Raw genomic sequence first — 70,266 nt, 5'->3', positions numbered from 1 at the left:
ATTTTTTACAGGGCTTTAAATACTTGGCTAAAGGTTGGTAAGGGCTCTCATAATTTTTCTGGAATTTTTCCATATTTTTATATAATTTTCTGACCAATATTTACCCAAGAAATGATTTTATATCATTTATTTAGCATTTATATATATATTTATGTTTATAGATATATATATATATATATATATATATATATATATATATATATATATATATCAAGGGGCATCCACGTCATTTGCTCAAAATTCGGACAAACACGTGGATGCATTTTTATATATATGAAAATAATAATAATAATAATAAATAAACAGGAAAGTCGGCAAAAGGTATATTTTACTTTTTTAATAAAAATGGCGGTTAGCCGCGTGCATTAAATGCACGCGGCAACCGACATGCATAAAGTTTTGCACGTGGGTCGATTAGTCGTGTGCATTTAATGCACGCGCTAACTGACGCACGTGTAACACTTGTACATATGTATATATTTAAGGTCGTTAGCGCGTGCATTTAATGCACGCGCTAACCGACATTTTTTTGAAAAATAAAAATAAATAAAGTCAACGCTTTACGGCGTCCATTTGCCGCGTGCATTAAATGCACGCGGAAATCAACGTCGTAAAACTTGACTAAAAGGGGGTAAGCTTACCTTTCTCTGTATTTGTTTTTTTTTAGGCGCTGACGAGACGACGTGGATCAATTTTTAATCATTTAAAGGCTGTGATCATCATCCAATGATTGCGCGCCTTGGATGCGGACAACGAAGCCTCAGAATGCAATCCGAGGAAGCGAAAAACGAGAAAGAATATGGCAACCAATCAGAAAATGACATTTTCCTAACTTATTGGAGGAGAGATAAATTAAATCCAACGGCCTAGATTAATCTATAGTAAAATGATGATATCTTGAGATCTAGACGTCCGATAGGGCTGAAATTTTGAGGGTAGGGTCTTCTTTTCTCCCTCTACAATCCAGATGGTTGGATCTTTAAATGGAGGTCTGAAAATGGGCAAAAATGACTTTTTGAAGCTCTCACCAAGGATTTGGCCAGGACGGACACAAGGGATGCTTTGGAAGTCGACAGTTCTTGATTCTGCACTCAAAGTTGTAAGTTTATGATTTGTATTTCAATCTTCTTCTTGAACGATTCTAAAACGCCAAGGCATGGGCGAAATGTACATGCCCTAGAAGTTGGTTTTGAATGAAATTAGCACTGCATTTTGATTCTGATTCAAGATCTGGTTTTTGATCCTTAATTCTAAATCAATTTAGAACATTTCTGCGTCATTAGATTTTTAATTTAGGGTCGGATTTCATGTTTTCCCCAAATTCTTCACTTTCTCTCTCTAGGTAAATTTGTCTAGTTCCTCTCTCTAGATTTTGATTTTTATTGTTTAGGAATTTAATTCAATATATTAAAAATCTAAAAATAAAATTTGATTTGAAAATTCATCTATCTTGAAGTCCAATTTAAAAATCCCTTTCTTGATTATTTAATTCCCAATTTTAATTCATAAAAATTGTTTTAAAATTTTATAATAATGGGAAATTAATAATCTGAATTAATCTAAGCTTAAAATTAAAATATTCATATTTTGAATTTTCTGACCGAAATATTAAAAATCAAAATTAAGTCTTACTTAATTATGATTAATTAAAGAATATTATTAAGGATAATTAAGATTTATTAATTACAAAATCAATTCATCTTTGAATTAATTCATTGAAATTGGATAAAAATTCTCATTTGTTGCCTCCTTGTGGTTCAACCCCTTACTTGCTCTATATTCCATGTTTAGTGATTAAGGGAAATTATAAATTTTATTGTATAAGTCTAAATCCAAAATCAACGACATCTTTACATGCATTTTTAGGCTTATCAACTATCAATCGAAGTTTTAATTGGGCAATCAAAGTTTTGAAGGGCATCCCCAAATCTCTCATTAATGAGTTCAAAAGTTTATGGAAAGACTGGGAAGATAAATGCGATGTAGAGGAGACTTTGTCGGATTCTAGGATGAAGAACTTTTCCGTCTCACCTCTTGATCTTTGGTAAGAATCTTAACATAGGAAAGAAATTATACAAACCTCTTCGGGAAGTGCACAGCATGATGTAATTTCAGAATCAAATCAGAGACCGCGATCAGCAAAGAGTCTCAATAAACTTAAAAACATCATCAACATTGCACGTTGCAGATAAAAGAGAGAGAAATGCAGCCGCATCAGCTTTGGATACTTCGAATACCACAAGAAATTCAAACACGTGCGCAAATTAAGATGAACAATTGGAGAAGAGGACTTGCACATAATAGGGTTTTTTTACGCCTCCAGTGACGGTGACACCGTCACGGTGACAGGGATGTGACCGGATGCCCCCTGAAGGGATGTGTGATGACAGCGTGATGGTTTTTTTTGGAAATGCAGGGACACATGACGTGATGGTGATGTGATGAAATTTTTGTCACGTCACCGTCTGTCACCTAATGTCATCCAGTCCATCATGTCCAGGGTGTCACGTCTCGGACGTGTCGTTCCCTAATTGCCATAGTAATTTCAAAATATTTCCTAGATGGGATAAAGAAAATGGCCTTCAAACATTAGATAGAAATTTAACGAGGATAAATTGTCCTATTGAATATTATTAAGAATTAATGCACGGAGGGAAATTTTATAGTAAAATAAAGATAACATTACTAAAATAATGCATATACTAACTCTCAAATGTGTATGTTTTCACAACAAAAACGTCCCTTTCTAAATGTGTTTTGTGGATCTAACCCTCATTCACTTTCTGCTTTTAAAGAAGTTTATAATATTGTTACATGAATATGAGATATTAAGTAATATTTTAACCATTTTTCCTTATTTTGAAATTAATAATACATCTTACAGCGCTAGTAAGGGATGGTAAAAGTAATGATAAAATTTCTAAGAAGATGAATTTCCCAATGGATAACTGATTCTTGATTCAATATAAGAAAAACATTGTTAGTTCTATTTTATTTTTAAGGGTGGATGAAAAAATTGGAATATTTCTTTTAAAAATCCATTAAGTGTTGATCAATAAAATTATTTTCATAAAATGGAAGATGTAGACGGATATGAAGGAATAAATTTAGGAGACCACTTAGGGAGAGAACACAAAAAATTAGGAGTACAGAATATCATCATTAAGTAAGGATAGTGGGGGAGAGATGAATTCCCATAAAAAAATAATAAACATGTTATGAAATTATTAAGATAGCTTAGGGAAAAGAGGTGAAGAGGAAACAATTCAAATATATGATTAGCTTGGCTGAAAAATAGTGTCTCTATGTTTTAAAATTTGAAGAGATGCATACCCTTACCTCAGAATATGTTAATTTATTTGATAGTCAATACCCACATGTAGAGTCAGCTCATGAAAGGATATATTGATGTGGGGGTCCACAACTCACTTACCATCACATCTTATGATTATAATGCTTCATTCTTTGATTTTTATGTTTATTCTTTCTCCCAACCTTATGCTCTTTCCATTTACAAATAAACCACATATTCCCCAAAATCTAATGACGGATATCATGTTTGTCAAGCCAATAACACTTCCATGTCTTGTTTATTGTCATTAAAATAAATATTTACTAATTAATATTATTATGTGATGTTTACAATGAATTCCTTACAACCATTCAACGACATAGTGAATTATGATCGTAAAGATGTATTCTAAACTTTCTATTTGATGCATACTCGAGACAAACATCAAACTATATCAAAAGAATAATATTATTTGATCCCACTTATATCATAATTATAGCTTATATGTGGCCATTGGTGTTTAGATAGTAAGGGCACATGGTGGGTGCTCTTTTCAGAAAGAGTTCACTGAATTGATAGGTATTATCCCTGAATGGAATGCAGATAAAGAGTTTACTAAACGTATCCATGTCACAGTCATAAAAGTGGTTGCTATACTTGAGACACCAAAGACATTATAAATGGATCACCATATTTTGGCTATAACTTATGAGATGTACTCATGAGATTCAAATAAGTCTTAGATGAAATATAGCAAGAAGTACACTAAGGTGAATTAGTGGTAAAGGTGGGATCATCTAACCCTCAACATATAAGGAGATTGACTCCAGGAAGAAGATGCATTACATTCGTGGGAAAGGTAATAGGGATATTTGTTAAAATGTTAACCAATGATCCATCTTACGCATCACTACCATTTTGAATGATGGAATAGAGTTTGATGGTTAACCGTATACTGGGAAAGTGGTGATCTTGAAGTAGAAGGAGATGTAAAATATAAATTTTAATTAATACATGTGATGGGGAAACATTAAATGCAAGAGGCTAATGCTTAACACAAAACAAGGGAGGGTGAGATGAAATGGAAGTACAGGCTGACTGATGGAGAGGCTAAAATGGTTTTGATAACCTAGGAGTTGATCCGCCTTAAAAGATCACAACCTAATAAGGGAAAAGATAAGGGATGATAGCGAGAGATCCTCATGATACTGCTCTCACTTGGAAGGTAAGTTCCAGAAGATCATATGGGCCGGAATGGAAAACAATGAATCACAACCAATAATCAAATTTCAGACATTTATCCTACCCTTGAGATACACTATAGATTCTTTTTAGACTTTATATACACTCGTCAATGTGATGATGCCCACCCTAAATGATCTCCCCTAGAGCATGAATATTTCACTCACCCTTGGCAATTTGGCCAAAAAGAAGAATAGAATCAATCAGAGAAGAACAAGTTCCACAAGTGAATCCAATAACAACAAAAAAATTTGACTTCATAGACTTGTATCCTTCTTGGCAAACTAGGGTTAGGGACAGTTCTCTAATACTTCCGAACATGCCCTATTACAGCACTCCATATGAATGGGCAGAGAGTAAAGTGAGGAAGCTCCCCGAAAACTTTGAGGCCCATCCAATCAAATATTGATGAATCATGATTTAAAATGGGCTAATCCTAGAAGTTGGATGCATTTTCTATCTCTCTGCATTTTGGCCACTTCATTGGGGTTTCTTCATCATCAATTAGCTGGAAAGGAAAAAAAAATTCTTGCACAAAAAGCAGTATCCTTAATCATCGTATTATGAATTTGTGCTCACATGTGTCCCTTCACGCTTGAGAACAAAATCTATGATCTTTAAGTAACAGAAAAGGAATATAGTTTTAAGTCTAGTTGGAGAATGCCACACATCTTGGATCACATCAAATGTTGGAGGACATTGAATGCATAAAACATATAATCATTTCTTTAGTAGGCCACCCCATCATCTCTCAGCGTAAATCTACATCACAAAAAAGAACCTTATCTTTGTCATTGGTCCACATAACCCCTGCCCTTTTTCTCTGCCATGTGTCCCTAGAGCTAAAAAGCTAACTGATGACTAGCTCGTAATTGGTCATTTTGACCTCAAAAATTGCAAGGTCAAAACAATGTGTCTCACTAAGATAGTTGAACCAATCATTAGACAAAATGAATGCATAATAAAACATTAACATGTGGTAGAAGGACATGTAAATCTGCATTTAACTCAATAAAAAAAGACATCAAATGCTTAGATAAATCAGGAAAAGTATTTTGGATTTAAAAATTATTTTCTTAGTTAACTTTTTGTTAAATTGGGACAATATAAAAAATTCATAAAAATCATAAATGATGCATATTGATTATTATACTATCAATTAAGGAAGAATGTACGGAAATTTGGTTTTGAAGTAAAGATATTGTGTCAAGAAAAAGATGGATATATGATACGGTGAAGAAAGTACATAAGGAAATTTCATCTGAAGTAAAGATATTGTGTCAAGGTCATTCTCACTGCAATCTATAGATTGTTTTGATTCTAATTCCTGTCCACTATGACACTATCTCTAAAGTGATCCAATGCCTATACCTGAAATCATTACCATCATACTCTCCAAAGGGCCCACCAATGATATTTTAGGTCATCTTCCACCATATGTATGTATTAGAGATTATGACTTGCCCATTCTCTCCTACATGTCTAACCTTATTGAAGTTATGCTTTATTTTCCTTTTATTGCAGTGCATCCACCTCAATCAAAACTTATATCTCTCAAGTCCTCATATCACTCTCTGAGGTATTAGTCCATCAAAAATGTGTGATTGAGATTCTATTTTTTGTCATTTTTAGGTTATGGTATACAGTATATTTCATAAAAACAGCTCATTAACTTGAAACCTCCTATCCTTTTTTATTACTTCTCAGGCTAAGATACCCTCAACCTTATGAACCTCAGGATGAGTTTAATACTTAATAGTTTAGCCAATGTGTGTATTTTTCATTTCTTATAATTTTTAATACATTATCCTTTTGTTATTTACTTGTTCATGAAAACATTAGTTTTCAAATAAAATAAAAATTCAGTAGTGTTGTAACATTTATCCAACTCCAAATAAGATTTTTTTCAACAAATTTTTCTTCCTATTATTTTAGTGGGAGGAAAATTTTATTTATCCTAACGATTTGTTTCTGGCTTCTGAGACAATGATTTACATGATGCTTAAATGATTCATGCACCAAAAGACAAAATGGAATTGTAACAAACCTTGAAAATAATTAAAAACTGATCATGAACCCATGTATGTATAGATCAGATCTATGATTTCTCATTTCCTATTGTGATTCAGTTTGAGGTATTCAAGTGTTCAACCTCTTGACATATCTAGATAATCTTTAGCACATCAATCTCCATCTTGATGGGTGTTCTTCTTTTGTTCGACCCGTTGCCATGTGACCTGTGACCCAGCGTGAACACTGATTTGATCCAGGTATTCAATCCCAATGCTGAGAATGCCCTGTTATCGATCTACAATTGTGCTTTCACCGCTGTGATTGCATCGGGAGGGGAGTCATCCAAGGAGAGAGCAGAGACGAAGGATAGGATAATGAAAAATTCTTACTTTGGTGAAGTTCATTCATCACCTTCTCCTATTTATACTTAATGACAATTTTTCATAAAAATCCCTCAATTTGACCTTCCAGGCTCATGTATGACTCTAGTTAGTAACTCTAATGACCTAAAAAGTTTTATATACATTAATCAGCTATCTACATATAGGCTAGCTAACCAAGAGTTTTATATGCATTAATTAACTGCCAACTCATGGGGTGCCAAGCTGCACTTCGAGCTCTAGAAGTTATAAAGAACTATATTAACTTTCACCACCATTAGTTACTATGTACATGTAAGCCCTCATCTATTTGATGCTCTTAAGGTGATTTAAGTAATGATCAACTATCATATCCTATTCAGTCATCCTAGTAAGCATTAATACATTGAAAAATCATTAGCCAGATCTCCTCCAGAAATCATGATATGACAGATAAGCCAAAAATAGGGGTGAATTTACTAAATTTTATCCCTTGTCGTTGTCAATTTCAGCATCTACAATAAAATTTATAAAACCTTAACTTAAGATGTATAGAGATAAGTAAAGGTATCGTCCAAGGGAAGCTAGTAAGGAATTCAATTTGATGATTTTTTTGATAATTCAATCCTAATTAAAGTTAATTTGATCTTCAATGAAGATCAAATCAACCTAATTAGACAAGGAGGTTAGAGAGGGAGGTAGAAGAGATGAGAGGAATAGAAGAATATGGGCTCTAAATTGGCTTCTTTGATCCAAAGAAAAGGGTCAAAGGGGTCAATTAGAGAGGTTGATAGGAGAAAATTATGATTTTTTTTTGGTTGGTTCTGTAGGCTTGATAATTCACAAATAACTACTCTATTGGATAATAAAAAGGGAAATTTAATCTCCTAGAAATTGAAGCTTTTTATAGTTTTTTTAATGTGCACTTGGAATAGCAAGGTAAATCTCTCAACTTCTCCTCTCAATCCTATTAAGGGCTTGTACATGCCGCTCAAGCCAAGCGATTTAGAAGTTCAGACCAGAATCAAGAAGAAAAATCAAGAAATTAAACTAACATCATCCAAAATACACCAAAAATTCAAATACAAAGAAGGAAAAAGTACCAAATAGGTTGATTCAAGATGGAGCTCCTCTCTGTCTTGCAGCTGTGATAGAGCACCATCAAGAATGACCCCCTCATCTCGAAATTTGGCTTTTATACTTAGGTTAAATGTTAAAAATTACCATTTTACCCCTAATTAGTAATTAATTTTTATCCATCAATGTAGGTCTTATCTGAATGACCAACGATACCAATAGAAAGAGGGTATCAAGACAAGCAAATCCATAAAAAATCATCTCAATCGGACTTCAGGATCAAAAGTTATTAATAAATGAATTTAAAACAATTTTAGCCATTGGATTTAAATCTATTTATTTATTAATTTAATTCTTCCACACGCCATGATGTGTCAAATGCAATTTTTGAATCCAATTTGTGTCGAATGCATGGATTGGCTGGCGTAATTTGAATCCAATTTTTGGGTTGAATATCTGAGCGCCACGTACCCCTGGTCATGGATTCAAAAATAAAGAAAAAACAATTGAAACCACATGATACGAGGCGTTTTGCACGTATACATACGCATTTCATAATTTAAACCATTTGACGATGCCATGTCACCTCCTGTGCATGCGCTTTGCATGCACAGCACAGGAGGTGAGCTTACCTCCTGGAGAGAGACTGGCCTAGATTTTTGCTATAAAGTCCCTGATAAAACGGTGGCATGCAAATGGAAGCCGCTCAAAAATATTTGTGTATATATCCTTTTTCCCTTCTCTCTCCTCCTTTTTCTCACAAAAACCATTAGAAATTTGCTGATTAATTGCAATAAAACCATGTAACTATTCTAATTGCTTACAGCCGCGACCGAGAGTTTTTTTAAGGGCATAATTGCAACAAAACTTTAAGAAAAACCCCTTTTACTTTTGATATTGCTTAAAAATCATGTTTTCCATATAAATATATCCTTTTCCTAGTTAAAATTCATTCCTTCCTCGAATAAATTCCCAAAAATTCAAATAAAATTCCAGAAAATTCTAGGAAAATCAGAAATTTATTCCTATATTAATTAACATAAATATTAAATTTTGAACCTGCCATTTTCATTTAAAAATAATTATTTCAAGCTCAAATAAATCCCTTAAAATTCATAAAATTGACAAAGAATTAGGGAAAAATCAGAAATTGCTTGAAAACATTATTTTCATGTAAATATATTATAACAGCCCTTTTTAACCTCATTAAATGCATAAAATTGTGCTAAATTTCTTGAAATAAAAACTGAAATTAGGGTGTTATCAATGACCATAGTGTTATGCACATGACAGTTCTCATCAGTGACTAACCTACAGGGTGTTGCCTGTTGTGGAGCATTGGAGACAAAAATTTATGAGATATTGCATAAGCATTATCTACACTATAGAGCTCCTACACTTGCCTTTTCTGACGAATGCAAACTATGGTCACCCGAGAGTATGAGGGATGCAAACTAACTGGTAGAATCTGAGGCCTATTTACCTAACTATCGAGGTACCACTCATTTATGTCTTTTTTGTTTCTCTCTTGGGCCTACAAAAGTGGATTATGTGTGTATGTACACTATTTACGCTCAATCGACGCCTTCAAATTCATGGAAACATTAAAACTTAACATATATAAAACCCCATAGGTGGTGCATAAGGCATGGCTGGATTTGTCTATGATTACAACCCTTGGATCTTGCGTACTCCACACCTTGCTTTTGGAAACACTAAAACCTCAAAAAATAAAATATTTGTCAAATCATCTAAGAAATATTCTACCATATCCAATTATATCGACCAAGGACTTCATTATATCATCTTTCTTTAGCTATCTTCTCCTTTTTTTAAGGAAAATAGTTCCTTCCTAATTGCTTAATTACCTTTGTGAACTTCATGATATATTTCAACCAATAATGTTTAGTAAATGGACATCTACAATTCATATTTTAAGACAATCAATCACTATATTATGACCTCATGATATTGTACTTATTCATTGAGTGTATTCACAAAGTATCATGTGATATCTCTTTGTTAGTTAGGTAATGAATGGTCACCACTCATTTTTTTTTGCACTATATAGAGAGAGAGGATTCGATTCGATTTGACAATGTGAGGATGGTAAAAAAGTACTGGTTTTTAACAAGGTATGGATTGTATTGTGAAATTTTATTTTGTAAGACAATGTGTTATTGGTAAGATAATAATTTTTAATTGAGTTCATATAGAATATTTGCACGTACATTATAATGACTATATTGTTTCAATATACCTATTGAATTTTTTTGCAATATGTAATTGACTTGTACACCACTTATATTCCAATAATTAGGATTGCCCAAAGTAATGAGCTCCTTTAAATATGGAGTGTCACTTGACACCATATTTGGCGGCTCAATCTATGGATATGAGTAAATCAGACTCTAATTATATAAGCTATGTGTTAGTTATATTTGAGTAACTAGGTTAGGTAATAAAGATTATTGGGGATAATGGATTTATTAGCTAGATTGGTACATGAGCTTGGGCTTGTTGACATCATAGGATATTCTTGAAGTGTATGTGTTTTTAAATGAAAAACTGTGTCAAGTACAAAATTAATTAATCTTTTGGGCACCAAACACTCATTGAAGTTTCTTTGTGGAGTGCAAAGCTAAACCCTGTGTGCAATATGATACAAAATAATATATTTACTCTATCATGGAACTGTTACCATTCTCAATTGATGTGTATATGATCTCTCATTTTCTTCACACTCCAAAGACAACTTCGGGTATCATCAACTATCAAAATTTGATCTGTAATCCCGATTATTATTCATACATTGGGAAATCATGGTAGAACTTCAAAATCATAAATAGCAAGCTATTATAAATAATGGTTTCATGAATTTTAAGAGCTTATTTTCATTAAAATGATCATAAATGCATTTTATTAATGATTACAATCAATTATGGCACTTTAAGAATGTGATGCAGGACGAAGACATCGTCGACGTCCTGCGGCGGAGAGTCGTGGTGTCCGTTCGTCCGGATCGGGGACGATCATCTGGGACGGCACGTCCCGCTTTTGGTGGGGTGTTCCAGAAAGGTCCTGCGCGGGTCCTCAATTCTTTGGGGCTGAAGGATGTAGCTATCTTCACGTGATCCACGCTCCACGGATAGTCGTCGAGGCGCTGGTGGCCCCGACTACCGGTGGGCGGGCGGTTCAGCCGGCCGGATGACAAAAACGGCGGCAAACAGTGCAGCGGCGACGGACGTCGCAGTGTCAGTGCTCTCAACGACGGCGGCGGACGGCGACCTTGAAAGGCAGCGGCGGGCGGCAGTCAGAGGCGACAACGGGTGGCGGCCGGTGGCGGCGGGGCGAGCGGCGGCAGCGGCAGCGGCTGTCGGCGCGGCGATGGCAGCGGCGGCAGCGGCAGCGGCGGCGGCAGCGGCAGCGGCAGCGGCGGCAGCGGCATCAGCGGCAGCGTCAGCGGCGGCGGCATCAAGCGGCGTCGGCGGCAGCGACAGCGGCGTCGAGCAGTGGTAGCGGCGTTGAGCGGCGGCTGCGGCGTCGGCGGTGGCGGCAGCGTCGAGCAGCGGCGAGCAGCGATGGCGTCGGCGGCAGCGGTGGCGGTGCGTCGAGCAGCGGCAGCGATGGCGGCGTCGGCGGTGGCAGCGTCGGCGGCGATGTCGAGCAGCAGCGGCAGCGGCGGCAGCGGCGGCGGCGGCGCGGCGGCGAGCAGCAGCGGCGCGGCGGCGGCGGCGGCGATGGCGGCCGGAGGTGGTGGCGGCGGAGGTAGCAGCGGCAGCCGAAGGTAGCGGCGGCGGCGGCAACGGCAGCGGCGGCGGCGGCAGCGACCACCGGAGGCGGCGCGGTGGCGGCGAGCGCGGCAGCCGCCAGTGGCAGCGGCGGCGGCGTAGTAGGCCACGGCTGGGCCATGGCTGGGCTGCGGTCCGGGTCGCGTGCTGGGCGGCGATCGCAGGCTGGGCGCGGCTAGGGCGCGGCTGGGCCGTGGCAGGCCGCGGGTGATCGGTCTGGGCGCGGTCCTTCAGAGCAGGCCCAAAGGGCCAAGTGGGCTTTGTAAGGCCCAATAACCCAGCCCACTTAAGGGCTTAGGGCTGGCGTGGGCGCCTCGGGATGCGTGCATGGGCGGCTAGCCTCGGGCGCGGCGGTTGGGCCCGATGGGCCAGGCCGGCTGGTGCCCATAAGGCCGTTGGCCCATTGGGCGGTCGGCTGAGCTGCACGCGCGGTGGCGCGCCTGGGCTCAGCGGCAGCGGCGCGCGCTGGCGCGCGCTGGCGCCAGCGCGCGCGGCTGTTGGCGCGCCCGATGGCGCGCGGCGCGCAGCGCGGCGGCGCGCGCGGCGCTGGCGGCGCGGCGGCAGCGGCTGGCGTGGCGCGGCGGCGCGCGCGCGGCGCGGCGCGGCGGGCGCCCGCGCAGCTAGGCGCGCAGCGGCGCGGCGCGGCAGCGGCTGGCGCGCGGCGCGCGCGCGGCCTAGGCGCGATGGCGCGGCGCGGCGGTCCGGGCGGCGGCGGCGCGCGCGCGCGCGCAGCACGCGGCGCGCAGCGCGCGCGGCGCGATGGCGCGCGCGGCGCGCGGGCGTCAGCGCGCGTCGCGCGCGCGGCGGCGGCCAGCGCGAAGCGCTTCTCAAGGTCTCTCTGACCTCTCTTCTTCTTCCAAAAAGTTGTTTCTCTCAAAGGGAAAAAATCTACCTATTCTATTACATAAGGGTTCCTTATATAGGACCCATGAGGAAAATAAGGCGAAAACACTAAGCTTAAAAGATGAAAATTTAGCTAAACCTAGGGAAAAAACTGGATATTTAAGGGCTTTGCCATCAGAATGAATTTCCAATTTTTCTTGATTTTTGGTACTTTAGCATATTTTTTACACTAACTTCATGAATAAAATAATTTCACAACAAAAAGTATATTTTTAGATTTATTTAAACTTTTTAAGGGATTTATTAAATTTTAAAATGAAATTCTGACTTTTCTGAATTTTCTAGTATTTTGTGAAGTTAAAATCATAAATAAAATAAGTTCTGTCTGAAAATATAAATTTTAATTTATTTAAATAATTTTAATTAAGCAATTGTTTTTTTCTGCTCCTAGAGGTTTGTCCACACTGGTAGTCCACCAGATAATGAGGAGCGATAAAATCATAGGAGAGTGAAAATCAGATGGCTCAAATTGGTCGAAATGGAAATGATGATATATGAAAATCTAGGAGTTTGGGCTGAAATTTTGAGGGTAGTTCCACATTTCCCTCCTCTATCTATTTTTTTATCTTGGATATATAAGTAGAAACCCCCCCTCCCCCATCATTTTAAATAAGGCACCCATGGATGTTGTTCCTAATTATGACTAACAAAGTGATTTGCTCATTCAAAATCTTGTTAGGGTCTATTCTTGTACTCCAAGAGTGAAGGGTTGAAGGAGTGACGTTCAGATCTAGGTAAAGGACCACTCAGCAAGTTAGGCACATGACAACACAGTTAGTAAGATCTTTGTCTTTTTCTAACTCCCATATTCATCCTTTAACCTAGGTTATCATCACTGATAGCATAGGTTTCCACTATAATGCACACCGCCTTCAACTCCACTGCTCATTGGCGCGATGGTAAATTCTTCATCACTCGTCTCCACTACGCCGTTTGTAAGCACTCATGTGCCATCATCTTTGTTGCAAAAAACATGGTATATCTTGCATCAGCTACACTCCACTGATGTCCATCTTCGTCTACCGTCATCCGGCACTCCCAAATCACGTGCTAATGTATTTCAAATTAGAATTAATTAGTATTTTTCTACTATGAAGTCATATTACAATTCTCAACATTAGTTTATAAAATATGAATAAATTAGGATACATACGATTAATATTTTAAGACATTCCTATAATTATTTTGAATAATTTTTCACTAGTTTGATTTATTTAAATTAAACTAAATTCAAAAAATAAAAATAAATCCAAAACAAATTACAGATAAAATTTTCTGATTCAATACTTGCTCCCTATGGATTCGACCCTTTCTTGGTCTATGCTCATATAAAATTATAAATATTTTTGTATGAACCAGAAATCTTAAATGGCATAACAAGCCCTAATTTTTGCTTCATCAGAACTCCTCTCCTGTATCACATCACCTTCTACAAGGATTTCATAGCATCCTTTTCTTAAAGTTTTCTTCTCTTATACCAAGTGCAAACAATCTTATCTTGACCACTCAAATACATTTTTGAACTTTTTATGCATCCTCTATAGGGCTATATCCATTTTCATGATTAAGAACTTTTAGGTCATAGTCAAAACATAATCATAAATTCTTAATATGTTTGATGTCTGAAGGCTAAGGACTAACTACTTAATCGTAGATACAATCCAACTAATTGTTAGTTCTAATACAATCCAAGGCTTAATATAAATCTATTCTAAAAGAGCAACCACAGCTTGTCATTTATTTATCTACACTAATGGAAATGCAACCCGTAATACTTCCCACTAAGTGGGACTAAATAGTATCATTCTGAATGAATATCTCGATATCCATCTCAAATATCCTTCAAATTGTAATATATGGTTAAAGACAAATGATCTCCCTCACTCCATTTTTCTCTCCCTCAGTCACCCACTCTCTCCCTTCCCCCCTTGGTCATTCCCTCCCTCCCCCACTGCCTTTCCTGTCTCTATCCCTTGTTCCCTCGGCTGTTCCCGCACTCTTATACTCTCTCTCTCTCTCTCTCTCTCTCTCTCTCTCTCTCTCTCTCTCTCTCTCTCTCTCTCTCTCTCTCTCTCTCTCTCTCTCTCTCTCTCTCTCTCTCTCTCTCTCTCTCTCTCTCTCTCTCTCTCTCTCTCTCTCTCTCTCTCTCTCTCTCTCTCTCTCTCTCTCTCTCTCTCTCTCTCTCTCTCTCTCTCTCTCTCTCTCTCTCTCTCTCTCTCTCTCTCTCTCTCTCTCTCTCTCTCTCTCTCTCTCTCTCTCTCTCTCTCTCTCTCTCTCTCTCTCTCTCTCTCTCTCTCTCTCTCTCTCTCTCTCTCTCTCTCTCTCTCTCTCTCTCTCTCTCTCTCTCTCTCTCTCTGTCTCTCTGTCTCTGTCTGTCTGTATGTCTGTCTGTCTCTCTCTCTCTCTCTATATATATATATATCTAGCTAGCTATCTCTATCTCCCTATCTATCTCGCCCTCTTTCTCTATCTCTCTACCTTTCTCTATCTCTATCTCTCTATCTATCTCTCCCTCTTTCTCTATCTCTATCTCTCTATCAATCTCTCCCTCTTTCTCTATCTCTATCTCTCTATCAATCTCTCCCTCTTTCTCTATCTCTATCTCTCCATCGATCTCTCCCTCTTTCTCTATCTCTATCTCTCTATCTATCTCTCCCTCTTTCTCTATCTCTATCTCTCTATCTATCTCTCCCTCTTTCTCTATCTCTATCTCTCTATCTGTCTCTCCCTCTTTGTCTATCTCTATCAAACTCTCTCTCTATCTCTATCTCTTTCTCTTTTTCTATCTGTCTGTCTATGTTTTTCTCCGTGTATATCTATCTCTCTGTCTGTGTCTCTCTCTTTATATATATATATATATGTCTCTGTCTCTCTCTTTTGATATCTATCTATCTGTCTCTCTCTATACTTCTATATCTATCTCTCTATTTATCTATGTCTCTATCTATTGATCTCTCTATCTGTCCATCTCTCTCTTTAAATATCTATCTCTCTGTCTCTCTCTATACATATATATGTCTATCTATCTATCGATCTCTCTATCCACCTCTCTCTCTATAGATATAGATATAAGCATGTGAATGGTTCATTAAAGAGGGATAATTTTGAAAACTCTTAATGTAGGGAGTAAATATTCATTTTTGAAAATTTTAAGTCTATAAGTCATATTTTTATGTAGGTCATGTTGAAATTTGCTCCAAATTGTGATGACTCTTTAAGGAAGGTTCATTTATAACGAAATATTTTTATGGCTTTGCATTCTTTTGGAAGGCTGATGGGGGATTGTTTGAAGGTAATTGTTTGTTCCTTGCCTTGCTTTTTGGAACATCTAAATTCCTCTATATTTCGGCTTCGTGGGTCCATTTGTGGGTCTTCTAGATTTCTTTCAGATATAGATTGAGCTCTCCATTGATGAACATGTATTCTTTATACACAAACTTTTTGTTAAGTTTTGTGTGAGATGTTTGAGGTTCAAAAAATCAAGAAAACAAACTTCAAAAAGAAATTTTGCATTTGAAAGGATTGCTCGATGGGGGTAAATTTTTTAAATATATATATTCTTCAATAGACACAGACAAAATCCCGAACCGAGACAAGCTTATTCATCTGAACAGTGATAATACATAAATAGACAAAAAAGGTGTACATGGGGAACTGAACTAATAAGTGGATTATGTGCCTTTGGAGTGATCAATTGGGGAATGTTCCATGGCTGATGAGTTCTGCCTGGAGAAGAGATTAGGATAAGAAAAGTAAGGATCATCATCCATGGAGAGAGAGCGGAGAGTACGGCTGTCATCTGGGAACCGAGTTGCCATCCCTGAAGAATCATCTTCTGCTGTCTGGAGAGGTATCACTGGCCTGTCACCAGCATCATCATCATAATGGCTAACTTTTTCTGTTTCCTCTGAGAAAGGGCCAGTCCTTCCCACCAGCTCTGCCATCTTCACCTGTGCCAGGCTCGCCGCTAGCCTCGCAGCCGCTGCTGCTCTCTCAGCAGTTTCCGCTGCCGCATTGGCTGCTGCAACAGCATCCTGCAACTCCTTGTCAAGCTCACCTCTTTTTCTCAATATGGCAGGAGTTGACTCAGAAGCCAGAGAGAGCTTCTCAGCTTCTTCCACTTCTGGCAGTGAGGGCTCTGGAGGCGACAGAGCCACCTTGTTTGGCGGTGGCGTCACCAGGTTTGGCGGGTGCACTTCTTGCTTGGGAGGCGGCGGTGTAAAGAAGGGAAGGAACTGATCTGAAGAGTTTAGCACTGGGCCCTCATTTATTTTGTTCAAAATGGCAGGGGTTGACTCAGAAGAAGTGGAGAGTTTTACGCCTTCCTCCCCAGCTGACAGTGAGGACTCAGATGGCAAATGGGTCACCAGGTTCAGTGGTGGCGCCCCAGGTTGTGGTGGTGGCACTATCAGGTTTGGTGGCGACAGCCCTGACAGGTTTGATGGTGGCTTGATGAAAGGATGGAAATCATCTGATGCCTTTGATGCAGGCGTTTCATTATGTTCTGTTGTTGGAGTTGGGAATGCTCTAGGAACCTCTGGAAGATCCAAAAAGTCCAATGCGTCGTGAGAATCAGACTCGAATTCATGTGAGGCCTTGTTTTGCAGCGGTGGTGGATTGATCAAATGGCCAGGTCCATTCTGAGGTAGCAAAAGATCTTCGGGGTTAACATTTGATAAATCAACAGGTTATAATGGAGATGGATCTTCATTCTACTCACCAGTAGATCTTCATATGTGGTTTCCGAGTCAGTTGGATCCCAGTCAACTTCGTGTTCTTCGGCGATCTCTTTCAAAAGCTTTAGCTTGGCGTCTGTTGCGGGGGCCCGGACAGAGAGCAGCTCAACGATCTGTTAAGTATAAATCAGACTACAATTTTTTAATCTTCTTTTATTATAAATTGGAGGAAAAGGAGGGCAAAGTGACCTGACGGTTGACCCCTGAGTCAGGGAGTAGCTCAGCAGCCGCGTTGACAAAGTCTTTTCCATACTTGCTAGAAAACATCATCTGGGCCTGCTGGAGCTCAGGTAAATCTGCGCACCTTGGTGCCGCAAAACATATGCTGGATATTGCCTCCTTCAGGTCCAGAGGGCATTCTCTAGTTTATACCAAAACAAGATCGTCATTAACAGCTTCTTTCCAAAAGCATCCCAACAATTTAAAAAAAAATTAACAAGTGCGACTGTTTCAAAAATTATTCCACTCCGAATACCATAGTTTCCCTTTTAGAAGTCGACAGGAAACATTATATCAGAGCACTTCAATATGGGACGGAGAAGATGAAACAAGGAACGAAAGATTGATTCCATGTTGTGAGTGGATCACAGCTTAAACAACAAGTCTCCTCTTCTTTCTTTCGAAAGAAGAATGGACTTCAAAGATCTCTTCTCTCACACGAATAAAATGGGGAAATATCGATAACTAGTTATCTCTCATCTAGTTTAGGGAAAATAATTATTACTCCTGAGGAATCTTTGTTAACTCTCCTTTTTCTGGACAAGAAAATTATTTCTTGTTTACCTGTCATTGGTAAATCTACAGCTTTTACAACTTGAGGAGCTTATCTCAAGAAGCTTATTTCTTTCTCTTCCACATTAGGTTAAGAAAAGATATCGCGCCACTATAAACTAGTTTAGCTCTCTTCAAGCTCGTTTACAGCTTGAAGGGCTTCTCCCCAGTAAATTATTTCTCCCTGTATCTGATTAATCAGAACATATGTGTCTAGGATGTAGATTTGATGTAAAAATTTCTGATTCCCAACGATAATCAGATAGCTTTGTACCTCTGGCTCTCGATGATGGGAAGGCGCACAACGATCAGCTCGCAAAAGAGCTCGAGAATCTCTTGGGCCGCCATCATGTTCTCTTCTCTAATTATATGCTCCACCTGCAATTCTCATGCATCAATTCAAAGTCAAATCCAATCTCAAAATAAAAATCTGTAGTTACGGGAACAAGAATATAAGCAATTTACACGAATGCGCGCCGTAGCTTCCTGGCCCGAAGAAAGAAGATTAGCGATGTCCCGACGCATCTGCTTCAGTTGCAACACCCGGCGATTGCGAAGCAGCTTTATTCGAGGAATCGTCAGCTTCAAGAGTGTCTTACTGCAACATCAAGCAAACGCTAAAGATTTGGCACGGGAAAGATCTCGAATGATTACTCCGCAATCAGCTTTGAAAATCGAAAAGAATTGACCAAATTCGAAACGGAAAAATTCAACAGATCGCAATGAAAATAGTCGAATTGATCACCATCTGGCGCCCCTGAAGACACCGGCCCTGCCGAAGAACGCATCCAATACCGACATGGCTCCGATCCACGCCTAAATTGCGAAGCAACGATTGAAGTGGACTCTGCCGTAGCGAGTATGATGAAGAGAGAGAAAGTAGAGAGAGAAAGTGGAAGAGAAAGTGAAGAGAGAATATAAAGCGGAGAGAAGGCCCTGCGATTTTCTTCGACAAGAAGCAACGATGTTTAATGGGCTTGTGGACCGGCCCTTTTTGGTAATTTAACAAGCTTTGGGTTGGCCTGTCTATTATTGAATACCGGATAGGATAGTGTGAATACTTGAACTAGGGAACGGCAGCCTTCATCCGTCACGTCACACACCACGGGGACGGCAACGCGAAGGATGACGTGATCGTGACGGTGATGAAATTAGGGCCCGTGACAGTGACGGTGACGGTGATGGATGACGAACTGGGCGTGACGGTGACGCGACGGTGGCAGGGGGCCTCAGACGAATTATGTGACAGGACGGCAGGATGACGGTCGAGACGGATTTTTAAAAATGACCAAAAAAGTTAAAAAATGTTAGATTTAAGCTTTTCGACAGCCAAGATTTTGCCACGTGGCGTCAAAAGATGGCACGTAACTTGAACTCAATTTCTTGGCATTTTGCAGAAAAGTCCCTGCATTAATTCGCGTGCTCAGAAGGATGCTATCCAAAGATAATTGGAGATATGCCCCTCCAATTTTTTCTCCTCTGCGTGGTTGTTTTTCCCGTCACACGTCACGGTGATGCCGTCCGGTGACGGAGACGTGACAGGGACACCGCAAACTGTGATGGTGACGCAAACGTGACGGACTTTTCCGAAATCCTCGGACGTGTGACGGGATGGTGACGTCATGAAACTTTCATCACGTCACCGTCCGTCATGGATCGTCATCCATCCCGTCACGTCTGGGGCGTCACATCCCAGACGTGCCGTTCCCTAACTTGAACTACCCCAATTTATGAAAACCTGTTGCCGGCATTTCTTAAATATGAAATCAAATACTACATAGAATGTAGTGATAATCAATGATAATTCAAATTGTATCCAACAACTTCATAAACACGGTTTCAGCATTCAATACTTGCCCAAAATGTTACTGAGTACTCTATTCTATGCTTTTTTCTTGGGATATATACATCAATAATTGGCTGGGATATAATTTTCTTCACTAAAAACTGGCCTCCTGAGTAGGGTTTGATGGTTTCGGTCCAGTTATAGTCTTTACAAAAGATTTTCGTACCTAAAGATTGGCCAGGTTCTGGTACATTCTTGTTCGGTTCCAGTGTAGGCCTGGTCCGATCAGGTTGACTTGTGAATGTTAAAGTCAAAGTATAATTTTTTTGTTGATGGTTATGAATGCCCCTTCATAAATGTTGGTAATGAATGCCCCTTCATCTTCCTTCCCTTCTTTAACCCCTCTCACTCTATCTCCCTCTCTAGGTCTTTCTTCCTCAACACCTTTTCTTCATGGGGAACTTTTAGGGTGAAGAACAAAGGACAAAATGTTCAGTAGAGAACGAGGTTTTCATGGGTTCTTGCAGTCCATTTTCAAAAAAGAAGTCCGCTTCGTCAAGTGGGTGCCTTTAGACAGTCAATTGTGTTGTGGCTACACTGAGCACAATAGAAACCTCTATGGTGTGTTGGATTTAATATTTTTTAGAATTTCTTAAAAACAATTTAAATAAATATTTAAGAATTTACTTTCTGTTCCAGTCTGGTTTCACCCTTGGACCTAACCGTGCCAGACCAACTGGTCCACCCTCAAATGGGGGATCTATAGTCCTGGTTTGGTTCAGTCTGACGGCTTCTCAGTCCTAAATGTCCAACCCTACTCCTGAATCTACCTTTCTTTAACATATTTTTTAATTGAATAATAAAATATGTCATTCATATTAATTGAAAATTTTAAAATCTGCGTTGTCCAGTGGAAAATATCTTGAAACCCCTTGATATCAAATAAATATCCACAAAGGAACTGATATACTTTACTTTGAATTCGAAATCAAACCATAATTTTGGTAATTCAAATATTGGTGAAACCGTTAATTATTTTTGTGAATTTTGGCTGATATCATTTTTAGCTAATAATACATATTTTTTCAGTAAGAATTACTGGACCTCTTTTGAAGTTGTTATCATTAATGTTGGAGGGCTTATTGGACGGTTTATTTATGTTCATGCCCTTGGAACTCCATTTATATATTACCACATTTTTTGGGGGTAATGTACTTAATCTTCCTCAATGAGGTCATGGTGAGGACAGAAAGAATAGATCCCTACTCAAGCATTGTTGAGTGTGAGTTTCCTCTCATACTTCTTATAATTCTATCAATTATATTCTCCAATTTCTCTAGCTACATTCAGAGTATACTTCATCTATAACTAGGTTCCCTTATGTTTAAGATTTCTCCTATTTTGGATCAAAGTTCAAAAGTCTGGATTATCTTTTTCTGACATACAATTTACTCGAAAGCATTGCTTTCAAATGTATGCATAAACTTTCATTATGCTAATAACTTTTTATCAATTTTATATCATCATTTTAAAAACCCTCATTAAATATGTGAGTCGGCAATCTGAAGACACTATTGAGCATATATTTCAACATTTTCCATCTATCATTAAAAGTCTCTTGGTAACACTGAAAAATAGAAAATGAACTTCAGAAATAACTTTTAGTAGATACATTGGTTCATCCCTTCCATGAGTTAACTTCCTGAAGAATATATCTCAACCAATCCTTAACTGAAGATATATTATGATATTGAGTTATAACACATACTCTGGGGGATTCTTCAAAGTTCCAAAAAGGCTTTGACAAAGCTATATTATGAAAGTGAATTAATTGAATGAATAAGGGAAATGGTCCTGATATGTGAATCCATTATTGTGACATAATTATACTCAAGAGTAGTATAATGATCGCAAAGGTCCATATCCGATTAGTGTGAGTTGGTTAAAGGGTCATCCTTTCACTTTATACTTCCAACCAGTTGACAACATTTTGACCAAAAGCATATTCTACTTTGAGATTAGGTGCAATTTTCCTCAATTCCGTTTAATTACAAATAAATCCATTCAAACAACTGCCAAAAGATTCAAGTTTGATGGGGAAATTTTTTTTTTTTAATTTTTTTAATAAAGGGAACATCAACATATTACTTCATTCAATTCTACCAATAAAAACAAAAAAATTAATTCATCCAATTATCTTTAAATAGAAGTCTAGTGTTTTCTTGGTGAAAGGCATAAAGAAGTATCGCTGCAAAGTAATTTTAAAAAATTAAATCCAGAGATTTAATACATATTATAAACAATTCTGATATCAAATAAAATTTTCAATTGAGAAAATACAATAACTTTGTTATAATTCGAGCAGGACTCCTAGATTAAGGTTCTTGAAAAAAGTAGTTTGCCATTTGATCTCGACAATATGCTAAAAGTGTAACTGTAATAAATTAAATGGCCAGCATCTTCAAGGGACAAATGTAAAGAATAGTTTTTATTTTGAAAACAAAATAGGCATGACAATTTTAGCCTCTTAATAATATGTTGAAAACCCCTTGATATTCAATGGCGGTTCACAAAGGAAATTATTTATTTTAATTTCATTTATGAATCAAACCATAAATTTTGGTAATTCAAATCTTGGTGCAGTCATTAAATATATTTATAAATGGTCTTGCATTTGATTCTTAGTTAATAACTCATATTTGTGTATAGGTACTCTTGCCCTCGTTTGAAGTTTTTACTGCATTATCATACAAATATGAGGTTTCACTTATTTTCACACCCTTATGTCCATTTTTATCAGATTTTTGGTTTTTTATTGCTACCTATGGTATTCATTATTCCTCCATTAGGACGCATTGAGAAGTTAGAGTTAGAGTTAGAATAAATTACTAACCATGAATTGATGAGTTAGAGTTTCCTCCCATATTTTGTATAATTCTCTCAACTACTATGTTATCCATTTTACCTAGTTACATTTAGATTATATTACCTTTGTAACTATATTCCCCCATGTATTATGTTTACTGTTTTCATTTCTCGAATAAAGGGTGAAACTCTGCATTATCTTTTTCTAACATTCAACTTACTCTGAAGCCTCGCATTCATATGTCTTCATAACATTTCCTCTCGCTATATTTCGCATTCAACTAACAACTTTTATCATATTTATATTATTATTGATGGAAATGTATTTGGCCAACAAGCCAATCACACATTCTATATTTTGCTCCATGTTCATCAATAGAACATATTCATTCTAGTGCACGTGAGATGCTTATAATGAAGTCAATGAATACATGATCGGACTTAATGAATTATGATGAGATCATAATACAGAGATCACTAGTCTTTAGGCATGTGTTCTAAATATTCATATTCTAAGGGGATACTTGAGAAAGACATCAAAGTATCCAGATCGAATATCATTATCTAGCGTCACTCATATAATGAGTATGGCCTGTCCCGTAGCTATTATTGTGCATATACTAAGGATAGATAATGGGTACTTAATGGAGCGCGCCCATACAACACCGAGGATATGTCATCGGAGCCGCCCTCATCATCATCAGCATCAACACCGGTCCGTGTCCAGCCCAATCGGCACGCCAAAGCATCTATGAAGACACCAGGGTTTAAATACCCCGGGTAATGCACGCCCGCGTACGTGCTCGTGTTTTAATTTCCTCCTATTTCATTTGTCCAGTTTCATGTTTTGTTTTCATCACGGCGAGTTCACCGTACTCATCGTGATGCGTCCGTATCGTCGTGTTTTATCCGTCGTTTTATTCCAATATCGTTTTAAAATTTCCTCTTTTGTTTTTTTTTCATTTTAAGTGTTGTAAAAGGGTTCCCTTATTGGGCCCCTTTAATAAACTATGTAGCAGGCCCATGAGGGCCATGATGGGCGCGTTCTAGAACAGATCTGGAAGTTGTTTTCAGATCTCACCCAAGAGAAGAGAAGAAGAAGGGGAAGGAAGAGAAGAGAGAAGAAGAGAGGGAGAAGGAAGAGGAAGGAGGGGGAAGGCATAGGAGCATGCCAACCCGTCGCAGCATACCATCCCCCCTTGCACGCTGCTTTCAGACCTCCATCAAATGTTCCTTCTACCATGCGCTGACGCTCGTTGTAACTGACTTCACCATCGGACATATCGCAGATTGCCTTTCTGACCTCATCGATGTCGTCTGTTGCATCGTCGACAACCGCCTGCTCGGTGTAGCGTGTCGCCAATCAAGTGATATTATCATTTTCTAGCGAGGCCGCCCTTGGTCGACCCACTTCCAGTTGATGACTCGATTGCCCGGTTCTTCATGTTCGCACCATCGTCAAACGCGGGAGCCAACCATTGGACTGTTCAACCGATCCACATGCGATTGTCGTGTGGACTGAAACACCGACACCTTCGTTGTGAATTCTCACGATGACTTATGCCCTCTTGGAGATGCAGCCCAAAAGCCCATTTTTTGAGGCCCATTAGCAAGTTGTAGCCCAAGAAGGAGATTATTCTAGAACTGACATGATCTACAGAAATATACCTAAAGCCCCTCAAAATCCTCTGACATGATTTTCTCTGACAAGATCTTTTGACAGGATTTTCCCTGACAATATCTTCTGACAAGATTTTCTCTAACAATATCTTCTGGCAGAATCCTCTACCAGATTCTTCTTCTGCCAAGATCTCTGCTCTAACTTGTCAGAGATGCATATATTTTGTTTTGCCCCATCAGGATCTTCTTGAGCCACACAAATACCTCCTGATAGCTTCGACAGGCCCCAAAATCTGCGGGATATCTCTGCTCAGGCCTGGCAGGCTGCTTATCCTCTGTTTTAGCTTGTCATAATTATTTTTTTCAATGTTTTGACTTGTCTTGTCATGGGTACAATCATTATGGACGACCCTGCACTTGTCGTTGCCTATATAAGGCCCCCATGTACCCCTCAATGGGCATTATTGAAATCTATTGTGTTGTTGAAACTGTTGTTTCTCTCTCCTTGAGTGTTCTCTTTGTTAGAGAGTGCTTATGTGCTTGTGGATTCAAGGGTTGGGGAGGCTAGTTATGTGGATTCAGGAATTAGCTCTTTCAAGTAGACAAAGGTTTCTGGATTCAAGTCTTGTTCCTACATTGTTCGTGTACTATGGCTGCGTCACTTGGCAGATCCATGCACGAGTCGTCGCGTGGACTCGACCCTCCGTATTTACGTTGTAGACGCTGATGTCAACGGTCACATGCTGCTTCCATCTAGGATCCGCCTAGTGGTGACAACCGATGGTTGATATAGTTGCATTGCCTCCCAATCACTCCTTCGTCATTCCCCAATGCTGCTAGATCACTCATCGATTACAAAAGAACCAGACAACCTGGTCGAACGGGAGTCTGACAACCAGTGGCATTCGCGATCAAGACAATCATTGGTGTTATTATCAAGCCCATACATTGGTCACCGGCCATTTGTGTGGTCCCTAACACGAGGAGCTCGTCGACGGCTGTCTGAAACTATTGTTGTTGTCGATTGGGTTGTCGTTGCCGCTGCCAAAAGCCAACGCCACCGCCACAAGCGTCCATCGTATTTGCAGCACGGGGACCTCCAAGGCTGTTGTCTGTGTCCACACACACCCGCACTCCACTTGCGACGATCTCCATCTAGGTCACGCAGCGGAACTTCGACATTTTGATTTTGGTGCCACCACCGCGCCTCTGTCCAGTACTCTATCTCCTCGCCTTCGCTCCCCAACCCCTCACTCTAGTGTTGTGCTACCGTCGTTTGTCGAGTTGCTATGCGCCCTTCTCTGGCACGCGTCCACCATTATCTGCCTGCATTGGCCCGTGTGCCGACGTATTCTCCGATGACGAACGCCAACACCAACGAGGTATGTCGTCTCCTTGCTCGTCAGTTACATTGCTTTCTACAATATATTTTTGGCTGCACTTCTCCGCGCTCGGGTTAATAGGTGAGAGGATTTATCGAGAAAATTACGAATTGAGTGAATTCTTTGGTACAGGTCGAGACCGTCCGTTATGTGCGAGGGCCAATGGAAAGTCTTCTGTTTGACACCGTAGTCGTCGTCGTCGCTCCGACAAGGGTTAAGAGGTCACCGTCGTCATCATTGGTCGTCCATTCGAACATTAGAGATCGATGAATTTCCCCACGAGTTAGGGCCTTAACGTAGTTCCACCTAAGGTTTGCGTCATCACGTAGTTACATCTCATAGTGAATTACCCGTTGCACGACGACACCTCAACATCTAGCATCATCTTGGTATCAGAGCATCGTCTCAATAGTCCGGACAAGGACACCGTCAACATCCAGCATCAGTGTTTTTTGGTGGAAAGAGTTCATTATATTGATCCGTACGGATCCCTGAATCATATAATACTAAACTGTCAATTAGATTACTTCACGTCACGGTTGTGTAACAGGCCCTTAGACGTGAGACACCAAAGACATATTGTGGACAAATAATTGTACTTTGACTATGACCTACAAGTCTCTAATCATGGGATTGTAAACAGTCTTAGTCGAGGATCATCAAGAAGCTCATGAAGACGATTGAGTGGTCAAGATGAGATTGTCCACCCTTGGTATAAGAGGTGATAGTTAAAGGAAGACAATGTGATGAATTCCTAGGCCAACGCAATGAAATATCAGAGAAAAGTTCTCTGACAACTGTCTTAGACTATTGATTTCTGAACGCATCAATAATAAATTGGATGACCGATAAGGATTTGACAGCTGACCATACCCGTAGTCATCCTAGGAGCGTCAAGTAGATGAGGAGATAATACGTACATTGTAACTGATGAATTTCAGGTTCCATGAGAGTCGATACACACTCCTTTTTATCTTATAGAGAACGAGGTGTAGCTTGGCACCCCATGGGTTGAAGACTCAACCTATCGATTGGATTAAATAGATCTGACATGCATTAATTTATATGACGATATTGTTAATTAATTTGAAAGTCCAATAAAGGTTATTAAGCCATTGGAGTCATTAACTAGACTGATATATGGGCCTAGAGGGTCACACACAAATGATCTTTTAGACATTGGAAGATATACTTAAGTATGGGGGGTTTTATGAAAAATACCCCTTTAGTATAAATAGAGGAAGGCCTTAAACAAAATTCACTCAAACTATAATTGTTTAGGGGCCTTTCCCTTCTCCCTTCTCCCCACAAATCTACTTCATTATTTACGTAATCTGGATGGTGTAACAAAGGTAACAAATGTTGAATAGAGCTCGTCAAGGTGAAGGAGGCGATTCGACTTATCGAGGATTGTATGGATATGTCTAGAGGATGCACACATGAGTAACTAGACTCATCTCACTATAGAATCCAATAAATCAGGGATGTGATCCATGCCAAAGTGATTCGTTTCATGTTTTGTTGATGTTGATATGGTTTTGTTATAATTCTTCCGATGTATGGAATCATCATGTTAATCCAAATCAAGGCGTCTAGAACCGAACAATAGATAAGCTTAAGTTGAAGCTCTAAAGATGAAGCTAGTGGAGGTTGGACAGACACTACCTAGGAGTGGTAGTTCACGGCAAGCGAGCAGCTATACCGAGCCGTACGACAATAGAAAACACTATCTTCAGAAATCTTGCATCTAGTGGCTCGAGAGGGTCATCTTAACATGAGCATTTGTCGTGCATCAATTACCACTAACCAATCACTTCACAAGTGTACATCTATGCTAGAGACTTATAACCAAGATCTAGAATGACCCCATCACCTGAGTTATGACATCAGGTGATTGTGAAATAAGATGGAGGAGAGAGAGATTGAGAGAGAGTGTGTGTTACATTTAGAATAGAAAGAGAGAGAGAGAGTGTGTGTGTGTGTGTGTTATCTTTAGAATAGAAAGAGAGAGAAGAGAGATAGAGAGAGAGAGTGTGTGTGTGTGTGTTATCTTTAGAATAGAAAGAGAGAGAAGAGAGATAGAGAGAGTGTGTGTGTGTGTGTTTGTGTTACCTTTAGAATAGAAAGAGAGAGAGAGAGTGTGTGTGTGTGTGTGTTACCTTTAGAATAGAAAGAGAGAGAGAAGAGAGATAGAGAGAGAGTGTGTGTGTGTTACCTTTAGAATGGAAAGAGAGAGAGGGGGAGAGAGAGAAGAGAGATAGAGAGAGAATGTTACCTTTAGAATAAAAAGAGAGAGTATGTGTGTGTGTTACCTTTGGAATAAAGAGAGGGAGAGTGTGTGTGTGTTACCTTTAGAGTAAAGAGAGAGAGAGAGAGAGAGAGTGTGTGTGTGTGTGTGTGTGTTACCTTTAGAGTAAAGAGAGAGAGAGAGAGTGTGTGTGTTACCTTTAGAATAGAGAAAGAGAGATATAGAGAGAGAGAATCTAAACTTTAGAAGAGAGATAGAGAGAGTGTGTTAGCTTTAGAATAAAGAGAGAGAGAGATAGAGAGCTATAAAATAAATACAGGAACATTGGTCCAAAGCTATTAAATCTAGATGTAACGGCACTGATGCTAGACATGGTCCAAACCGTGTGAGCGAATCCCGCTCGTGTGGTTGGCCGAAGGTGCGGTGCGGTGCGGTAAATCGCACACGATTTTCGCACACCGCACCGCACGCCGCGCAGGGGTCGGTGCGGAGCGGTTTTGTGCGGATGTGCGAAAATTTGAAGGTGCCGCACCCCCCCCCTCCCCTCCCTCCCGCGCCCGCCCCTCCCCCCGTCGCCGCTCTCTCTCCACCTTCCACCCCCTAGCTGCCGCCCCCACCCCCTGCCTCCTCCTGCCGCCGCTAACACCCCCGCCGCCGCATGCCCCCTCCGCCGGCCTCCACCCCACTCCTCCCTTGGCCGCTGCTCTCTCCCGGCCCTCCGCCCCCGCCGCGCTCTCTCCGCTCTCCTCCCCTGCCGCCGCCCGCCCCTCCCTGCCGCCTCCTCCCCAGCCGCCGCCCTCTCTCCGCCCTCCCCCCCCCCATCGCTCTCTCTCCAGCCCCCCGCCGCCTTCTCTCCACCCCTCCTCCGCCCGCAGCCCCCCTTCCACCTCCGGTGCCCGCGCCTCCCCACCGCCCCCACCCGCTCCCCTCTGCCGCCCTCTGCCCGCGCCCCCTCCCGGCCTCCCCCCTCCCCTCCCCGCCGCTTGCCCCACCCCCCTTCCCTTCCGCTCTCCACCTCCCCGCCCTCCTCCCCCGGCACCAACTTCTCCGGCGCTGCCGTCTGGGCGATTTATATTTAATTATTAATATAATATTTAATTATATTAATAATTAAATATAGTAATTTTACTGCATATTAAGAACTAAACACAGTTATTTATTTTCTAAATCGCATTTAAAAAAGTCTTAAAAATACTTCAAAACGTGCGAATTTAGTGTGCTGTGCAGTGCGCTTTTCCGCACAAAAGCGCCCACGCGGCGGCGACACTTATCCTCCTCCATCGGCGGCAACCGTGGACTCGGCGACGATCCGAGGCCGTAATCTCGGCTACAGATTCCCGATGTATCCGCAATTCGCGTAGATCACTGCATTTCCTATCGATTTTCTTGAGATTTTTGTTCGCGGCGTCCGTCGGATTGGGGTTTTTGTTCTTATATAGCTAGCGCAAAGGGCGGTTAGGTCGGTCCGAGTATCGAGGATAGTGGATATATGTCGTTGCGGATCACTCCTGGCGAGGCGAAGAAGGCGTTTATTTTCTCTCCACATCCGGTTAATTGCTTCGCTGAGTCGGCGGCAGGATCGCCCCTTGGAGGACGATCTTGAGAAGGGTACGCTGCGATCTTGTTCTCCCCGCTGTCTTCCGATCGGTGAGTGTTCTTTATTCTCGGGCCTCTTTGAGACGAAATTCTGGTTGCCCCTGGGTCGGTCGATGAACTGCATGGCTAGTTCAGGGATTTGATTGATACGTTCTCAACAGTGGATTGCCTAGTGCGTATATCTTACCGAAACGAGAGTTTCTATTTGTAAATTGAAAATTTTGCTGGCGTGCCGCTCACTTTGACGAGAATATCATTATTCGCTTGCGCAAGAAAAGTATGTCTTACGTGAACTTGATTATGATTACTTTCATGCTGTTTGCATGTTGATAGATCTTCTGGTATATATAACTTCACGGCTGCTGTTGGACCTTCTGTCGTTTATTGGCAGTCGGTGATTCCATTGCTTAGAAATGATCTGGCTCGTTTTGCGCTGATGCAATAAGTTTTTTCTTTATATTTAAATCGTGGGCAAAGTTGATGACCGCAACCTCCTCGTATCTATCACTTGATTTATATAAGTTTTCTGTGATTTACCACTTTAACTCATATCTGTCGATGATTTTATTCACAACTGATTCATCGATTTTTATTTTCTGGATGGTCTTGTTCCCAATATAACTTGAGATCGAGTATATTTTATCTGTGTTTACTCTTTTCGTTTAACGCGCTAATCTATGAGCGAACATTTGTTCTCTAAAACTTGATACACGGTCAGGATTTTTTTTCAGATATGCCAGGAAGGTCAAGTTCTTCACTTTGGTGCATAATTAAGTTGAGAAGCCCACTGGTTATACGAATTGATTTCACTGTAGCTGGCGGAAAGCTATGATGCTCTGTGAAGAGGCATAAAAGAGAAGAGTATACTGAATCTTTCGTCTCAAGCAATAGCGGAAGCGTCTCTTTATGAAAAATGTCGTCTCTGAGTTTCTCTGCAGAGTCAAGTTTACTTCTTGGTTGGCCCATTTTAACGGCCGCAGTTTTTGTTTCTATGACACTTATACTCTCGTTTTATCTCATTTTTGAGCACCTTGGAGCCTATCATCAGCCAGAGGTATGTCCTATCCTATTCTCCTGGTGAGGATTAAGTTAAGATTTTGTGGTATTTTTTAGCATACCAGTCATTTGCTTATCTGGAAATGTCACGTATCTTCAATTCACTTGTTTTTTTGAAGATATGAGTCATCTTTAAATGTCTATACCTTATTTTCTGTGTCCACAAGCATGATAAAAATTTGTCATTTTTCCATCTCAGGAACAGAAGTTTCTCATTGGACTGATTTTGATGGTTCCTGTTTATGCTGTAGAATCGGTACGTTGACTTGAAACTTCCTTATCTATGCCCTCAATTTTTTAGCCGAATTTTATCTACTGTACTAGAAACTGACTGGCATACGTTCAGTCTCTGTCTAATGCGTATCAACCAAAAGGTTCCCCCCCCCCCCAAAAATTCTCCTCTGTGGTGGGTTCTTGCTTTCAAGATGTGCTCTCTTCAGATGGAGTAAAAATATTTTTCACTATCTTTTTCCCATGAGTTTTTCTTATTAAATAATTCATTTCCTTATCTAAAAGAAGAAACCTCTGAACCACCGATGAATGTATTATTTTATATTTATATGTTTTCTTCTGGTGCAGTTCTTGTCACTATGGGATTCTGACATTGCGTTCATATGTGAACTGATGCGTGACTGCTATGAGGCTTTTGCCATGTACTGTTTCGAGAGATACTTAATCGCTTGTCTTGGTAATCTTTTATTATTATTTTGGCGTAATGAAATTTATTTCTCATTTCAATATTTTTCGAATTGAACTCTGTTGTCCGTTCCCGTAGGAGGAGAGGAAAACACAATTAAGCATATGGAGTCTCAGATCGAAATTAGCTCAAACACTCCTCTGCTAGAAGCTGCATATGTAAATGGTGTTGTGGAACATCCGTTTCCGTTGAACTGGTTCCTAAAAGACTGGTACCTTGGCCCTCACTTGTATCAGTCTGTAAAAATAGGCATTGTACAGTATGTACGTAGCTTTCTGTCCCTATTTACCCCTCTTTATTTCCTCAACAAGGTTCGTTTCTTGATGATTTCTTACTCATCAGATGATATTAAAGACAGTGTGCGCACTCATCGCCATTATCCTTGAGCTCATTGGGGTTTACGGAGAGGGGAAATTTGAGTGGAGATACGGGTATCCTCCAAACCCATCTCTTTACACAAATGAAATGATTAAAATGATCTTATAAACGTATGTTTTTAAAAGTTGATCTTAGGTATGTGATTTTTATGTGTGGGTGGGCTTGTGCAGATACCCCTATCTGGCGGTAGTGCTCAACTTTAGTCAGACGTGGGCCCTATACTGCCTTGTTCAGTTCTACACCATTATTAAGGACAAGCTGGAGCCCATCAAGCCACTGGCTAAGTTCCTGGTTTTCAAGTCTATTGTCTTCCTCACTTGGTGGCAGGGCGTCATTGTTGCCTTCCTCTTCTCTCTGGGGATCTTTCAAGGCGGCTTCTTGGCCCAGCAGCTCAAGACCAAAATCCAAGATTACATCATCTGCATTGAGGTCTGTTTTTTCATCACCATCATCATCCTCATCATCCTCATCATCCTCATCATCCTCATCATCCTCATCATCCTCGTCGTCGTCATGCCCGTCATCATTTTGCTCATCAGCATTGTCATCATCATCCTCATCATCATCATATTATCATTTGTATCATTAGGATTTTTCTGGTTTGGACTGGAGGCACTGAGTCTGGATTGAGGTCTGCTTTCATCATCGTCATCATCTGCATAATCTTCATACTAATTTATTTGTATTACTATTAAGTTTTTTATGGTTTGACTGTGGAACTGAATCTGCATGAGGCCAGATTTCATCATCACCTTGCTATTACTTTTGTTATTAAGATTCTTCTGGTTTGACTGGGGAGCTGTTGGGACTATGGCCTTTCTTTTAGATGGCAGTGGCGGCTGTTGTGCACTTGTATGTGTTCCCGGCAACTCCGTACAAACAAGGGGAAAGGTGTGTGCGAAACTCTGCTGTGATGGCAGACTATGCCTGTCTTGATGTGCCACCAGATCTGGACGAGGTGCGGGACAGCGAGCGTCTGACACGTGTCCGCCTGGCCAACCCAGAGGACAGATCGAAGCGGCTCAACCTCCCCCAGAGCGTCCGGGATGTGGTTGTGGGCAGCAGCGAGATCGTAAGTGATCTCACAGTCTTCTCCAATATTGAATCCTCTGCCCATTAATTTAACTTCTTCAATATTTTATTCCATGAACCAAAATTAGATGGTGGATGATGTAAAATTCACGGTCTCGCACGTGGTAGAGCCTGTCGAAAGGGGGATCGCCAGGATCAATGAGACATTCCAGCAGATATCAGAGAATGTGAGGCAGCAAGAGCGGTCTCGGCGGCAGCGCCGACGAGAGAAGACGATGGACGACTGCTACTTGCTCCCTCTCCGGGAGCAGCTCCCTGAGGGCAGTGTAAGTGACAGTGGCCTCTTCATAAAAAGGTCCTCGTCTCCTAAGTAAACTCCTGTCTATTTTTTGTGTACATCACTCTCTTGAATTGTGCATAAATTCAATTTGTGCAGGCTGACCTTTATTTTGATATCTCCCATGTGTTTTATAGGTCTTAAGAATTGCTTAATTGTATTTTTTGTATCATCTTGATCTCTGTTTAGGAAAGCACCAGTGACAATGGGTCAGCAATCAAGTGGATTTTTTGACTGGATAGGTAAGACCCGATCGATCCCAATCTCGTTCTGGTGTATACGATTATCATAATGGATTGATCTGATCACGATGTGGGCCGATAGAATGGCTGAATCTTTTGATTCGATCCACTAGCCTGCTGCATGATCAGGACCAATTGATTGATCATTCTTTGTACCCTATCGATCTGATCTGCCACAGTGGCCTCTATCAGCCACAGTGGCCTCTACAGAAAGGCACTTGGTTATTTCTTTACTGTAGAAAAGATAAAGACCTTCCTTTGGTAGCTCGTAAGCAATGATGTCAAAGATCAGATCGAAAAAGTTAATACAGTCCCAAATCCATGTTTTTATGGGCCAGCTTATTTTAAATGTATACAAGCCATATTTTAGAAAAAAATAGATACAGAAGAGGTATTCTCTACATTTTGAAAACCAAATGTGAGTTTTGCAATAGCTTTAGACATTCCCAAAGCCAAATCAGAAACACTATTTCAATATACTTATATAGCAACAACTATGAAACAGACCAGCAATTACTTGACTAGAGTTTTATTTTAACGAAAACATTATTTCTTATGAATATCACCAATTTACTAAATTATGGTATCATAATGGGCTTATAATTATGTATTACCTTGTTATTATACAGTTAAGGTTATGACACCTGATTAGGTCTAATGCATGTATCAACTTTGTGTGTGAGTTACCTTGGCAGCTAAATGTAAAATAATGATTGTATCATATGATGGATATTAAATAACAGTACTGTCATATGACCATAATTCCCAGATACAATTAGATATAAATAATCGACAGGTGATCATAAAGTGTGAAAGTTTAAGAAGATAATAAAAAAACATTGTTTTAATACATATGCAAAGCCCGAAGCATCTTAAGAGATGTTGATGAGTCATAATAAAGGGATTTATGTCAGTGTTTTAGGTAGGATTTGAGCAAAAATATTTAAAATGAATTTTCTATTTAACTACTTAATTATTACTACAGGATAAGGGGTCGATCACAGGGAGTTAGAAATTCCCTTTTGGATTTTTCTATGCTTAGAAAGGTAGAAATAGTTTAAGAAGTGAGAAATCAGTTTCAAGGGATTTTCCTCTATTACACAGACGTGCACACATATATATACAATTAAATTCAAAGCAAAGACAACTAGAAATAATAGATAATGTTTTTGCCTATGTTCCCAAATTTTTATTTAATTTGGAAGACAAAGATTTAATTTTAATTTGCTAATGTTTATCAGCTGTAGTCTGTGGCAGAAGATGACAGGTGTGCAATTGGTATGCTCAGTTGAGGATGTCATTGTCGAGCGGGTTTGTTTTAATACATTGGCATTGCTTTGTATGGGCCTGATTACTAAAATAGCCTTCTATATTTTCCCTACTTCTCTCTAATGTCATTTCTTCCACTTTTCTAATTGGTTGAGGTTTCCCTAAATTTAATTTAATGTTCCTTTTTCGGAGGGAATTTAGAGGAATTAGAAGATGGCTCCAAGACATGGTCACAACCCTTCTAACTGCTACTTTGAAATACACAACAAAAAATTCTCCACTATGAGTCAAGAGTAAAAAAGAAATAGTTTTCAAAATCCCATGGAATGCTCTAGTCCAATCATAATCATCACATTTAATTCCTCTAAATTTCTATACACATGTAACTTGAAAATATTCAGCATTCATAAAAATTGACTTCAAATAGGTTGTGAAGTGATAGTTATAAATGCCCATGATGTGCATAAAATGATGAAACTCTACAGTTGGATTCCAAAGTTTCTCATTAAAACTGTTGTAAATAGCAATGATTTTAAAATTTGTCCGTGCCAGACATATGGTTCCTTTCAAAACTGTGTTGTAATGATTCATACATGAATGATATAATCATTGTTGTTGTAGCACTAGGAGGAAACCGATTCCATGCCAACTTTTTTATTTTGACTTTTCTTCTTATATTTAGACATTGGCTTTGAATTTGATTCCCTTCCAACCTCTCTCTCATCTCATCTCTTTCTCTTTCTATCTTCCTCATTCTCTAAGTCTATCTCTATCTTAGTCTGTCTCTCTCTCACTTAGTCTATCTCTCTCTCAGTTGGTCTATCTCTCTCTATCTTTCACCCTCTCACTTAGTCTATCTCTCTCTCAGTTGGTCTATCTCTATCTTTCACTCTCTCTCTTAGTCTGTCTCTCTCGCTTAGTCTATCTCTCTCTCACTTGGTCTGTGTCTCTCTCGCTTAGTCTATTCCTCTCTCACTCTCACTGAGTATATCTCTCTATCTCTTAGTCTATCTCTCTCTCACTGAGTTTATCTCTCTATCTCTTAGTCTATCTTTCTCTCACTGAGTATATCTCTCTATCTCTTAGTCTATCTCTCTCACACTTAGTATATCTCTTTATCTCTTAGTCTGTCGCTCTCTCACTTAGTATATATCTCTATCTCTTAGTCAATCTCTCTCTTACTTAGTATATCTCTCTATCTCTCTATTATTCAATCTCTCTCTCTCTCTCAGTTTATCTCTCTCACTTAGTCTCTCTTTCTCTCTCTCTCAGTTTATCTCTCTCACTTAGTCTCTCTTTCTCTTTCTCTCTCTTACAAGTGAAAGTATAGTGCAGGGACACGGACGGAACGATTTTTTCATCCTGGGACGAAAAAATCGTCCCGTCCAAGGATATGGACAAATTTCGGGACAAAAATTCGTCCCGTGGACCATCGGACGGGACGGTTTTTGTCCCGTGGGATGAAAAAACTGTCCGTCCGGAGGTCTCGGACGATGGACAGACAGATATGGACGAAAAACCGCCGTATTCACATCAGACAGTTGAGATCTCGCCACGTGGCCTCGCTATGCCAATTTGCATCAAGGTCCTTGTGTTTTTTCACGCGTGCAAACTGGCGCCGCTCAGAATTAATTGTACATATGTGCATTTGCATTCTCTCCTCCATATTTCCTTAAAATAGTTAAAATATGTATATTAATATATTTAAAATATAAAATGAGTTTTTTCGTCCGGGACGAATTTCGAGACGTAGGACGAAAACCCATCCCGTCCTCGTCCTCCGAGGTAACATCAGACTAGACATGGTCGTTCTGTTCTGTTCGTTTGAAACAAACACAAAATTCGAACAAAAGAACCGCACAGGCCCTTGTCCTTTGTTCTGTTCTTTTTCTTTTTCAAAAACGAACAAAATTCTCACATTCGCACAAATTTAGACTAAAATTTGCACAAAGTGAACAAAAGAACAGAACACGGGTCTGTTCGATGTTCTGTTTGAATTCGTTTTTGTTCTGTTCGGAAAACCGAACAGAACGAACAATTCGCACCAAAAGAACAAAACGACCATGTCTACATCGGACATAGGGCGGGACGAAATCCGTCCCGTCCCGTCCAGTCCTTCGTCCACGTCCGTGACGATCCGGAAGGACCGGAACTAGTAAGTGAAAAGAACCATGATCTGTCCCTTCTTAAACCTCGCTCTTCTACCCCCGTCCAAGTCTTCTTTCAAGGCTTCCGCACCCGTCGCCGGTTCTTCATTTCATCTCCGTTTCGCCTTCTCTCCGATCTTCTGCCGTCCAATCCATCCACGCTGACTTCCATGGCGCTCTTGATCCTCACTCCTTTCGTTTCTACATCCGCGGCATTCTCTCAGCCCCACCGCTGATGCCGCCATGAGCGCCGCCGCGGCCCAGCGGCTCCTCCGCCAAGGCAGCGCCTCCGCCATCATCGCCGCCTGGAACCGCCGCATCAAAGAGGCCGTCGATGGGGGCCGCCCCGGCGACGCCCTCCTGCTCTTCGCTCAGATGCGCCGCGCCGGCCACCGCCCAGACCGCCTCACCTTCCCCTCCGCTCTCAAGGCATGCGCCGCCGCCGCCGACGAGGCCGCCGCCTTCGCCGTCCACTGCGCCACCGCCAAGTCCCCCTCTTCCTCCGACCCTTTCGTCCAGACCGCCCTCCTCAACCTCTATCTCAAGCTCCGCCGCCTCCGCCATGCCGCCCTCCTGTTCGACGAAATGCCCCAGAGAGACCTCGTCACCCACAACGCCATGCTCATGGGCTTCTCCCATCTCGGCTCCCTCTCCGCCGCCCTGGGCTTCTTCCTGGAGATGAATTTGGCCGCGCTGTCGCCGGACCCGGTCTCGTTTGCGATCCTCGCCGAGGCCTGCGCGGCGGCGGGCAGCCTGTCAGCGGTGAAATCCGCCCACGGGCACGCCATCCGGGCAGGCGCCGCCGGTGACACCGCCGTGGCCAACACCTTCGTCTCCGGCTACTCCAAGTGCGGGAACCTGATGGCAGCAGAGGCGGCTTTCGCCGAGCTCCCCGATGGCCGTCGAACCGCCGTCTCGTGGAGCTCGATGGCCGCCGCCTACGCCCGCCATGGCCGCTGCGCCGAGGCGGCCGCCTGCTTCTCCGAGATGCGACGCCACAGGGGCAGCGCGCTGGAGGCTGCCTGCATTGTGAGCTTGCTCGCCGTCTCCGGCCTCAGCCATGGAGAGGTGCTCCACTCGCTCGCCATCAGGGCCGGGCTAGCTGAGAATTCTGCCATTGGCAATGCGGTGATCACAATGTATTGCAATTCCGGCGACGATGCCGCCGCCCGCCGCCAATTCGAGGGGATGCCGAGCAAGACAGGCGCATCCTGGGCCGCCATGATCGGCGGCCACGCCTTGTCGGGCGCAATTGGGGCAGCAGTGGAGCTGTTTGCGACCATGGACGAGCCGGATAAGCTTGCCGCCGCCGTGGCCATCATCTCAGCCGCCGGCCGGGCCGGAGATCTAGAGCTCGGCCGAGCCCTGCACCGCCGTGCCATCGCCACCGGGCTCGACAGCCAGGCCGCCACCTGCAACTCCCTGATGGACATGTACATGAAGACCGGCTGCCCCGGCGAGGCCCGGGTCCTGTTCAACAGCATGGGCAGCGCCAGAACCGTGGTCTCCTACACGATCATGGTCGCTGGGCTGGGCCTGAATGGCCGCTGCGGCGAGGCGCTGGGCCTGCTCTCAGGCATGCTCGGCGGGGCGGCGCCGTCGCCGAACGCGGTTACCTTCCTGGCCGCGCTGCAGGCGTGCCGCCATGGGGGGTTGCTGGAGGAGGCCTGCGGCGTGCTGGCGGCAATGGTGGGGGAATTCGGGCTGCGGCCTTCGGTCGAACACCTGGCGTGCATGGCGGAGCTGATGGGGAGAAGAGGGAGGGTGGGGGCGGCGAGGAGGTTAATGGAGGCGGGTGGGGGGGAGCTGGAGGGGGGTGGGGCGGGGTATGTGGGGTTGGCGAAGGAGAGGGCGGAGGAGGGGAGGTGGGGCGGCGTGGCGGAGGCGCTGGTGGCGATGCGGCGGCGGGGGATGAAGAAGGTCGCCGGAGGGAGCTGGGTCAGTGTTGAGGGGCGGCGGCGTAGTTTCCTGGCGCAGGATGGGAGCCACCCGGAGACTAAGCTGCTCGAGGCAGTGATCTTTGGCCTGGACGACGCCATGAGAGCAGACCCTCGGGACTTTGATCTGCCCCCTTCATTTCTTTCTTAAATCTCTGATCTTTTATGTACATATATATACTACAGTTTCAGCTTCAGTAGGGTATATACATTTCTTTATTCATTCCTCCTCTAACCCTTGTTATGGTCTTCTCACAGAGACATCACATGAGGATTTTAATTAGGTGCATTTCAACCCATGTGATCTAGTTTGTGGATGTTCATGGATATAGTTCCAGATCGTCCCGGACGTGGACCATGGACGGGATGGGAAGTCCAGAGTAAGTTCAGGGACGAAGGACGTGACAGTTTTTTGTCCAACGATAAAAAAACAGCTCCGTCTAGTCACACCGGGACGGTTCTTCGTCCCGGACGAAAAAACCCATTTTATATTTTTAATATATTAATATAGATTTTTTCAAGTTTTTTAGGGAATTACTGAGGAGATAGAACGCAAAGGGACATATGTACAATTATTTCTGAGTGATGTCCATTTGCACGCATGTAAAAATCCAGGGACTTTGATGCAAATTGTCATTGCGAGGCCACGTGGCAACATCTAAACCGTCGGATGTGAATCCGGCGGTTTTCCGTCCAGATTCGTCCATCCATCGTCCGAGACCTCCGGCGGGACGGTTTTTCCGTCCCACGGGACGAAAACTGTCCCGTCCATGGGTCCCCCGAATGAACTTTCATCCCAAAATTTGTCCTCACACTCGATGATTTTTTCGTCCCCGGACAAAAAAATCATCCTGTCTGCGTCCCTGCACTATATTCATGGAGGTCATGTTGAAGGTGTTATATTGATTAAGCACGACTGCATCAGTGCAAAGTGTTATATTGATTTTTTAATAAAAATGAATGGTTTTAACCTATGTCATCATTCTCTTGAGAGTCCCCATGAGTATGAAAGGATTAATAGGATAAAAAATATGTATTATTCAAATTAAAATGGATAAGATACAGTATGTTCTTTATGTGGACATTCCAGCTATTCTAGGAAATAAAATTTACCAACTTTCGAGTATGTTTCGTCTATTTATTTCCAAGTGATTTATTGGTTGTGATTTCACAGGTAAAACAAAAATGGAATGTGTACGCCTGGAGATTATGTATTCCATTGGGACCTGAGACTCACACCAAGAAGCATCGTGATGGAGGCAAATTGTGATGTTGTTTTATTGGCATTGTAAATTGATTTGCCAACATCAAATAAAATTTATAATTATAGAAGACTCATCAAATATGTATATTACAAGTGAGGTCATCTCCAAAGGGACAGGCCTTTAATGAGAAATCTAATGATTGAGTAAAGGCTACGTAAAATAAGATGATAACAATGATAATGAAAGAAATTAGTTATAATAATGAAGATAGTAAAAGGGTAGAAGATAATTAATTAACAAGTGGGAATAACTTGTAAGATTTAGAGAGAAATAAAGAAGGTAGAAGTTAGGTGTTTATAAAATAAGATACTACTTATATATTTTTTAGAATTAATAATAATATGAATATTATAGATAGTGAGTAAGTGGATAATGAAATTTATCTGTACTAATATTATGACAAAAGTAAGGTAGTGGGAGAATTGTATTTAGAGTTTTCATTAAGATGTGAGTTATATTTAAGATAGAAGGCTGATATGGTAATGAGGAATATTAAGATCTAGGTAGGTAGTGAATAATGAATTTTATTTTAGTAAGATGTAAGAAGAAGAAGAAGAATGAAGAACAAAAGGGGATGAGAACTTTAGTGATAATAAGGAGAATATTTAAATATTTTTATATAAATTGGGTGAGATGATTATTGACACAGAGAGAAGTTTGAATTAAGGAGATAAGAAGAGAATAGTTTTATCTTATTTTAGAAGATTTTAATTAACTAGATGGAGAGTGAGAGAGTAATAGAAGATAATAGGAAAACTAGGAGTAACTAATATGTTAATACTTATATAATTATATGGTTGATGATACCTTATAATAATATAAAACAGCTTATATGAGTTTATATAATGAGTACTTTTATAGGGTAAATCAAGGAAAATCAGATAAATATGTAGGTTGATGGAGCGTGTCAGCCCATTCCTTCGGACACGTCTTCGGAGAAAACCATCATCGTCATCGACAGCCTCGTCGGTTGGTGTCCAGCCCGACCGGCACGCCAAGGCCAAGGTGAAAACACTCGGGGTTCAAATACCCCGGGTAAAGCATGCCCGCGCATTCAAACGTTTTAATTTTTGTCAGCACGTGCTTGTTATATTCATCATTTACCGTGTTTGTCGTGTTCTTGTTTGTCATTGCGGTGTTTGCGTTCGTCATGTCTCGTGTCATTTCGTGTCGTCAAATGTGTGTCAAGTGTGTTGTCAAATGTGTGTCATGTGAGCCAAATGTGTGTCAAATATATATAAATTGGTAAGGGCCATCGTTCCCCTGTATAAGGGCACGATGGGCGCCCTAACAGACTTAGACCAGTTTTTTTCAAGTTGAACGTTCTCGTGTATGCTGGTCCCTTGGAGAAGAAAAAGGAGGAGAAAAGGACAAGGGAGAAGGGAAGGAAGAGGAGAGCCACCGCCGCTTGCTTGCCATGTGCATGCCCTCCACCGATCGCACCTTGCGAGAGGCCTGTCCTCGTGGGCGTGCAGTCCTCCCTCGGACGCATTCGCCTGCACAGCGTTGTCATGCAACGCCGCCATCGACTTGTGAGTCTCCGCACGACCGAGTTGCATCATGCTTTGGATTCATCGTGGCCATTCACCTTTCCCACGAGGTCGCATGCCTGCACCGCAGTCGAGCTGTTGATCTCCAAGCCCAACTCCGACTCGCGCGCGCGCCTGTGATCGTCGTGCTTGCTTCGCCACAAAGGTGCATTGCCGACCGCCGCTTGCGACGCCGTTGAATGCATGAACTGCTTGGTTGTCAGCACCCCTACCAGCTTGGTCTCATTGTATGGATGGCCACTATCTTTCGGACGCCCGCACTGATACATCTGTCGGATGTCTGTGACGTGCCCCTGGTTGCTCGAGTCACTTACATGTCGACCTTGCTGCCCCTTTGCCGGATCTCATCGCTGTTTAGACCGTCGGTTCCATGGCAATTGGATTCCCGTGCTGATTGCCTGCACCGTTCACTTAGTCATCGTTCGGCTCACCAGGCTGTTCGCCCTTGCTGCCCATCTGCACCACTGCGCCTCGCCTGCGAGCATCGTCCATACACCCATGTTGCTCCAGTCATGCCGTCAAATCGCTGCCATGTTGTCAGACCGAACATGCTGCTTGCAATAAGCTACTCTGCCGTCCCTCGTCTTGCCCAACCACGATGACCCCGCCCGCTCATTTTCTCATCTAGCGCCATACTTTGGCGCCACACCTACGTCGCTTGTTGAGGGGCACCGTGCTCGTCTCCGGCACCCCTCCGCCACACCTGCCCACATCAGTCATTGCACCGATGATTATACCAAAGACAGGCAACTCAACGACGACGTACGCCGTTCCCCTTGCTGTAGAAGATAATTATATTGTCTTCTACAGTATAATTTCTTCTGCACTCCACCACGCTCGGGTTAGATTAGGTGAGAGCTTATGTTCTGAGAACTACGACTTAGATTAGGTATGGGTCGAGCCCGTCCATTACGTGTGAGCACCAGCGGAATTATTCCGCTTGGCGCCATAGTTGACGTTGTCGCTCTGACGAGGGTCAGAAGTTCACCATCATCGTCAATGGTCGCCCGTCCTAGAGCTTGGAACTCGGGGAAACCCCACGAATCGGGGCATGCATGTACATCCACCCAGGGCACTGCATCACGTAGTCCCATTTCCATAAAAAAATTTTCCATCGGACGACGTCACCGACGACAGCCGGCATCATAGGACTAGATCTCGTCCTAACCATCATAGGCTTAGTAATTGTTTGTCAAAATGCCTCAATAAAGCAGATCAACCAAAATATGAAATCCAACTTTGGTCGTGATTAGGACTAGATCTAGAAAGGTTAAACTATCAACTATTTACCACGCAGAATGCAACAGATCACATGAATAACCCTGATTAAGGCAAGTAGAGTGCTGGGGCACCAATAAACGCATCCTAGATTTGGTATGCTTCTATGCGCGTTGTCCTCCATGCTGGTACAATTCCATGAAAAGAGGAAGCTCCATTAGCCTTGTCCTTAGCTCCCCAAACCTCCGGGAAGCCGACCCCATGCCGAGGCGACTAAGAAAGCTAAAGGATGGGTCAGAAGATATCCAAATTGGGGGTCATATACCCCTTTTAAGACCCTTGGAGTGCATCCGGTTGCTTTTAGATGTAGTGGTCTGGCCATGGGGGTCCTCAAAGGTCCAATGGATTGTCCAATATGGTCCCCCACTACTAGAAACCGATGTGTGACCGATGGAGGAGACAGTCCGGAGTAGAGATGGATGAATGTACCCCTAGATGTATGACCTCCCCGATAAATTGTTCAACGGATGTGACTGAATTTCATATGTGGACCTGACTAAGTCAGGTGTACCCCTCTTGCCATGTCCCTTGCCTCATCAGTAGACACCTCCCTCGCCCCATCAATGATCTCTTTCTTGGTTCATCGTTCGTGTGGCCCCACCATCCTTGTAATTTGGTGTGACCAATCTGGGGCCTAGAAAAGAAAGATAGAATATTAACATTGTGTATCAAATATTCTCATTTGATCTTCTTCAAGAAGATTTGACAATTGAGGTTATACTTAAGTCAGCTCTTTATACTTAAGTCAGCTCTTTATGATATGATCTACGAGTCGGGTGAGCTTGAAGCTTGGTCAAACTTTAGTTCTAATTAACCAGAAAGTAGGGCTAAATATGTCATTTAGGGCTTCTGGTGAATAAAAAAACATATATAATTTCACTACGAGCATAGAGTAAGGGCCGGGGAGCTTTAATAATCAAATTTTATTCTTTAATTTCAGTTTTTTGGGTTTTTATATTTATTTGAAGAATTTCATTTAATTTAAAGTAAACAAACTTTGGAACAGTAATCCAAAATAGTTATAGGAAGGTCAAAATGTTAGTCCTATTTAACCTAATTTATTCAGATCTTGTAGAATATTTTTGAGAATTTTAATATAATTTTAAATTAGAAAAATACTTTTAGTTCAAATTTAAAATACCTTATCCAGCACTGTGGGAGCATTGTTTGATGGTAGATGGATATTGACATGAGTGGAGTGGAGTTGATGAAATAGATATTGTGTTCATTGTGACGGAGATGATGGCAGATATGCACTGTTGAGAGGCAGAGTGGGCGCAAGTTATGATGATTTTACTATCGCTGGTGCGATAGAGATGGAGAGTTGGAAAAAAAGATGTAAAGGAGAGTTGAAGCTGGTGTGTATAACAGTGGATACCTAGGCTGTTGGTGATTATAAACTTGGAAAAAGGATGAAGAGGTGAGTTGAAAAAAGCTTGTCGTCATGTGCCCAACGAGTAGAGTGGTACTTTTTCTTCATATGTGTTGACCTGAACATCAATCCTCTAATCCTTTCCTCTTGGAATACAAGAATGGACCCAAATGAGACTTTGAATGAGAAAATCACTATGCTAATTGTAGTTAAGAAAAAAATCCAAGGGTGCTTTGTTGACAATCATGGACGTTTCTATTTAAAGATCCAATATCGTAGTTGGATAATCCAAAACTCCTCATGCATCTTTAGATATCATCATTTCAATTTGGAGCGTCCAATTTCAATTTCATTTCAATTTCAATTTCATCTGAGGGGTCCAATTTTTTTCTCCTTCGATTTTCTCTCTCGTATGATTTGTGTGGTGGATTGACAATGTGGCCCACAGTTCTAGGAGTTCAAAAAGTCAAAAAATATTTAAATAATTTTAAATTTATATTTTTCTGACTTGTAAATTTAAGTTATTTATCAATTTAATGTCAAAAATTTTTCCGTAAACCACCATAAAATTCATAAAATGACATCATCATTCTAAAAATATAAAATTTAAAGCAAATCTAAATTTATATTTTTTGACTTATAAAATATTTCCTTTTTGAAATTTAAGTTAGAAAATTTTTGAATCTACATAGGGGTAGACTATGTCACAAGAACCCCACTTTAGGAAACCCTTCTTCATCCTTGATCTCAAATGTATTTGTAGGGAAGTTAGGCTTTGAAAGCGCATCATGATCATACTTGGATGATACAAACCATGATTTTGGGTAATGTGGGGGTCAATTTCCAAGTGGCTAGGGTACCTAGTGTGGTGTGTAGGGGAAAGGAAAATCAAAAGATTGAAGCACTATGACCCAAAAGGTGGAATGTTGAGTGCTTTATGAAGATCCCCACCGCACCACCATCTCATTAAGCCGATCCTACTTGGTGTCATACTCTCTCACTAGGAGAATTCTATAATGAGGTAGAAGGTAGGCATTTCTCCAAGTCCTAAAGCACAGAATCTCCATTTTTTATCCATCCAAAAAACAAACCCAAAAGTAAATTCCTTACTTTCATCCACTACCTACCCAACCCCCCATCTTTCTCTACTTCACATCTCATCATCTCACATGTAGGAACCCTTATCTAACCCACAAGCATGTCATTGATGATAGACATCACAAAAGTTCTTCTATCTCCCTTTCCATGATATCATTATGAGATATGTCCTTCTCACCCCCTCTGTCTTCTTTCACTCATCTTCTTAACCCCTTTCTTTCATCTCACATCCATAATGTCCCCACTAGAATAACCATTCACTCTCCAGTACCATCCCTTCTTAGTTAATTAATAATAGAATATTGAGCATGCTTTATGTGTTGTTCCATACCCAAAAAAAAATGGAAGTCCTCAACAACAAGTAAAATCCAACTACCCAAAAAAAAGGGAATAAATGGGGTTCATTTCTTTGATAAGAATCCTAATTTATTTGCTTGTCCATTTCATGTGCTTTATTCCATATTCTTGTTTAGAGATTCTAGTGAGGACATCCATACAATTAGCTTCCTCCATTCTATCTCCCTCATATTCATCTAAATCTTGGGAGTAGGCTATCTGAAGTAACATTACCCTTCACTATTCATCTATTCTCTACCCTACCACCGTTCTTGTTGACCCCTTCCTTTTCTTCTCACCTTAAACCTTAGTAGCATTATGTCATTCACTTTGATATTTTGTGCTAACCAGGAGGAGGAAAGTGTCTTTCTTCTATTTTCAGGTAGAACGAAGGTTAGTGAGAGAAAATAATCATCAAGTAATCATTACCCGAGAGAGAGTGACCTTAATGTGAGAGATATGCGGCCCACCACACGTAGGAAGAAGTGACAAACCTTAGGATCATAGTGTCATATCTAGAGAGAAGTACATCTTTCTACCTCACTTCATTAGCTCTGCCAAATCACTAGGGGTGGCTCCAACATTCCTGAAAAATGTTAAAATCCAAAGTGTCATGGAGAGTTCTCATTATTAGCATGCAATTAATATTTCTAACACTTCATGAAAATATATTTTAGATTCATGGATGAAAGGGTGACCTAAAGAGAATTAAAGATACATTGCTAAGGGACTAGCAATGATTTAAGTAGGGGGGTATGATAACATCCAAAATATTATAGAAATATCATCCATAATCATAAATATCTACATGTAAATTTCCATATTTGCATGACTTTAAAAACTGATTAAAATTTCCTTGAGTGTGAATTTATGATTTTTCAAAATAATTTAGAATTTTTTACAGATTTATTTGACCTTATATTCGTAAAGAAATTAATTTTAGAAGGCAAAGACTACTTATTTATAATTATTAATGGTGTTTCCTAACTTTTCTTGACTTTTTCCACATTTTCTCACATTTTCCAACATTAGATTTACAGAGAGATTTCTTCCTTCACGTAGAAGGCAAGATGAGCTGGCAACAACTAGAGGAGAGAGAAAATGAAGAATTCAGATGGCCATGATTCAAGAAAATTGAAACTTTGATATCTCGAGATCCGACCGTCAGATCGACCTAAAATATTGAGGGTAGTTTTTTTCTTTTCTTGATGTTTCAATTTAATGGAGGGATTTGTAAAATAATGCCAGGAAGGAGTGAAAAAATCACTTTGAGAATTCCCCAACCCTAGTTGGCCAAGAAGGACACAAAAGCTTTTGGAGTCAAATTTTTAAGCAGTTCTTGAGTTAATCTGGTGAGTTTCTTCTTCCCCTGTCTATCTTCTTCTTGTTTGTTTACAAAACACCAAGCATGTGTGAAATATTCATGCTCTAGGAGGAGTTATTGAGGGGAGAGCATCACCTTAGTTTTAGAGTGCAATCTAAAATAAAAAATAAATTAGATAAGTCGTCTACCATTTCTATGATCTCATTAAGATTGAATCTATTAGTAACCACATATTTTTTACCACTTATATTCAGTTTCCCTTCAAGATCTTGATTCCCTCAGGGGAGGATCAGTATCAAGAAGGGGTAGGATTTCTTTCCATCCATTTTTTCAAGAGGATCAAGCCCTAACCACTATAATCAATCTCAACATTCATTCAGGTGATCTGAATCTTCAGGAGAAGGTTCAAATTTCTTGATTCCCTTCTCTCATTTCACATCCTCTCTCTATTTATTAGGCATTCCATTAGTTCATACAATTTCTAGCTACTAGAACCATAAAATAGATGCAGATTTTAAGAACAGTTGCCTCCCTATGGATCAACCCTTTCTCATTCTATACTTTATATATTTTTTAAAAGGGAATTTTATAAATTTATTGCATACTCTTAAATTCAAACAACATGATTAAACTTCCATTTTATCACACCATTTTTAGGCTTATCACCTATGCTCGCCCACTTACAGCTGGCTTGAGTGATATTGCACATGACTCACCGGCTAGTGCTTCAGCAAAAACTATTTCTTTTCGCTTTTGTTTTATTTTTTATTTATAAAATTAGACTTCAAACCTGCAAAGTATATAATAACATAAATGAAAGAAGACATAAAATCATTAAACTTAATAATTTTAGAACACATTTTGCATGAGAACAATTGGACTTATAAAATTTGTAAAAATTATATTAAAAGTTCTTTTTGAACCAAACGTTTCATTTAATCCATGGAATGAGAATACATATAAAAATGATGATAATATCATTAAAATGATCAAAAAAAATAGCCTTTAGATGTCTATTTTTTAATGATTCATTTTGGATTCGTCAATGCACATTTTTCTCTCAAAGAGACCTTTGATGGATCTGGAAAAGGCATGTAAAGAAAAATCAGACACCGTTCATTGTGGATTCTTGAGCTAGAAAATTTGGAAAACTCTTTTTAAGATAAAATCACAAGGATGAAGATGAAACCTATGCACGGCTGAATTTTCCCATGAGAAAAGAGCAAACTGTGTGAAGAAAACTTTGTAACTTTATCTTAAATTAATAAGAGCTTATGGCAAAAGAGAAAAGGAATACAATGTATAATTTCATGCAAATAATGGTATAAGAATAAAAGTAAGTTCTCAAATTTACACAACTGAAGATTTACCATGTGGAGATCCAAAAGTTTAAACTTTTTTCATAAAATCATAAAAAAATTAGTTACTTTTGCAATGAGTCAGCATAAATCAGTTGTTGATGAATATTTTAAGGGAAATCACAGCTCTAATAACATGAGATGAAGAATTTTTCCCAAAAAATGACGGCATCCATTGTCTCTATCAAAATTTTAAATAAAAGTATCATGGCTTTCTGGAAAAATAAAATCATTTATATTGAAGAATAAGTATGATATTTCAATACTTGGACCTTGTTGGGTTATAGTGTCATGATTTACATGAAGATTTGATGATTGTGGGAAAGAATAACAATATAACATGGTCGTACTCGATATTTAATACTCAGTGACTTAATCACCTTGGCATATCAGACGTTATTTCTCGATACCAGAAGCAAGAAGAATTGATCTGCACATAGTAAGATGCATTGCGACATCCAAAAGACCATTCGAGTGTAGCTATTGAGGCCCATGCAGTCTAGTTAACGACCCTAGCGGGCTAGTAACCTTTATTGGCCATACAAATTAATTATCTACCACCATATAGATTCATTAATCATTGACTTATTTAACTCAATCGACAAGTCGAGTTGCCATTCCGTGGGGTTTAAGTCTGTGTGATTTTTAAATGGTGTCACAGGGTGGTGGGGACCCATATCATAGTAGTTATGGAGGACATTTCCCCTAAACACCCTAAAATATATAGGCATATTTAAGGAAGATATATACATAGTATTGTAGTTATCCTTAGCCCAAGAAAAACATTGATATCCATTTTTATTTCCTGAGGTGAAACACCAAAAGTAATATTTAATCTTGTGGTAGTAACTTCTATTTTACATTTTACTATGGGTTTTCAACAATTCAGTTATATTTGTACCCTGAAGATGATGTTATTCCTTAAGTTTCCAGCTAAATACTTCCTAGACACAATATGAGTTAATTATATATTCTGTGGACTAAAATAATTATATATTTATTTTAAAATATGGACTTTACAGTTTAATCTGAAAATGGATATTTTCTTCATAGGTTTTGGATATTTTTTGAACATTTTAAAATTTACTGTAGCATTCTGATTTGGGGTAGATTGTTGAGAAAATATTATTTGGTACAATAATATTTGACTGATATTATTCTATCATCTTGATAATCCACATTGAGCCCTAGATATGTTTCTAGGAAGTAAACAATTCATTGATAAAAGAAGGGTTTAGATTCAATCCTGATAAGGTAACAGGTAAGTAGGATGAAACAAGAGGGTTAATGTAGGAAAAAGTGAGGTTGTCACAAACACATATAAAAAACTAGTGAATGGGATGAAAGGGAAGTGAAAGATAACTATGAGGTGGATGCAAAGACTCGAAATGACAATATGTATAGATATTCACACAGTTATGGGATGGTAGGAGACAAAGAAGTAGACAAATTATTTGATCCCCTTCCACTCCTAGAGAAGGTACCTCTTACTCAAAGGAGTCACATTAATTGAGTTCACAAAGGATTTAAAATAGAAAATCCATCAGGAAACCTCCTAGAGCACCTACTCTTATTCTCAAAATGTGGTGTATCCCACAGACCACCAGTCCTAACATGCACTTTTTTTAGAGCCAGGATGGACATTGGGTTTAACCAATATTCATCATGGGTAAATCATTATACATTTACCACACCTCGATTAAGAGCTTATTGTGTTCCTAGGACTTGGACTTAAAATTTCCCTTCTTCAGGTGGGGCCAAGTCATCACCGAAGTGGGACTTAAACAGAAGGTGTTCAAGAAACATGACCAAAGATAGGAGATGACTTATTAATCTAAAAAAAATAGCCAGAAGGTCAATAGTGTTAGAGGATAGAAACACTATGAAGATCAAATGTATTGGCAATATTTCTACAAAGACAGCATCTTACTTTTGGATGGTCTTCATCACAACCTAATCAGCATTATTCAATTACATGTCAATAAAATACTTGCTGAATTCACAAGCATAGGATGTATTATGCTAGATGAAGAGACAATAAAAAGTATTTTTGTGGGAGACAGACTGTAGAATGTGTGCCCAATAGATACAGAATAGGTTAAAAATTCATGTAGGGAATGTCATAAAGATTTTCCAGAAAAGATTCAGGCATCTTAATTATCAACTTTTGAAGGCCCTAGCATCCTTAGAATTTCTAAGAGGCTTTTCCTCAAAGTTAGTTGACAAGACAAAACAAACAAAGTCATGTTTTGGAAGAAACAGTGAAATCTCAACCAAGAGATTTCTCGATTTACTCCATACAGATATATTTGATCCCACCAAGTCTATAGCCTTGGTTGAAAATTGTATTCTTCAGTCATAGTGGACAATTACGCAATAGCCATTTTAAAAATTGGTAAAATTTCTCTCCTCTTTAGTTTATATTGGCCTTCAAGATCAAAAAAGTATGATTTACAGTGGCCGATATGATTAAAACAAAAAATTATAAAACTTATAAATTTACATTCTCTCTAGATAATGTTTAACAATTTTTCATGGGTGTTTAGTTTCGTTTTGAATCCTCCAGACCAATTCATTGTTTGAATGATTCAATTCATTTTTATCTTTATCAATGATTAAATTAGGAGGCATTCATCCATGCAATAAAGGTGTTGATGTTCCTTATCTTGGCATTTTTACCTTGTAGTTCAAGTCAATAAAGGCACATTGATTTCATCAAATTATTCGATGTTTAAAGCTGATGATAGCTGAACTCTATTATGATGCGACATGGTCGTCATACTAATTGATATATCAAAATTATAGAACTTTTAAGTTTCGAGTCTGATTTTCTAGAAACATCTAATAAAATGGACAATTTTGGTTCATATACTGAGTTAATAAATATAAACAATTAATGAATTAATAGGTAAATACATATAAACAATTGAAAGAATTTTAATTAAAATCTCACCTTCCAAATAGTAACAATAGAGGCGTTTATGGGGTCAATAACTTCTTAGTTGTGACATGTAATAACTTATTTATGAATTCTACTTAGTTCATTCTTTATTTTATGCTAGAATTATGAGATAGGTTGAACCTAGAATGAGTTATTATGGTGAAGACAGGGATCTTGCTAAAGGACGAAAGGGTAAAATCGCTTAAAACTCTTCTCGGATCCTTGATGAAGCCAAAGAAGAGCCAAGTGACCTACCTTTGATTATCGATGGTCTTGAAGAAGGGTTATTTAAACCCAAAATGGCGTCCAATTGGGTATCGATAGGGCAGAGGTGCTTCCTCTAACTAAGACTTAACAAAGAGATGTTTTAGAAAATATGTTTTCATCCAATTCTTTCACATCCTCCCCAGAAATTAAAGTATGAGACATCCATGACTTCCTAGAGCCCATCCTCTGAAATTATCACCAACCACCCTTAGTTAGAATGACCAATAGTCAATGATATACCATAAATTAGGGTTATTTTTTGTTATTTCAAAACTTTGATTTAATGATAATATTTCTAGTTTTCCTTACAATCATAGAGTGTGTTATTGATCGAGTCCACAGTTAGTATTTATATGTGAATTTAAATTTATATTTATATTTTTTGGAAGTAATTTATATTTTAATTTTATTTACATTTTATATTAGTGTTAAAAATTAAATCTAATCTATGAAAAGGAAACTAGTGATAATTAATTTAAATTAAATATAGGGATTAAGGGAAATTTTCCTATAACTTAATTTATTCAAATTCATAAAATAATTTTGGGGATGTTTTGGAATTTTTCGGTCAGAAATCCTAATTATTTATAAATAAATACCCTAGTCAATATTTTGTTAATTTCAGGTCACAATTAGTAGCAGTGGCGTGAATGGAGTGAGAGGATAAGTTTTATTGTCACAGATTGCAATGGAGATGTCTGCAGGTACACGTCGACAAGCAATGGAGAGGGGTGAGTGACCTAGATTAATGTGATTAAAACTATGACGAAGACCAAATTAATATTGTCATCATGTGATGGATCGAATGGTCCTTTTCCACATGTGTCTAGATCAGATATTTGCTTTTTCAATCCTTCACCCTTGGAACATGAGAACATACCCAAACAAAATTTTGAATGAGCAAAACACTATTAATCATAAGGAGGAACAAAATCCAACGGTGCCTTTTTTTAGAAGGATAGGGGGTCTACTTATAGATCAGATATCATGAATGGATACATGAGAGAAAGATGGAAATACCCTCTAAATTTCAGCTCAAAATTCATTTTGGATTGTTAGATAACATGGCTTGAAGTTAGGTCATTCTAAACTGCTTATTTTCTCTCTCTTTGTTGGTCCACTTGGCGGACTGCCACGTGGCAGATTAAATAATATATATGGTATGTTTTCCACTTGTCATTGTTCAATATACCTCAAAATACCTAGTTTTATCTTTGCTTTGAGCAATCAGAGGATAGCTCCAGATTTTTTAATTGGTGATTGTAAGATAAGAAGCAATTCATTTACATCATCTTATCATTTCATAGAAAATTCTAACATTTAGGTTGCAGGTCAGGCGAACACATATCTTCACCACCTGTATGGATAATATGAACCACGCAAGTTGTTTATATTCTACCAAGATTTTTATCATATTTCCTACTTCCGGGGGTCATTTATTCACCCGTGGGATAGAACAATCCATTTCTAGTGTATCGTTTTCTATACCTAACTTAAAATGTCATTATATTTTCTTATCACCCAAAAGTTTATAAATGATTTAAGTTGGGGTATCATTGTTCAGCAAAATTGTAACATTTATTATGTCCTTCTTACTTCTAGTCATAAGTTCATGGAACATGGATTTTGTGAGTAATAAAATGTGGAACAATTGATAGAACGATTTTGAGTTTGGATGGATTTTCCATAAGAAACATGGATTTTCATGATTTTATAACTTTTGGTGGAATAATTTAAGGGAAATTACTTGGATTCAGCTCTAGTATTGTTCTCAAAATTTCATGATATTTTCAACTGGTTTTATCAGGAATTAAAAAAATATGCCAATGCAAATAAACAAGGATCTTGTGGTCCTATACTGCATTTATATGATGGTTCTTAGTGTCACAAAAAAATTCTCTCAAGAATTTGCAACACAGCTGAAGAGGTCACGATGCCACTTTGAAAACACACATTCGATCATGTAGCTAATGGCTCGAATCAAATGAATCCAAAGTAGACTTGCATTCAGAAACAGACATTAACTTTGGAGTTAACTTTAATTAGTTTGAATGGCCAAATATATAAGACCATACCTTGATAGCTTTCCAATGGTGGCGAGTTAATTGTGGCCCAGTGAATAGTAACAAAATGTGTGTTTATCACATACAACCTACTTCAAAAAGGTACTTTGGACGGACTACAGATTAGTTTAAACATAAGAAACTTCTTTATCACATATGAGTGGGTAGAGACAACATTCAATGTTTGCTCCTATCTGTTTCAAATTGTCAGGAACCAATTTAAAAATATGAACAATCATAATTTTAAATTTATCACAGAAAATAGAAACCATAGTTTGATTCTAGAACTCCTACGCTATGTAATTGAACTAGGAATTTCGAGATGTATTACTTTATCTGAAGCTTGGGATATTATCCTCAAGATGCATAGGTGCATGAACTATTACAGTAACACAATTTATTACTGTAAGACAGGTATTCATACTTGTTTGGACAGAGGTGCGTAAAATGCCTTCTAATTTCACCAAAGCTCTCTAATCTTCTTCACCAAAACTATCTTGTCAACTTTAAGAGAAGAAATTGTTTATGCCTCTAGAAAAAAATGAGTAATTATCTTAATGATTTTAGTTTTTTAGCAATATGATAAATAAACCTTTGTCATGTATATCTATCCATGAATCTATGAATTCATATAGCAGGATTAACATACTAACATTTATAAGATATATGTATAGTGCATGGTAATCCATAAATATATTAGAAGCCATACTGATTATAAAAGTTAATTTAGAGAATGTTGACAACAGGCATAAAACTAGATTGGGCTAATGGATTTTAGACTATGATTAAAAGCGGCTTTAGCTTATTATGTGATATGATTCCCCAGCGGGTTTATGCCCAGAAGACCCTTCAACAGCCCAATTCGGATGTGCAGGCCCAGCCCACTTCAGGCCCTACTTAAGCCTTGCCGCCAGGAAGGAAGGGCAAGAAGTCTGATGCACCATGAGTCTCTCTAACTCCCTCTTCATTACCTCATTCTGGTCATGACTCTCCCCTTCTCTGCGCTCGCAGGCCCGATGTCGTCCCTCTGCCATGCAACGACCAATCGTCGGCGATCCTATGCCATCTCCCTCAACCCTTCCCACTTCTTCTCTCCTCTACCCAGCGAATATCATTCTCTCTACCTCCCTCCCTCGCTCTGTGAACGATAGGAGACTTTGAATTATCATTTCGTGTTGAGCCATCGCATTACAGTGACCAATGATTTCGATCTTGACCCCGGGACGACATACTCAGTTTATGCCTCTTGCACAAAACACATAATTTTCTTAATGATTATAGGTTTTTAGTAATGTGATAAATAAACCTTTGTCAGGTAGATCTATTCATGAATCTATGGATTCATAAAGCAAGACTAACATACTAACATTTATAAAATATATGCATGGTGCATGGTATTCCATAAAGTATATCAGAAGTCATACTGATTATAAAAGTTAGATTGGGCTAATGGACATCTCCAAATAAAATTATTTAGACTTCGATTAAAGGAAGCTTTATCTTATTAGGGGACATCTATAATCGATCATGTAATTTTTAGTGCCCGAAAATACAAGAATAAGGCCCAGAATTTAGATAAAATGCAACTCTTACTCAAAACTCATGCCTCATTATTTGAGCCAAGATGAGAGCTAGCCTTTGTCACTTCTCTAAGATGAACTCTTGTATCTCAATCCCTGTGTGCCTGGCGCCACCCTGCATTCTTAAGAGCACCGAGTCTCCCACCTTCAAGGATGTCACTGGAATGGCAGTCCCACAGTGCTCATCTGCATAGAGAAAATATTAATAATAATAAAGCTAAATTCTAGAAATATTTTGAGACCCATATTGGCATTATTTATGAATAAAGTTTTTGGATGAATGACGGGAAAAGACGAGACGGCCTGGGCATTCGGTGTTTTTCCATCCTGAATGGTACACTGAGTCTGCCATCCAAGCCCCCGACGGCAGGGATGATGACAGGATCGATGACAATCTATCATCCATCCGCAAACCCATATCTAATCTCTCAATATCTGTGTCACAATCTCTAGCATTTGATAAAAGTACCTTCGTGCGGGGGAACCAGGCCAACAGTTTCAGCATTTTGTAGGAAGATGCCATAAGAGTGCCCGTCATCCGGGTCTTCCTGTTGATGATGATAAAGTGCATAAGGCAATCATTAGTCATGCAGTGGAGCCAGGGTTTGATAAGTTATACACAAACCTTTGCTTGCACGAGGATGAGAGGCCTTGACTCTACTTTCACACGCCCAACAATGGCCACACGTTGACTTCCTCTTTGGTCAACAACGATGACCTCCATGCCCGCATGTAGCTCTGACAAGTAGCAGGTCTTCCCTCCTGGAACAGCAACATATGCATGCACCGGCCCCTAGATGGATTCATCCGGTTTTTTTAAAGAAAAGGAGTCATCAGATTTTGTCGCCCTCACCATAATATGATAATTAAAGGGATTGCCAGGAGGGTATTGAGATGGGCTCACTGCATTGACCCTAAAGGGCCGGCTGGCGATGTAGTTTGACTCTAAGCACTCTGAATGGACAAGAAACAGGCCTCTGGCGAAGGACCCCACCTGGAGAAGTCAACGCAGAACAATAGAGAGAGGAGTTAGGGGGGTGGAGGCATTGACAGAAGAATTTTTCAATGACAGGCACACTTGGACCCACCAGGAGCCCCTCCCCGGGCAGCATGATACTGCAGAGGTCAACGCAGACTCTGTCCCCCATCCCCACCGCTCTGATCTCAGTCACAGTGGCCTTGCTCAAGCGCAACGCATTCTTCACCTCCAGGGCTCTATCGAAGTATTCCTGAAATAATTGAAAAGTTGCAAAAGCCCATTTGTTATTATCCAAGTGAGTGTATATGCAACATAATGGCAGATATGGCCTCATATAAGTATTTTACAATCTTTAAAATCTTGAAGAACTTTGCATATCATTGTGACTGCTCATTGAGTTTAACCCCAAAAATTCTGAAACTTTAGGTTATGATATAAGTCACATCTCACATTTCGATGTCAAGAAGTGATTTTTACTTCAAAATTAATCCTATGTGTTATCAGTAAAACGGTCAGAGTGACAAGCATTCCTTGAAAGACATGTCACTGCACAGTTTGAGGACAGTTTAGCCGTTCTAGTCGACCATCATAGTCGACGGTTGTACTACCGCTATATACTCTCTCTGATTGTCACGAAATGAAATGTGGTTCTTTCCTTCAAACAACATGTTCCCATTCTCTCTCCATCCTTCTGCACCTCTCTTCATAAAAAAATTCAATAATTTGCTTAATATGACTCCTACAAATAAGATCGTTGACCAAGCTATTTCACTAACCAAATTCTACTCAAATTGTTTTTATTTGGTGAGATATCTTCTTGAAAGGTTTTCAACCACTTTTCTGACTTGGTGAAATAGTCATTTTAAGAGAACAAGCAATAATACCTTTAATTTGAGGATCTGGTGGACTTCCTCCACTTTGAGAACAACTCCACCGAGCCCTTGCTCTAGTGCCTGAAGTAATTCATCAAGGACTCTAGACCTAGGATAATTAAAACTTAAATCCATTTATCTGAGAAAAGTCGACCTCCAGAAAGACTTGAGCTTCATTAGATGAAGATGCGATTGCAAGTACTGCCTTGGAGCTGCCTTGAAATGCCGCAACAATGTTCTCCGCAGGGATGACCTTCAAAAGAGATGGATCTCAGTGATGAACGAGTCAAATCGCAGAAAACGATGGATCCAGACACAGATCTATGGGATCTGGAAATAAATAAATTCGTTTCTGCTCGTCACTATTTCAAATGAGGACAGTTGAATTGAATCTTTCCATAAACAGGACGATCACATGAAATCTGGGATAAATCTAAATCACTGGTGAACATTCAGTGGCGCTGATAAGAACCTTGAAGTTCCTTTCGTGGAAGTGGGGGATTTTCAAAATAGGAAGAGAGGGGAAGGGGATGGAGGTATCCAGCCGTTAATGAAGGTATGAATCTATCTAGCAGGGAAGCCAGCTAAAGACCGTGTGAGACAATTGTAGGGAGGAATGGGGTTGCTGAACGATGAGAGGGAAAAGGACTGAGATAAGGAGAGCTACCGGATCTTCAACTTCAATTTATTCATCTTTGCTATCCTCTTAAGGGAAGAGTTGCAAACATTTGAAGGGGAAAATTACCTTTACTGTAAAAGAACAAAATTCCTCTAGCGGGATAAAATGACAGAAACACTCTTATTAATCAGTGGTTGGGGATCGTATCAGATGCTTACAAGTTTGTGTGAGTGGTTAGGGAGTACAAACTTTGTAGGATGAAAATTATGATCGAGAACGTGAGCTCCTCCCATGCAATTATACCTGCCATCCTTCCTGCAGGTTGATCACAACATGAGCATCTCCCCCAACGTCGGGTTGAAGCTTCTCCAACTGCTGGGGTGAAGAAATTTCATAATATGATGCCACCTTCTTGTTTTCTCGATCATAAATGTCCGATTCTTGGAGCGAGAGGGGATTAATGAGGGCAATGGCTGCGGTACCACGGCAAAGTCACACACAATTCTCCTATGATTCGGCGCGAATCAATGTGCGGCGATGGATAGAGCATAAATTATATTTTGAATATCTAACTTCATCTGAACCAGAAAAGGCAGACGACCATGAAGAATACTAGAAAACCCAGACAAGGAAACCAGAGATCACGGATTAAAACATGATAAGGGCTTAATAATTAGGATTTTAGCTGATTTTATGACCGAGGCGGAAAAAAAAAGAAGCGGGAAAACATGAAGAGCACTGGAAAAAACTCAATCCGACAGATCAACCACGATGAGAGCACCAAAGACGACGGATTAGACGCTGCTGCGGAGACTGAATCCCTCCAATTCTTCAGAATGACAATTCGGCGAATAAAATCAACGCGAATCGGATTGCCAGTCGGGGTGACAGATCAAATTCCAACGTCTCTACCGGCCCGTAGGGAAAGAGATTAGAGAAGAGAAAGGGCAGTAGGAGCGTACAAGACCATTCATCTGAGAGGGCCCGCTGGTCGCCAGGAAAGATGAAGGTGCTCCAGCCCCTCTCTACAGCGGCGTTCATCACCTGTTTACTCTCCGTCCACACCCAGACAAGCTTCTCCCCGCCGCCGCCGACCTTGGCGCCCATTCCCCCAGTAGAGGAAGCGATGGCCGACGCGCCGCGGAACCCAACAACACCTGATAGGAGAATTGGGCGACGAATCACTCAAAAGTAAACATAATTTTAAGCAAATGTAGAATCAGTCACGGGGTTACCTGTTCGCCTTCCCGGCGGCGCCACCGAGCTCGCGGCGGCGGAGAGCGAGCCCAGCAGGGTCGCCATACCCCCGAGAAAACTTTAAAAAACGGGTAATTTAAAATTTTCGAGACGATGAGAGACACAATCTTACTTATTGAATGCCGGGTAGGAATATTGAAGAAAACTGGTTTATTCTGGGGAAAACAATCTTCTGGGGCCCATTAGAGCTCCCCTTATTGCAACGGCGAATCGGCGATGACGATGATCCGCGAGGTTTATTCTTCCGGGCAGATGAGTTCGAACACCGGCAGCCGCCGCCAGCGGCGCGGGCCGTGGAGAAACTGCTCCACGCTCGCCTCTGGATCAAGCCACTGCAAGTCATCCGGCGACAGTCCACCGCTCGGCGCGAGGAAAGAAGAGGCAGGCTGCGCGAGAGAAGAGAGATGAGAAGCTCCCAGAAACAGCGAGAGGAGAGGAGGACGGGCGGCGTTTCGTCACCGGCGAAGGAGGGGCGAGCTCGCGGTGCCTGCGGCGAGGCTTCATCTGAAACGCGCTCGCCATCATCTGCTCAAATCGAGGGAGATGGGGGAAGTTACAGTCAGAAGAGTAGAGGGAAAGGGAGGAAGAGGCGTACCTGGTGCTCTAGATGGTGAGTGGCGTCGTCGAAGGACCTGCGGGCGAGGGCGCGGCGGAAGTGGTGGTGGTGGCTGGCGGCGGAGCAGGGAGCGGCGAGGCGCCGGGGAGCAGAGTAATAGGACCTCACGTCCGCCGGGGGATCGTCGTTGATGACGAGCACGCCGTCCTCGATAACAGCGCCTTTCGCCGGAGTACAGAACACCGGGGGAGATCTCGCCGGAGAAGTCCAGGGCATCAGCGCCGGAGACAGGGAGGAGTCGGACGAGGACGAACCTTGGGAGATTCTCAAGTGCATCAACTGCCGAAGAAACGTCATGTCGTCGAGGGAGTTGCGGCCCGTTCGGGGACGGGTGTAGCGGAGGAGGGAGTCGTCGACGTCCGTGGGAGAGACGTTGCTGGTGTTGGAATCGGCCGCACAGGCGTTGAAGGCGGGCACCAAGAAGGCGCTGGCGGAGAAGGGGTGGGTCGCGTGGCGGCCTCGCAGGGCGTGTCCTGGGGTGGAGGAGCTTTGGATTTGGACGTCGTCCGTTACGTCGCTGCCGTAGATCGTTGGTTTGTAGCTGCTTCCCTCGCTGGTCTTGTCGTCCTTGAATGTGCTCCCGTGGAAGAAGCTTTCGCTGCCGGAGCATCCTAATATGGCCGACTCTTCGGTAAAGAAAAGGAAAACGGAGGGGATTAATTGGGGGAAGATTTGGAGATTTCTCCTCCTCGTGATAAAAAATTTCAGCAGAATGTTCTGCAAATAGGCCCTGTTATTGCTCGATTGTCTCGATCTCCGATTTCTTGAACGACTTGTCAGAAAACGGCAAAGCTTCCGGGAATTGTTCGACGATCACTCTTTTTACCGACCTATCCCGGATAAAAAAAACTACGGGAAATGAATAGTCGACTGAACCGAGATCTGACTCTTTATGGTGCATAAAAATTCAAAAACAGAAATAAACGGATGAAAGACTGCATGTCGACGTTGAGGAAATCATGACAGTGATCGGTAGAAAAGCAGAAGCATTCTTGAGCAGATACCACGAAAAAGCAGAAGAATCCTTCCGCCAAACGATTTTCGTCGGTTCTTGGAAGAAATAACACGTAGACGAAACAAGGCAATGCGATAAACAAATAAACAACAGATCGGCTAATCTCAAGAGATCTGCAATACGCAAACGCCAGTCCTCTCAAAGAAGAATAACATTTCGATCGAAATACGTCTCTCGAGTATGATTGTTGCAGATCCGAATGCTAGAACCCTAAGCACGCGATCTGGACTTACGGTTGGAAGTGGAAACCGATGGCAATCGCTTAACAATTCGCCGCGCTCCTTCATCTTCGAGATCGGGTCGCCACGTCCACTCTTCCCTCGCAACCTCTGCTTGCGAGGGAAGGAGAGCCATCGGAGATCCGATGAAAGAACAAGCGTGGTCGAGACGATCCCCGTGTTTAAATAGGCAACGGCCAGGCGATCCGAGTCAACTGGCAGGTTGTTAACCGCCTTGATGACGCGGCACGACCTTAGAGGCCCACGTGCCTTTTGAATCTTGCATTTACCTTGTCTGTTTTTCCACGAGTTTATATCTTCCATCCAAGAGCATCATGTGATATGATTATAGTTATAACCACGGACGCGGACGGGACGTTAATTTTGGACGAAAAAAATGGGCCGTCACAGAGTTCAGATGATTGGTGGGACGAAGGACCGTCCACTGGTTCCCTGATGGGACAATTGATTCATCCATAGATGAAATAACAGTCCCGTCCAGGGCCTTGGATGGCAGACGGGACGGCTTTTGCGTCCTGCGAGAGTCATGCATATGCCTGAGAGCTCCAGTTGGAATTCGACACGTGCTGGTGCCACGTGTCAAATTCCGAGTGGCCTAAGGCACTGCTTCGTCCCGGATGTGGGACGGTTTTGGGACAGGACAGAACGTGGACTAAAATATTAGGGACGGGACAAACTCTGGACGGGCGATTCTGATGTACTACTAAAAATTGGGATGTAGGACAGGATGATCTTAGTCACGTCCCGTCCTTTGTCCCTGTCCTGGATGATTGTGCACTATAAGTATAGTGCACCATCGTCCGTCGGAAAGGCAGGATGGGATGGGACGGGACAATGGTCGACCCATCCCATATCCCAGTTTTAGAGATTCTTTTGAACCGTCCCATCCACAGTTCGTCATGCTCCTGCTCATGTCCTGTCCCGACTGGAAACCATCCCGTCCAAGACATGCTTGTCCCGTATGACATCGGGGACGAAAAAAATAGGTCCTGGCTCAGCTCTTATGAACATTGGGCTCCCCCTCAGCTTTCCCTCTTAGCTCCCTCCCAGGCTCCTGGTCCCTGCTCAGCTTTCCTTCTCTGACTCTCGGCTCCCCCTAAGCTCCCTCTCGGGTCCTGCTCACATCCCGTTTGGTTGCCACGGGATGAAAAAACATTCCTGTCTGCTGTCCAAGGCCCCCAAACAGAACTGTTTTTTCTGTCCCGTGGCAAAAAACTATCCTGTCCAGAGACTAGCGGACGGTTCTATGTCCCGTCATTTGTCCTATCTCCCATATGGGACGATTTTTTTGTCCATGGGTGAAATAACTGTCCCATCTGCATCTGTGCACTATAGATGTGATATAAAAACAACAAAAAAATATGGTCGTTCTTGCACCTTAAATTGAATTTATGGTCGTTGCATTAGACAAGTCTGTTAGTTTGAGTTTCCAATAATTAATATATCTTTGCTTGAGATGGTTTTGTGGTGTTTGATATGCCCATGGTGGTTAATCCAATAATGTATTGAGCACTGCAGAGTTCTCAAATTTTCAAGGTCTAACCTTTCTAAGTTTCAATTCCAACAGAATAATAAAATTTTGAGATATGACAACCAATTCATTGATTATATGGCCTATCATTTCCCTTCGTAGCACTGGGTTATGATATAAAAAACACTGTAACGTTGTAAGGGGCCCCATTGGAAGAAATTATAAGGTATAATAATAATATGATATATGGACTGAGAAGGAAAAGTTTTCAAAAATGTTATCAGAATAAACAAATCATGGAAAAATCCTAGAAACACTTAAGAAATGTGAGATCCTTTGTAGGCACTCGCAGAATCTAATGACACCATTTCAATAAAAAATCATTGACTATTGTCCAGTGATTTTTCTCTAGATGATTTGATCTCAGGTATCAGATGCATTCAAATTTTTTTAAACGTAACTAATCACTGTATTTCTAGTAATGAATTAGGAAATGAGCTAGATTAATCAATGCAAATGCTTTTATAAAAACCATAGATTTCCTTGTGTCCTAAGTTTCACTTTTCGTGCTCTTGCCTTAAGCTGCATACTAATTATGTTTCCATGACATCATTTCTCATTCACATAGAACATTAGATTCTATCTTTTGGAGGTGAATAGAGTGCTTTCTTTTATATTTGTGTAGGACAAAAGGAAGTCATTTATGTACATTTGAACATATGCACTGATGGATTCTGCCAATATTATGCTGTTCAAATAGCACATGAAAAGTGAATCAAATTAAACCCCTATGAATTAAATACCAAAATATTTAATGATTATATGACACTGTGCAGACTAAGAAATATAAACCTATATGAACTAGATGCATCCGTGTGATCCTAAGCACGGTTGCTCGTCATCTTCTTCTCGATCATTCCTAGTATAGATTTGAGACGATCTTCTTGCCGTTCTAGCCACACCAAGAAGGTAGGCGGCTCAAAGCCTGTGTGAATAATCCTAAGATATCTAGCGAACCTCCTATGTGTACCTCTCTAGGTACATGTACTAATCTAGTTAATGATAATAATGTATTATTCACTCCTGGCTGGTTAGCCCAACCAAGTTGACTACATTAAATCGATACATATATATAGTGAAACTTTGATCATTATACCATAATCAATAAGTGATAATTTTTTATATTTTATGGTGGATATAAAGAAATCTAACAACCTTTTCATGGTATCTGTTTGTCATTAGTGTTAGATTCTTCTTCTATAGATGATCAACAATAAGTTTTATGCAATGGAAAAGCAAATCAATTTATATACTTTTACAAAACAATACGATGATCAAGTCACCTTGCCTTTTGCGAAGTCTGTTGTTGCTTGATTCCTGAAGCGAGCCCTATAGAGCCATGCAAATGTGTGTTTCTTGGATGTATCCACACAGTTATAGACATTTCAAATCTAATTTTTGTATTATTTAATCAGTACCATCATATATCTTATTGCCATTTTAGTCACACGGTGAGACAATGACACTCAAGGAACAATGGGAGAAGAAGAAAGGCCGTACAATGATAAACTTGCACAATGTTTAATACTTAATATAGTGTATTCATTGAGGGTCTTTAGACATTTTATAATTAATGTGGTGTGTCCATAAAAACCTTTTTACTTTATACATATCATATGGTGTATAATAAACTAAGGGGTTCTATGGCCTTTATTATGGAAAAACTAAAATGATTAATGTAGTGAAAGGCGAGTAATGTAGTCATAACGACATTCGGAATCTATTGATCAAATGACTTGAACACGTACATGAGTTTGTTGGAATACCAAAATAAAACAAGTGACGTTTATAAAAGGCCAAGAACAAAAATTTCTATGCATCTTCAAAAGTCATATAAGCTGGCTATAAAATGTACCATATAAATGGGTAGGTCTATTTGAAATATAATTCCAAATATATGTTTTAATTAAAATAAATGAATGCATTTTTTTAGTATATAAATTATTGTAATCTCCTAAGGTATGTCATGTTAGTGTCTTAGAATATATACGTCGATTATTTCAAAATTTTCAGGAGATGAAACACCTGATACTCGAAAGCTTAAAAGACTTTAACCAAACAGTATTTCAAAATAACATCTACTTGGAAGAATGCACATTATATTTATTATTTTTTCGAAATTATTATTTAATTGAATAATTCATCTTATTATACCAAATAATTTATTGAATAACTAAGAAAATTAAGATTATGCCCTTAATTCGTCTCAAAAAACACATTGACTTATGAACTATCAAACACGGGAAATGACATTATTAAACTCGGCCCAGTATTAAAAAAACCATTAATATTTTTAGCAAAATTAAGACTCATGCCCACATATCTACTAATATGCATGCTATGCTATGAATTACATTGTACTATTTGAGATCATGTAGTTGAAAATGTTTCTTAGTTAGAAAATCATGCCACCTGAGGATCAAAGGCTTCAGGAGATAAATGGGACCTTATCACGACACAATAAAAAAATACTTAATATATCAGTTAATAATTCTATTAAATAATTTTGTGCCACAAGAAGCTATGAACATTATATCTAGTCTTGAGCTCAGTTCCAACATTTTGATGGTCTCAGGGATTTCTAATGGCAGAAGCTTTTTATTAAATGTTCTTCTTAATTTTGAATTTTTCTTCATTTTATTTTTCATTAAAAATCAAGACACTATGATATAAATCCTTACCAAGAGTTACACGATGACATAAAACATAGACGACTTGACAACACATAATCATCTAAATATGAATGAGAAAGAACTATTTTTATCTCATACTTGATTTAAGGCCATATACCATCACTAATTTTTTGGCAGTAAAGATAACCTTGGGCACCATTGACATCCATCCATATCTAGTCTGAGACGACAATAAACGTCATAGTAGAACACGAGACAACTCCATTTGGTTAAATACGATTCGTCACTAATTGGCATTCATAGGCTTGCCAAATGGGCTAAAACACCAAGGGGGGAAATATTTTCTGCTATCTCTATCTTTTTTCTTCCTCTATCATTTTTTTTTATTAGAGAGAATCATGCAGTTCCCAGAACCTCTCCTTGATTGATAAACAAGTAAGAAGAGCCTAGCAGAACTTTCTGTTATCATCATACTGATGGGCCAATTACCTGGCATGGTTGCCCAACACTGGGCCATTCACTGTGCATCCATTTCTTGACCGGCCCACTCAGCTTGGCCAAGTCCTCCGTCTACTCTCTCTCTTCCTCCCTGGTTCTCCATCGCCGCGGAGAAGGTGTTGCACCTTCTCCGGCGGCAGAGGTCCGGCCATGGCGCACCTCGAAGCGGCTCTGCAAGCCTGCTCGTCCTTATCACGGCTCCGCCAGATTCACGCCCACTTGATCGCCGCCGGGCTATTCCAGACCGCGCCTTCCCTCCGCTGCAAGCTGCTCGACCTCTGCGCCGTCTCCCCCTTCGGAGACGTCCGCTACGCCACCCTCATCTTCGATCGAATCCGACGGCCCGCAACCAACGACTGGAACGCGATCCTCCGCGGGCTCGCCCGCGGCCCCGACCCGCTCGCCGCCGTCGCCCTCTTCGCCGCCATGGCCCGGCCGGGCGGCGCCAAGGACGACGCCCTGAGCTGCTCCTTCGCGCTCCTGGCCTGCGCCCGCGCCGGCGCGGCCCGCGAGCCCGCGCTCCTCCACGCCCGCCTCCTCCGCCGCGGCTTCGCCGCCGACCTCCGCCTCCGCACCACGCTCGTCGACGCCTACGCCAAGTCCGGCGCCATCTCCGCCGCCCGCAAGGTGTTCGACGAAATGCCCAGGAGAGACGTGCCCACCTGGAACGCCCTCATCCACGGGCTCGCCGCGGGGGCCCGCCCGGGCGAGGCGCTGGCGCTGTTCCGGGCCATGGCGGGGGAACCGGCGGGGCCGCCGCCGGACTCGGTCACGGTCCTCGGCGCGCTCGCGGCCTGCGCCCAGCTGGGGGACCTCGCGGCCGGCGACTCCGTGCGGCAGTTCGCGGCCCGCGCCGGCCTCGACAACGACGCCCGCGTGCGCAATTCCCTGGTGGACATGTACGCCAAGTGCGGCTCCATCGCCGGCGCCGTGGAGGTCTTCGCCGCGACGCCGCCGGCGGCGCGGTCGCTGGTCTCCTGGAACAGCGTGATCGCGGCGATGGCGCTGCACGGGCAGGCCGGGCGCGCTTTCCGGCTCTTCCAGGACATGTCGGAGAGGGGGATCGAGCCGGACGCGGTGACCTACTTGGGGGTCCTCTCGGCCTGCAACCACGGCGGGATGGTGGAGGAAGGGCTGAGCATCTTCAAGGCCATGGCGGGGGAGCGGAACGTGAAGCACTACGGCTGCGTCGTGGACATGCTGGGCCGGGCCGGGCGAGTGGAGGAGGCGTTCGAGCTGGTGGCGGGCATGGCGGGGGAGCCGGACGTGGTGCTCTGGCAGACGCTGCTGGGCGCGTGCAAGACCCACGGCGACGTCGCCAGGGCGGAGCTCGCCGCCGCGAAGCTGGAGGAGATGGGCTCCGGCGGCGACGGCGACTTCGTGCTGCTGTCCAACGTTTACGCGGCGGCGCAGCGCTGGCGCGACGTGGGGCGGGTCCGGGCGGCGATGGCGGCGCGCGATCTGCGCAAAGTCCCGGGGTTCAGCGCGGTGCAGGTGGGCGGGGCGGCGCGCAGGTTCGTCAACGGCGGGCTGAGGGAGCACGCGGGGTGGGCGGAGATTCTAAGGAAGGTGGAGGAGATGAGGGGGAGGGTGGCGGAGCTGGGCTACGCGGCGGCGACGGCGGGGAACGTGTTGCACGACGTGCTGGAGGAGGACAAGGAGGAGGCGCTGTGGCACCACAGCGAGAGGCTGGCTATGGCGATGGGCTTGGTCGCCGGGCCGCCGGCGGCGGGGGAGGAGATTGTGGTGGTGAAGAACTTGAGGATCTGCAACGACTGCCACGCCGTGGCCAAGCTCGTCTCCAGGGCCTACGGCCGGGTCGTCGTGGTTCGGGACCGGGCTCGGTTCCACCGCTTCGAGGGCGGGGTCTGCTCTTGCGGCGACTACTGGTGACCTGACTTTGGACGGACGGAAGGGGACGTCGTCCGTTTGGCGATTGTGGCGGTGACCCAGTAAAAAAAGGAGCGATTTTTTTGGTGCCCAGATGGGTTGCTTGCTGGGAGTCGACCGGAGTTAGGGTTTTGGGTACGTATTTAACGGGTTTGGGTTGGAGGGGTTGAGAAGAAGGGGAAGATGCCGCGGCCGGAGGTGCAGGCGCCGCCGGAGATTTTCTACGGCGAGACGGAAGCGCGCAAGTATACCACGTCCTCACGGATTATCGAAATTCAGGTTCTTTCTCTTTTCTCTCTCTCCCCCTTTCTCTCCTTTTCTGGAGCGATTACGATTCATCTTTTATCTTCTTCTGTTGTATTGACGGGGGGGGGGGAGTTCTTGTTGATTATGCAGAACAGGATTTCTGAGAGGGCGCTCGAGCTGTTGGCGCTCCCTGACGATGGCGTCCCTCGTCTTCTTCTCGATATAGGTGTGTTTAGACTGGAATCTGTCTTGTTGATCTCGCTTTCGTAGAGACGTCGCTTGAATTTTAAAGGGTTTTGTATGCGTGAAGGATGTGGCTCGGGACTCAGCGGTGAGACGATCTCTGAGAATGGGCATCACTGGATTGGATTTGATATCTCACAAGCCATGCTAGGTAAGCCCCGCTGTTTTTCATTAACGTGTAAGAGCGTTTGGAATTCGCCTTCCTTTCTTCTGGGGCACTCATGAATGGCTTTGTTTTGATGGTTTCTAGACGTGGCAGTGGAGCGGGAAGCCGAGGGTGATCTCGTTCTTGCTGATATGGGCCAGGTATGAGATTATCTTGATACTGATATTCTGACAAAGAGGACGGGTCGGGGTCGGTCGTCTGTGTCGACAGGTCGAGTCTGTTTACCTGATCCAGCCAGGCCTGTTAAGAATTGATAAGTATACGTACTAACATATGATTAAGAGTTGATACGATGAGAATGTACAATTCGTTGTAATATGGGACCGCTTGAACTGAACGGCCGACCCAACCTGACCCAGAGGATCGGCCAACCTGGGGTCAGGTCGGATCGACGGGCAGAGCCGACTCGACACTCTGCCCATACTTTGAAATGATGTTTAACTTATTTGCGTCTGTGTTTTCTTTTTTCTCTGTGGTATCACCACCTTCTGTTAAGGATAAATGATTTTGTATAATTATGAAGTTTAATAGGAAGTGATTCCAAGTCTATCTACACCGCTCTCATTTTGCGTGTTAAAGACTACCATCTGTCTACTAATGCGGAAACAGAGGAGAATTGTAGTGATTATACGCACTCAAACCATCTCTTTTCTTAGGGGCTTGGATTGCGACCGGGTTGTATAGATGGCGCCATCAGCATCTCCGCTGTGCAGGTATACTGTAATTATATTTTGCGTCTCATTTATCTGTGCTCTTAGGTTGAACGCCGTATTCAAAGCAGTGTATTTGACAGTGCCTTCCTTCTTTGCGCAGTGGCTGTGCTATGCAGACAAATCTTCTCATGAACCAAGGCTTAGATTGAAGTGAGTGCTTCTCATTTCCCAGAAGATGAATCCGAGCTTCTTTCACTATTATTCATTCACTCATGGCTTGTGTTGACGATGTGCGGCAGGGCATTCTTCGGGACACTGTACAGGTCCCTGGCCCGGGGAGCGAGGGCAGTTCTTCAGCTCTATGCAGAGAACATGGACCAGTCTGAGATGATAATGTCTTATGCCATGCGATCTGGCTTTGCAGGCGGAATGGTTGTCGACTGGCCGCACAGGTAATGTGACTTTTCTGAATTCTTTTGTTTTTCAGTTGGGGATCTGGTCGGTTATGAGTCATCTTTTCTTTTGAACCTTGAGGTACTTGACGCAGCAGTCGTCTATCATATTTGTTGATTGAATTATCGGAACTTGGAGCTCATTTTAAGTGCTGAAGCAAGGAGCGTTCGGTTCCGACATGGGCAATGAAAAATGGGCTTTGATGAATCATGATCATCATCATCATAGTCATTTGTTCAAGCCAGACATGGATTATGTCGACGATGAGAAATTGGCCTTCTATCCAGCTGAAGACAGAACTTTTATTCAAAGGTTTACGCATCCTCTAAGACTATGATACTACGATACGATGATTGTTCTGAAGAATTCGTCGCTATCCTCATCATTCTACTATTGACGACGAATTCGTTACCCCTTGGACGTGCTGTACTCATGATTGAGACGATGACTAAGTTATCATCGTCCTAGATCAAACCCTCCTTAAATGTTGGTGGTAGCATTCATAAGACTCTCTTGATGATGGGGGAGATGTCGTAGATCATTCTCTTAAAAGCATCGTTACTACGGTTGCATCTTGAATAAAGGGTCAGTCCTGTGTTTCTAATCGATTGACTAATTTATTTGGAAGGATTGATTATGCCGTGGTGGATAAGTATTTTCAAAGGTAGATTATCATATATACTCGAGTGGCCGAATTATGCTGTTATGTATGTAGAATACCTTTCACTAGTTACTTCTAAACACGTCATTGATGATCATTTATGATCATCAGTGATCATGGATGATGTAAACCTGCCATTATTCAGAACCCTGCATGGATGAAATAGACAAAATTGTTTAGGCGATCGTATGAATCTGTTACGATTTTCAATCCCTATCAAGGGTATTTAAATCATTCATCAAGGTTATTGCTGAGTTGGCTGGAAACTCTGGGCTTGCAACCATTGTTCTTCTATATCCCTCTCTTTCTCTACCATTCTTAGACCTTCACCAGGTCGCTATTGGAATTCTGGCAGAAGTGTTTTTCACGATTTACTTCCATTGTGATACGGGCCTTGATATACGTTTGTATTGGGAAGGAGGGAAAAAGAAAGGGTGGGCACTGAGATGGAGAGGGATGAGACATTGAGTCAAGCAGCAACTAATGT

The 70,266-nt window shown here is 41.4% G+C and overlaps 7 protein-coding genes across 9 annotated transcripts in view; 4 read left to right on the top strand and 3 right to left on the bottom strand.

Moving 5' to 3' along the window:
• Nucleotides 1-16,254: 16,254 nt before the first annotated feature.
• Nucleotides 16,255-19,107, bottom strand: LOC144711200 (uncharacterized). Its single transcript, XM_078585131.1, has 6 exons — nucleotides 18,930-19,107; nucleotides 18,650-18,782; nucleotides 18,459-18,562; nucleotides 17,603-17,774; nucleotides 17,398-17,526; nucleotides 16,255-17,317 (listed from the first exon to the last, which is right to left on the bottom strand). The coding sequence occupies exons 1-6, from the start codon at nucleotides 18,983-18,985 to the stop codon at nucleotides 16,349-16,351; spliced, it is 1,563 nt and encodes a 520-aa protein (XP_078441257.1). The 5' UTR covers nucleotides 18,986-19,107; the 3' UTR covers nucleotides 16,255-16,348.
• A 10,210-nt stretch (nucleotides 19,108-29,317) lies between these two features.
• Nucleotides 29,318-33,299, top strand: LOC144711170 (organic solute transporter ostalpha protein (DUF300)). Of its 2 annotated transcripts, none has more exons than XM_078585092.1 (9): nucleotides 29,318-29,693; nucleotides 30,413-30,735; nucleotides 30,937-30,993; nucleotides 31,317-31,425; nucleotides 31,513-31,697; nucleotides 31,777-31,865; nucleotides 31,983-32,241; nucleotides 32,639-32,884; nucleotides 32,973-33,299. In XM_078585092.1, exons 2-9 carry the CDS (start codon nucleotides 30,595-30,597, stop codon nucleotides 33,216-33,218), a joined length of 1,332 nt encoding a protein of 443 aa, XP_078441218.1. In that variant the 5' UTR covers nucleotides 29,318-29,693; nucleotides 30,413-30,594; the 3' UTR covers nucleotides 33,219-33,299. The 2 variants fall into 2 exon arrangements, with proteins under 2 accessions (XP_078441218.1, XP_078441217.1); XM_078585091.1 differs by having other exon boundaries at nucleotides 29,318-29,732.
• Nucleotides 33,300-37,082: 3,783 nt separating this feature from the next.
• Nucleotides 37,083-38,927, top strand: LOC144711377 (pentatricopeptide repeat-containing protein At4g19191, mitochondrial-like). Its single transcript, XM_078585367.1, has one exon. It carries the CDS (start codon nucleotides 37,083-37,085, stop codon nucleotides 38,925-38,927), a length of 1,845 nt encoding a protein of 614 aa, XP_078441493.1.
• A 16,224-nt stretch (nucleotides 38,928-55,151) lies between these two features.
• On the bottom strand, nucleotides 55,152-59,069 carry LOC144711217 (3-dehydroquinate synthase). Its single transcript, XM_078585147.1, has 10 exons — nucleotides 58,914-59,069; nucleotides 58,641-58,835; nucleotides 57,982-58,151; nucleotides 57,214-57,312; nucleotides 57,072-57,140; nucleotides 56,297-56,437; nucleotides 56,113-56,202; nucleotides 55,834-56,001; nucleotides 55,678-55,756; nucleotides 55,152-55,394 (listed from the first exon to the last, which is right to left on the bottom strand). Exons 1-10 carry the CDS (start codon nucleotides 58,978-58,980, stop codon nucleotides 55,270-55,272), a joined length of 1,203 nt encoding a protein of 400 aa, XP_078441273.1. The 5' UTR covers nucleotides 58,981-59,069; the 3' UTR covers nucleotides 55,152-55,269.
• Nucleotides 59,070-59,169: 100 nt separating this feature from the next.
• On the bottom strand, nucleotides 59,170-60,959 carry LOC144711218 (uncharacterized). Its single transcript, XM_078585148.1, has 4 exons — nucleotides 60,800-60,959; nucleotides 59,531-60,177; nucleotides 59,395-59,460; nucleotides 59,170-59,321 (listed from the first exon to the last, which is right to left on the bottom strand). The coding sequence occupies exons 1-4, from the start codon at nucleotides 60,918-60,920 to the stop codon at nucleotides 59,172-59,174; spliced, it is 984 nt and encodes a 327-aa protein (XP_078441274.1). The 5' UTR covers nucleotides 60,921-60,959; the 3' UTR covers nucleotides 59,170-59,171.
• A 4,529-nt stretch (nucleotides 60,960-65,488) lies between these two features.
• Nucleotides 65,489-67,446, top strand: LOC144711216 (pentatricopeptide repeat-containing protein OGR1, mitochondrial-like). Its single transcript, XM_078585146.1, has one exon. It carries the CDS (start codon nucleotides 65,618-65,620, stop codon nucleotides 67,358-67,360), a length of 1,743 nt encoding a protein of 580 aa, XP_078441272.1. The 5' UTR covers nucleotides 65,489-65,617; the 3' UTR covers nucleotides 67,361-67,446.
• Nucleotides 67,401-70,266, top strand: part of RID2 (S-adenosyl-L-methionine-dependent methyltransferases superfamily protein) — a 3,621-nt gene continuing 755 nt past the window's right edge. The window contains exons 1-7 of one of the 2 annotated variants that reach the window (XM_078585151.1): nucleotides 67,401-67,636; nucleotides 67,754-67,829; nucleotides 67,914-67,997; nucleotides 68,097-68,152; nucleotides 68,669-68,725; nucleotides 68,826-68,875; nucleotides 68,965-69,117. In XM_078585151.1, the coding sequence (XP_078441277.1) occupies nucleotides 67,541-67,636; nucleotides 67,754-67,829; nucleotides 67,914-67,997; nucleotides 68,097-68,152; nucleotides 68,669-68,725; nucleotides 68,826-68,875; nucleotides 68,965-69,117 (572 nt within the window). In that variant the 5' untranslated portion in view covers nucleotides 67,401-67,540. Of the gene's footprint in view, nucleotides 67,830-67,913; nucleotides 67,998-68,096; nucleotides 68,153-68,668; nucleotides 68,726-68,825; nucleotides 68,876-68,964; nucleotides 69,118-70,266 lie in introns of both variants that reach the window. The other variant, XM_078585150.1, reaches the window with a different exon arrangement.

This window comes from Wolffia australiana, chromosome 13 (genome assembly GCF_029677425.1).
Source record: "Wolffia australiana isolate 7733 chromosome 13, ASM2967742v1".
NCBI classification, from domain to species: domain Eukaryota; kingdom Viridiplantae; phylum Streptophyta; class Magnoliopsida; order Alismatales; family Araceae; genus Wolffia; species Wolffia australiana.
The sequence above is the reverse complement of the archived record's forward strand: the minus strand, read 5'-3'. Positions and strand labels throughout refer to the sequence as shown.

Bases quoted from the DNA above. Each gene is read 5' to 3' on its own strand.
- LOC144711200 (XM_078585131.1), bottom strand. From the start codon at position 18,985: ATGTCGGTATTGGATGCGTTCTTCGGCAGGGCCGGTGTCTTCAGGGGC. The intron at 18,783-18,929 runs GTGATCAATTCG...TTGATGTTGCAG, and splicing joins GTCTTCAGGGGCGCCAGATG to TAAGACACTCTTGAAGCTGA. The intron at 18,563-18,649 runs GTAAATTGCTTA...TGAGAATTGCAG, and splicing joins AAGCTACGGCGCGCATTCGT to GTGGAGCATATAATTAGAGA.
- LOC144711170 (XM_078585092.1), top strand. From the start codon at position 30,595: ATGTCGTCTCTGAGTTTCTCTGCAGAGTCAAGTTTACTTCTTGGTTGG. The intron at 30,994-31,316 runs GTACGTTGACTT...CTTCTGGTGCAG, and splicing joins CTGTTTATGCTGTAGAATCG to TTCTTGTCACTATGGGATTC. The intron at 32,885-32,972 runs GTAAGTGATCTC...AACCAAAATTAG, and splicing joins TTGTGGGCAGCAGCGAGATC to ATGGTGGATGATGTAAAATT.
- LOC144711377 (XM_078585367.1), top strand. From the start codon at position 37,083: ATGAGCGCCGCCGCGGCCCAGCGGCTCCTCCGCCAAGGCAGCGCCTCC.
- LOC144711217 (XM_078585147.1), bottom strand. From the start codon at position 58,980: ATGGCGACCCTGCTGGGCTCGCTCTCCGCCGCCGCGAGCTCGGTGGCG. The intron at 58,152-58,640 runs GTACGCTCCTAC...GTGGTACCGCAG, and splicing joins CCTCTCAGATGAATGGTCTT to CCATTGCCCTCATTAATCCC. The intron at 56,438-57,071 runs GTATTATTGCTT...CAATTATTTCAG, and splicing joins ACCAGATCCTCAAATTAAAG to GAATACTTCGATAGAGCCCT.
- LOC144711218 (XM_078585148.1), bottom strand. From the start codon at position 60,920: ATGGCTCTCCTTCCCTCGCAAGCAGAGGTTGCGAGGGAAGAGTGGACG. The intron at 59,461-59,530 runs GTACGCCTCTTC...CGATTTGAGCAG, and splicing joins CTCACCATCTAGAGCACCAG to ATGATGGCGAGCGCGTTTCA. The intron at 59,322-59,394 runs GTGACGAAACGC...TCTCTCGCGCAG, and splicing joins AGCTCGCCCCTCCTTCGCCG to CCTGCCTCTTCTTTCCTCGC.
- LOC144711216 (XM_078585146.1), top strand. From the start codon at position 65,618: ATGGCGCACCTCGAAGCGGCTCTGCAAGCCTGCTCGTCCTTATCACGG.